At 40.9% G+C, this 72,089-nt stretch overlaps 2 protein-coding genes and 1 long non-coding RNA gene across 3 annotated transcripts; 1 reads left to right on the top strand and 2 right to left on the bottom strand.

Annotated features, from left to right (window-relative positions):
* Nucleotides 1-4,100: 4,100 nt before the first annotated feature.
* On the bottom strand, nt 4,101-4,869 carry LOC105353700. The gene is made up of 3 exons (XR_002289756.2): nt 4,648-4,869; nt 4,455-4,571; nt 4,101-4,375 (listed from the first exon to the last, which is right to left on the bottom strand). It is a non-coding gene; the product is annotated as an uncharacterized LOC105353700 (long non-coding RNA).
* Nucleotides 4,870-13,292: 8,423 nt separating this feature from the next.
* On the bottom strand, nt 13,293-43,349 carry tmem144 (transmembrane protein 144). The gene is made up of 13 exons (XM_004086472.2): nt 43,224-43,349; nt 18,318-18,529; nt 18,076-18,246; nt 17,864-17,986; nt 17,277-17,376; nt 17,107-17,187; nt 16,951-17,029; nt 16,745-16,824; nt 16,247-16,365; nt 15,984-16,103; nt 15,149-15,246; nt 13,747-13,800; nt 13,293-13,611 (listed from the first exon to the last, which is right to left on the bottom strand). Exons 2-13 carry the CDS (start codon nt 18,394-18,396, stop codon nt 13,525-13,527), a joined length of 1,191 nt encoding a protein of 396 aa, XP_004086520.1. The 5' UTR covers nt 18,397-18,529; nt 43,224-43,349; the 3' UTR covers nt 13,293-13,524.
* fam198b (family with sequence similarity 198 member B) lies at nt 18,561-28,542 on the top strand. The gene is made up of 4 exons (XM_004086473.3): nt 18,561-19,910; nt 20,536-20,747; nt 21,562-21,788; nt 27,762-28,542. Exons 1-4 carry the CDS (start codon nt 19,085-19,087, stop codon nt 27,967-27,969), a joined length of 1,473 nt encoding a protein of 490 aa, XP_004086521.1. The 5' UTR covers nt 18,561-19,084; the 3' UTR covers nt 27,970-28,542.
* Nucleotides 43,350-72,089: the final 28,740 nt, after the last annotated feature.

Raw genomic sequence — 72,089 nt, forward strand, 5'->3', positions numbered from 1 at the left:
AAAACAAACAGAAATTCTGAGCACGTTATTATGTTGGAAAAAAAAAACGCCTCTTTTTTCCCATATTTGGAACATCTGAGTCAGGCGGAGATAACTCCAGCTAATACGGCCGCGCCTGTGAGCTGACAATTTCAGCCTAAAGTAGGGGACTGTAGAAGTCAATGGGTGACATCAGAAATGCTCAGTCCAGTTATACATGTCTATGATTAGGTCAGTTCAAACATGTTGTGTTAGCAAGACTTGAGTTGACTAGTTGGTGAAGCATAGATGACTGACTCATAACTCACCTGATGCGAAAATGGAAAAATAATTCTGAGTCTAAATAAATAAATCCAAGTAAAATAATTTTCTGGCCCTCACATATCAACCTGTGTACAATGTAAGAAAATGAAAAATTACATTTGAATGAGAATATTAGCCTGTGAGTGGTTCAAAATGAAATACAGTATATCAGATTTTCCACCTTACTGCCACCTAGGCCTTATTGGTTCCTGCCATGCGCCCATCCAAAGACTAGAACCATCTGACTACAACACATCCTCAATCTAAACCCTTGCTAGAGCTGAGGAAAAACTGAACAGCTACAGAAAGAAGATAAGATATATCCTAAGCCATTGGCAAAATCACTTCATCTGAACAATCTGTTCATACAAAGCTTGACTAAGTGTAATTATAGTTTTCTCAGAACTGTTAACTGCACATATTTAATTTCTCAGAAGATGAAGATGGTGGATCCAATGGTAAGATTTCCATCTCTCTGTGTGTTGAATAGGTTAAGTTTGGTAAAACGTTTAACCATCATTTTAGTATTGAAATGTAAAATGTAACAAATAAAACATTAAAAAAATTGATAATCATTTACTAAATTTACTCACTTCAAGAACAGAGGTGGCAACTGCTTTTTTTTTTATTGAGGAATCCAACCACTGCGGAAAGACAAGAATTATGGCAGCTGTCTTTTTTATAGTGATTACAAAAGTAACATGAAACACATGGAATAATAAATGTATAAATTAAAGTGTAAATAAGTGTATTTGTGAGGGAGTCTAAACAAATGTGGAGGAGAAACCGTCAAAACGATAAGTACTGTAATTCTAAAAAATAATTTCTGAAAGAAACGGTTTACAATGCTTTTTGAGGTTTATGATGTCTGTTTCTTACATCATCAGGACAGCAGCAGTTTACTACCAAGTGTGCTAAAGGATTATTCTGACCATAATGTCCCAGAACTCAGGCTGAGTTGGTCAAAGTGGTTTTCTTTAGGTAGATGAGGTTGAGAAGGTTGAAGACGGAAAGATCTGTCCAGATCTCACTGGAGAGGACCAGCAGCTTAGGCCTAGAGTTCTTTGAGAGAGGTCGACAGCTCCAGTTTGGATCAGCTTCAAAGATAATTTCAAAATAGATGTATACAATCTTGCTGAAAGATGATTACTACAAGAATTTTTTTTTTAACATATTATAATCTTTTAAAGGGCCTATATCATGTTTTTTTTCAAGCCTTTCAGAGTAAACTGTATTCATATATATGATCATATATTACCTATGGCACTCTAAGGGAACACTTTTTTATGAAAAATAAGTTATTTTTGTAGCCAAGAAGTAAGATGACTCAATGAGGCACTGGCTTTTGGTTTGTGTGGCTGCCGCTCATTTCATGACATCATCCTAGAGTCGGCTTCATTTCAGCCACGAAAACAAACAACATCCGATTTTTTGCAAAGATGGATGTGCATATTGTGCGTATAACAAGAAATTGTATTTTCACATAATATAAGCTTCCTCCACTCTGCTGTGGTCAGGCAGTGGTTTGCAGCACATGACAGGATGCTTGTGGAGTATCTTCCTCCTTAATCCCCGTTTTTAAATCCAATTGAGAAGATTTCTCTCTTTCTGGAGGTGGAAGGTTTATGACCGGCGTCCACATACCCCAATGACCCTGCTAGCGGCCATGGATGCAGCTTGTGATGACATCACAGCAAAGTCCTGCAGTGGGTGGACTTGACACTCGAGAAGATACTTTACTTGGTACATTGACAGAGCTGATATTTGCCGTGATGGAGAGGAAAATATGGGGCCAGACAGACCAGTTTCAAAACTACGGCAGGAGGGTTTACTAAGCCATAGGAAGATTATGTTTGTTGTACATATACATTTTTTCCAGTTGCACAAAGCTGTGAGCAGTTGCCAACAAAGGTGTCTGCCAAGTTTGGCCGTGTCACTCAGTGGATTCTTTTTAACATTAAAAGTTTAAATTTCTTTACACTGGTTTTCACTAGGCCTCAATGTGGTCTCTGACAACTCACACTCAACGTGGTCCAATTTTAAAATACTTGAAGTGAGATCAGGCTTGCTTAAGCCTCAGGGCTAAATAAGTTCAAGCTGGCTGCTCAACAGGCACTCAATGCATGGAAGTTAGAAAATGACGACAGAGACAAAGGCATGACTTTGGCTAAATGTCTCAGCCAAATGTCAGCTGCCTAAAGATCTGTCTTATCCTGCAGACCCGAGCCACCTCTCAGCTTCTTCTCACTGTGTGAGCTCTCCACTGAAGCATAAATGCCAGAGCTGGTGCATTAAAACAAAGCCTGCATTGTGAGGTGGTCTGAAGATGGGGCTTTAATTTGCCCAGAATTTGATAAGAAAAAAAGTCAGGAAGGTGGATGAGGGAGAGAAGAAAGAGTAAAGATGAATAGCGAAGCAGGGGAAAAATATGACAAGTGAGAAAGGCCCAGATGCAGTAGCGGTTTTAAGCACGGGCCATACGGGCAATTTCCCGGGGCGCAAATTTAAACTCATCAATGTTAGGAAGAGCTCCACTGATTAATGCTTCAACCTCTACTTTGTCAATCTTTTCAAACAACTTTATGAAGTCTTTTTCCAACTGTTCAGATTGTTCTTTTCTGATAACACCTATGGATAATTCATCATTTTACTCATTGGTACAAATATTGAGATAAGAGTCCTGTAATCACTGGAACAGTAGAACTCAGGCAGCAAAAAGTTTGCATTCTTCTGTGGCTTACTCCACTGATAGCACCATCTCCAAGCAGCAGCGCATCTCGGACCCTGACGTTTGGGACAGATTTTCTGCCTATACTTTAACATTAAGCCTACTCTTTGAGCCAGTTTTGTCTTTTAAATTCACTGTGATAGACGTTAAAAGGCTACTGGAAGGGCCTTGTGAAGTCCATTTTTCCGATTCTAAAGTGTCGTGCTTGTAGTTCCTTTATTTCTTGTTGATAGATCCAACAGCGTTCAGTGGGAGCTTGTTTTTCTTCCTCTTCCAGACATGTCGCTGGTATGTCAAAAGAAAACATTTTCCTCCTGGGTTAAGAAAGCAAATTCTTTTAATTTTAGCTAATAACAGCATAATCAAAATTAAAGACCACTGGGAACATTTTGAAATTAGATAAACTGGGGATTTTAAAAACAGGAATACTTAAGTCCTTAATAAAAATATGAATGCAGTGAGATCAATTTTGGGATTATGCATTGCTATTATTGCGGCAATGTCGAGTTCAGCAAGCCTGGTTCCCCTTTCTCGGAAAAGCAGTCTATTGGGACCATCTGCTGCCCCTTCCCTTTTAGAACCATCTTCGCCTCCAGATTCATCCACTGCTGTAGAACAATCCTCTTTGGGGTCATCTTTTGCTACAGGGCCAACATGTCACAAGAACAGGCAGACGACTGGTTCAAAGTGCAGCAGGTTTATTAGCTTAGACAACAGTCCACAAAGCTAAATCAGGCTCAGGCAGGCAGAAGTCAATAACAAGCATGAGAGCATCAGAGAAACAACGAGAATAGTCAGGATCCAGACAAGTCAGGGACTAAACAGGGTCAGGAAATCAGAAGATCAGGTCCAGACACAACATTTAGTAATGCAGGTGTGGCAACACCAGCAGTTCAGGCACGCCAATAGAAAATGGAGATTCAACCAGGTGGAGACGTGGTTCCAAATCTAAAAGATAACAAATGAATAAAAAAAAAATGAATAAAAACACTAGGGGCCTCAATCCCACCTGCAGACAGAGCTGGTACTCAAAAAATAAATAAAACACCCCACTCACATGCACAATGTGACCACAAAAAAAAAAAAAAAAAAAAAAAAATCAAAGCAAAAAAATAAGTAAAACACAAGTGAACTCCCACTTGTGTGGTTACTATTGCAGGTAGGGGTAGCTGGTCATGAGTTCCAACAGTCCTAAGTCCCAAGAGCACCTGTGCAGTCACGTGGTCGGCCACAAGGGAGGTGGGAGAGGAGATGCCGCCGTCAGCGGCTGACCCGTCCGACCAGAGGAGCAGATGAAAGGGACCCGTGAAAACTCTGAACACTCCCAATACAGAAACTCCCAAGCAGCAGCGGGTTCCAAACATCCTGAGGAGGCAATCCAGAAGACGGGCAGCAGGGAGTTACCTCACCAACCAGAGGACATGCAGGCACACATCAAACATACCAGTCATGGCAGGACATCACTGGGAGGAACATGGAGCGATGCGCTCGGTTCCCATTTCACCTTTACTCCAGTCACAAGTCGCCTCGCTGTGCGACATGGAGTGGTGATATCATGGCACTAAAAACAAAAGAGGACACCACAAATGCAGCAAAACAGAGGGAGAATGTACAGGCAGCAAGACCGGCCACAACACCTGCACTGACAGGTGCAGGAACCCAGGGAGGCCGAATCAGCCAGCAATGAGCGAAAGCCTGCACAGTCCCACTTTATAGGTGGCCTGGTGCTCATTAGCAGAACCAGGATGGGAGTGGCTACACCTGGGAGCGCAATTGCCTCATCCTGCCACACAGGCATAGTGGCAAAAACAATACTTCACACTGTGTGAGGCTCAGTGCAGTGCTTAAGTACACTGTGAGTGATTGCACATGAAAGTCAGGTGTGTGGCATCCAGAAACTGTGCGCTGGGGTTGCTGGGAGATGAAGTGCATTTAGAACTCAGGAGATGGTTCCAGCCGGTGACCAGAGGGGGAGACAGAGTTCTGACTTCTGACACAATGGGTGTGTGAAGGTGTTTTCTCACACTTCCAAATGACTCGATTGTTATCACCAAAACTAGAACAGTCTGTTGTATTTCAGTGTTCCACCATCCCAGTCAATCATTTTTTGTTTTGCTGTTAGAGGAGCATGATATAGGAAAAGGAACTGGGAGGAGCGTGAAGACCTTAAAAGAGAGATTCTTCAAGCTCTGTGGCCAGGACTTTGTACTAAATAATCATGTTGTTGATGTTTCTTACATGACTGATTATATTTCACTTTAAATCAGGCCATTAAAAAGATACTTTTCATTTAAATACATTTTAGTCAGTAAAAGCATGGAGGGTAAATCAAGCTTTTGTAGACAGATCACGTATTTTATTAAACCTTTATACGTTTTTGATTATACATTTACTTTGTTCTTTATATACATGAACGTTGTGTGTGTGTTGTAATAATGACTGTTCTCGCTTGCCTCAAACTGAACAAGTGGAACCAGCATGAATGACCACATAAGGACATTGAGGTGCTGAAGGCTGTCTCTGTTTTTGTCTGTGCTGAATTGAACAGCAAGGAAACATCTGTCGGGATGTTAACCCCATGTCCTTCACACCAGAAAGTGCTGGTCTCGTGCTCGTACGGACAGACACAGAGCCATTGACAAGCGGATCCCCCTGGCTCTCCTTTTGCAGAGGTTTGAAACTTCATGCAGACTCTTGTGTGATTTTTCTTTTCCCACTGCGCACTGGGTTTTTGGTGTCCTTAACCATCCGAACCTGGGATGGCCTCCCACAGCCGCAACACTCTGACTGTTTTGAAGTGGCTCTTAACCCTTGTGCTATCTTAGATGACCCCCCCCCCCCCCCTTCCATTGACGTGTTCTCCCTACCATGACAAAGGTGGATAAAGGTGGAAAGATTTCATGTAATCCATGGACACCAGTGAAGATCACAAATCATTGAAGAACAAAGGTTCAGAGCACTGTCTAGTGGGTCTAGATGACCCAAATCCCAATGTTAAAGTGCCTAAGATAGCACAAGGGTTAAAAGAGCTGTTGTGGCTCAGTCCTAGGAGGACATGTCAGGACGGACACTCCATGGGCTGCCAGAACTCTGCTCCCTCTGTACTAAAGCTGGCCATGAAGATGTCATTTACAGCCGTGCCCTTTATGGAGGAGTTGTTGCTCCCAACCCTTCCAAGCCCACGCAGCGGCTCCTCTGTAGTGGCTGCAGCCTCCCCACATGTGCTTCACTTGCAAAGGACCTGATGTAATTGTGAAATAGCCCGCTGTCTTCACACACTTCTCCAACAGATCAGGTCGGACATCATTAAGGCGTCCAAACAGCCGCCACTGTGTGGGAAGCTAATATTTATGTCTTGCTGAGCACACATACCAGCGAAGAAGATAGACGCCAAGTAGCGTCTACACTGCCGCGAAGAAATAATGACGGTCATTCTAAAACATCCCTGAACCAAGCACCAGTTGGAGCAACTGGTGCTTGAAATATTCATGTTTTATTTGTATTATTCTGACAAGCGCGTAAATACTTGCTCTCTTCTTCTGAGGGAAAAGCGAGTTTAAGAAGTGTAAAGTCGAGCAGCGCCACCTTGTGTACAGGAGTATTTCTGTTTACATTAAGCGCCATCTAATGTCAGGGAATGAAATTGCATGTTCGCTCGGCTCATTGTCAGCGAAAATCGCCTGGGTGTGAACACAAAAAACGTGGCGAAAAACGCTGGCGAATAACGCCTGGCGAATATTCGTCCCGGTGTGTACGGGCCTTTATGATGGCAGGTGAGGACCGCACATCTCTAAAGGAATCTCTGTTGCACCTGTCTCAAGGGTGTTAACATTTTTTCAATTTTTGAAGAATTCAATTTAAACGTAAACATTTTAATTATCTATGTGCAGATTAGAGTTGCGATTTCAGTAAAACGTGCAGGCCCTCAGTTCAATTCAATTCAATTCAATTTTATTTGTATAGCCCAAAATCACAACAACAGTCGTCTCGATGGGCTTTGAAGTAAAACATGAACTCAAAAGGATCATGAATGCAAAGAGTTCAATAGGAAAATACTAAAATGAACTAACAAACTGACTAAATTCTCAGTGACCTGAGAATGGAGAGCTTTCACTGTGACTGATGCTCTGCTCGCAGCAGTTACACGGGAGAATACCAACAATAACTTTCAATAAGGGAGGCAGAACCGAACCAAAAGATCTGCGGAATAGTCTCTACCTTTGTCTGATGGAGCATTACAAAGAATAACAAGTAAATTTCAAAACAGTTTTCTATTTGTTGAACATTATTTAATATATTTTTCTACACAATCAAATCATTTCTTTTTATGTTCATCCTGATGAGCTTAAACTGCTTTGCTGTTGGGACAAAAAAAGAAGGAAACAGGACTTTTGATTAATAGACATCTGACATTTTGCAGATACAGGACATGCATCTTAATGTTTTGTTTCATACTTCCCTGAATCAGTATCTATTACTGCAGAATTGTAAGTAAATTGTGTCAATCTAGCAGTAATTTAGTTTCCTCATGATTGCATTTGGTGCTGCACACAGCATTTAGATTACGTACCATGAGATCCTTGTCTGGTTCAAGGCAAACAAAAAATCCCATTTAGAGAAAGAGTAAAATGGGCATGAATTTCTGGAAAACGTGAATTGATTTACTAAAACTATATGATTTTATCTATTTTGAAATGATGCATAAGGGGGTTGCCTCGAGCTTAGAAAGTAGAAAACACACAAAAAGAGTGCAAATAAACTAAATAAGAGTCTGTCTGTGTCCCTAATGCAGCTCTGTTACAGGTCCTGTGGTGTGAAAGGCACAAAAGACACACCACAGTCTGTCCATTTTGGTGTGGACAGGGCTTCATTCTGGAAACAGGAAAATGTATGTCACAGTCCTTGCAGTGTTACATGCCATTTAGAGAAGAAACGACGATGGGGCTGGACATGAAAGAGGACAGAATCAGATGCTGACAGGATTAGGATTTAGGTCTCCCACCAGAAGGCTCTGATCAGCTGTGAGCCCTAGAGTGGCTAATCAGGAGCTTCAGCAGATTTCCCAAAGGGCTGCTCATGCCCATGGGCTGGTGTGCTAGCCAAGAATTATGAAACGTGTGCTCTTAGCTCCTGATATGTGCTACCGCTGAAATGTTGTGGACTCCTTTTCAGTCGGGCACAGCACCGTCTCGGCCTCTCTGCGGGTTTGTGCAGAGACTGTTCTCCTCCAAAGCCCTGAAAGAGAAGCATCCTCAGCACCACGCACAGCTTAAGTTCAAACGAACCAAAGACTACCTGAAGTTCAAAGAAACACATTTTGTGAACACAAAAGAGAAGAAAACTTCAACAAAACATGGATAACCAGGTGAGGTTCATATAAGTGGAAGACTATTTAAGGAAATACAAAACCTTCCAAATGAAGGGTAGTTAAAGGCAATAGTGACAAAAGGTTAGCAATAGTTATAGGTTGCATCAGAGGGAAAAAATAGTATTTATTTACTGTCTGTTTGCCTCTGATTGTGATTTAAGCTGCTGTAAAAAAATCTCAGTTCTGAAGCTTGTGATGGAGAAATACAGAAGCTTGTCCGTCAACACATGAGTGAGAAGGAAGCAGAGGATTTGTGCCAACTCCTAAAGAAAGCAACGGAATGGCAGGAAAGACAATGATTCAGCTTAATGCTGTGTTTTACTCTGAAATCAGATAATTGTGGGATACAATAATTGATGGAAGTAACATAAACACCCTAAAGGGAAATTTAAGGTTAACATTGAATACTACACTAATTCATCAAAGTCACCAGATTTTACAGATGTGACAGCTAAACATATAGTCATTCTTACAAGTAAAAATTCTTCAGGAAGTTCTCTCCAAGTCTTCTGCACAGCTTCACACAAATATTTCCCACTTAAGGGCTTCTTTGAGGTGTAGTGGTTAGCACTCTTGGCACCCAGTGCTGAGGTCCAAGTTCAAAACCCAGCTGGGACACTTCTATGTGGAGTTAGCATTTTTGTGCTCATGCATGCATAGGCTTTTATTGGATACTCCAGCTTCCTCACACAGTCCAAAAACATGCTTCAAAGATTTAGTGAGGATTTCAAACTGTCCCTGTGGCTGTGTCAGACATGGTGACCTGTTCAGGGTGTACCCCACCCTCACCTATCAGTTGCTAGGGTAGGCTCCAGCAGTCCTGTGAAACCAAGAGATTCTGTGGCTTTAGGGGTGGGCAAACATTTGCATTCATGGACTGTAAAGGGTTCTAAAATTTATAATTTTTATAACATGGAATCTGGACAAAAACATGCTTTAATTTGGGTTGAAAATTAATCTACATACAGTACTTTAAACAGAACACTTTTGAAATTTTAATTTCCAAACTTTGACTTTTTTCTCATTTTAGTGCCAATTGCACCAATGGGTTGATATCCCTCAGGGAAAAATGCAAACTTATAGAAATGCTGGGTTCATGTAGCGTTGGAATGACCGGAAAAATTACTGTCTGATTTAGAAAACATACATGAACATCAGAAAAACAACATCTTCAACATCACATGAATGCAGATCAACTTTCTGCACCTTGACAAAGATCAACGTATTTGTAGTGCACCATCTATGCATAGACACCAGGGGGATATTCCAGAAAGCAGGTTATGCTAGCTCCCACGGTAAGTTTGAGGCTAAGGAAGTTGATAACCTCAGCTTTCGGTTCCAAAAACAGAGGTATGTTTCAGGGTAGGTCAAGTTGCCATTGCAACCCATGCTCTGAACATAACCTGGTCTGGAGCAGGTTTAGTTGAAGGTTAGTTTATTTTCAGAGAGGTGAAGCAGCATGGCGTGTCCATTTGAAGATGAGTTAGTGGATGAAGAAGAAGAAGCTCAGATAATACTTTTTCCACCATGATAGGGTGATAAGACCACATATGGATGTTGGAAAGATCAACTTTTTTACTTTTATCTAACATAGTTATTTGCTTAAGTTAAGATAAATCATTTGTTTGTTAAGTCAGTTTAAAAATAACACGTAGTTTTCAGACAGTTATTTTACTTTCATTCAAATTAAATCAATTAAGTAGGTGTAACGTTGGTGCTGCTGTTAGATCGGCACCGCAAAGGATTGTGGGATACCATTTCCTTTGCCTGTCTGGACGGATTTTGGTTTAAGTGTGGCTTTGTGACCAAATGTGTTTAGTTGTTTAGCTGTTTTGCTGAGTTGTTTAGTCCTACTGTGCTTATGTCTCTGCACCATGAGTAAGAGTGAAAGAGAGGATGATGAGTTAATGAGTTAATGAGTTTATGTACACGCCGTGCAAGTGCGTTAACCCAGGGTTACCAAGTCGAGCGTAATTACGCCAACTCATATCCGGTATTTTGGAACCGACATACCCAGAGTAAGCGAGTTCAGGAGGATTTCAGCCAGAGTTCAGGCTTAAAGTCAGGGTACTTTAAACGGGCCTTCTGGAATACCCCTCGGGGGGTATCGACTTGGTAACCCTGGGTTAATGCACGTGCACGGCGTGTACATAAAGACATTCTCAATGGATCGCCGATTTCCAGAGTCACCATGGAAACGCGTGGTGAAAAAAAAGAGAAAACGCTATACTTCAGTGAGACGGAGTCTGAGGTTTTAATGACGGCGTATGAAGATTATACGTCCATCAAAAAAGTAACACGGCTGGATCATCAGCAAAAGAAAGAGTTTCCGCTGGTAGAAAAAGAAAGGACAAAACAAATAATTGAGTTAAATTTATTCAACCTTATTTCTTCAAAAATTATTTATACAACTCAAATTTACATATTTATCTAACTAAATGTCATATTACTCCAATTCAATTAAATGTTTTTCCATTCCATACAATTTATTGTACTTCTTGAACTCTCATGACTAAGTTAGAGGCTGCAGATATTCTCATTTTTATATCGTTAAACTGAATGATGCAGTGTGGTTTTTCTAATAAATAACATGCATGCATTTAACATCACTCTGATCCTAACTTCAAGTCTTGTAAATGTGTTATGGCCCTAGGGGTGCTAAATAAACCCGCCACCCTCTCCTTCCCTCTCACACATGGTTCAGAAAGAATTAAACAAATCCGCCCAGACATGCAATGGTATCCCACAAGTCCTTGCGCAGCCAATCTAACAGCAGCACCAACGTTACACCTACTTAATTGAATTAATTTGAATGAAAGTAAAATAAATGTCTGATAACTACGTGTTATTTTTAAGCTGACTTAAATAAAAAAAATGATTTATCTTAACTGAAGCAAATAATTAAGTTAGACTAATGTAAAAAAGTTCATCTTTCCAACATCCATATGTGGTCTTATCACCCTCTCATGGTGGAAAAAGTATTATCTGAGCTTCTTCATCCACTAAATCATCTTTAAATGGACACGCCATGCGGCTTCACCTCTCTGAAAACAAACTAACCTTCAACTAAACCTGCTCCAGACCAGGTTATGTTCAGAGCATGAGTTGCTATGGGAACTTGACATACCCTGAAACATACCTCCATTTCTGGAACCGAAAGCTGAGGTTATCAACTTCCTTAGCCTCAAACTTACCGTGGTAACTCACATAACCTGCTTTCTGGAATACCCCCCTTGAATTAAAAATAAAACATCAGAATTATCATTTAAATTTATTCCATCCGGATAAATAAAGATGGCCATGTCCAGTTTAACTTAAACCCCATCAATTGTGTTCAAGTGTGAAGACTTTGCTGACCACTCCCTGTTCAAATTTAGCATTGTGTTTTTTCTCCTAATGTACAGCAGTTCTGGGAGAGCTTGGATTGATGTTTTGGATCGGGATCTTGTTCTAGGATAACTGTCTGACATTTATACTGGAGTGAACTGCATGATGCTGTGAAAATATGTTTGTTTAGGAAGACTCAAGCCGTAAATCACTGACCCATGATCAGACACGTTTTTTAACCTTTATTTAACCTGGTAAAACCCATTGAGATCTTGATCTCAACATCATATCAAACTTCCTCAGCCAGTTGATACCACTCTCTGATTTTTTGACACTATGCGATGATTCTGAGCGATGAACCTAATATTATAGATATGGTTTATTCCAAATCGTTCCAGTCTTTAATTAGTCCAGTGTTTCCTGTCCTAGTCAAACCTTTTTGTCTTATCCCATGCCAGAGACTGCTGTTATATTACTTTCGGGACACTTTGCATATGCCTGTGACGCTGTTATGTATTTTCAAAGTGAGTTGAAAGAAGAAATGTCATATTCAAAACAAAGAAAAGTTGTATTCAAAACAGACATGTTAAATATAAAACTAAATGTGTTCATATTTTTTCTGCAAATTTGTGCACAACTTTGTCTTTATGAATACATCAACTGGACTTGTCACACATGTACCACCAATGCATAACTTTTATATCTCATAGTACACATCACATAATTATGTAATTGATGCACAAAAAAACAGTGCAAGAAGCGCACACCTTTGATGTTATACATTGATTTACATGCTCTTTGCATGGTTTATTCATACTTCAGTGGTTTTAACGTGCAGATTGATAATACATGTCAAAATTGTATCTAAAGACCAAAAGTTCTTTTTCCTCATGTACATACACATGACCAATTTTTATCTGTGCATTATTCACAATGAGTGTCCCAGTGATGGTCAGAGGGACCATACTGGCAGCAATGGCTCTGTCACTCTGTCCCAGGGCAGCTGTGGCTACATCAATAGCTTCCATTACAAAGTATGAATGAATAATGGACACATTGGAAGAACTTTGAAAGTCTGGAAAAGCACAGATAAATCCAATAGTGGCTGTGTTACAGCCTCAAGACACATTAAATGGTCTGTCACTCATGCATCGTTTGCCTTTTTCTTGCCAGTTTTTGAACACTACTTTCATCTGCATGTTAATGTTCAACCAGGGCTCAGGAGGGTTTGGTTCCAGTTCTGCTTTTGCAGACAGGTTATGAGTAATTGGGGAAATTTTGAACACCTGTGAGCCTGATTTGAGACCTGATCCACCTCTACTACACTGAAAAGGAACTAAACTGTTCATTTTGTTACATGGAAAAGGCCTTTGTAAAATTCATGAAGGAAAAGAAAAAAAGATTTTTGTACCTTTAAAAGGTTCTAAATGGTATTGACCCTTATAAGTTTGAAATTCTTGTTTGACTGCAGGAGGCAAGAAAACTTTATAAAGCTTTCAATTTGGTAATAGTTGAAATTTAAAATGTATAGTATAGGGGTGTCAGTAAAGTAAAAATCATTTTTACAAAATCCAAGTCAAGCCAAAGTTAATGTCAAACACATTTAATCTCAAAAATGTTTTTTAGAAATACAATAAAGACAGTTTTGACACAGTTGTGACATATTTTACATACATGATCGTATGGTTTAGCAGGAACAAATGCAAGTTAAACAGCACATCAAATCTTGTTAAGTGTGACACTTTAGGTTTAACATTGCTTTAAAACAGGACAATTTACCAAACACTTTTTTCCCCTTTTCACTGTATTTGACATAGTTTTATAAAAGCTTTGACAAAGCAGTGAGCAGGGAGCCAGTCAACACCACGCATGACGCCAAGAAGAAGATGGAACAATTCACAACACCCTGAGGATTTCAAAAACAAATTGAGATCAGTTTAATTCAGCACAAGTCAATTCCAGAGAAAAAGCTTTCATCTGCATTTCACAGACAACATTTGAAGTGATATTAAAATCAGGTTCATTACTGGCTGATGCTCACCTTTATCTCTTTAAATACCAGAGATCCCCAAAGAGCTGCAACCAGACCATAACCCTGCAAAGACAAAAATCTTTCCATTATTGATTTATTACGCGGCCTCATTCTGCAGACTCAGTAAAAACTGAATGAGTCAACATTTGATACACATAACCTTCAGAATGCCCCTGTGAATAGTAAAGCTTTCCAAAAAAAACCCCATCAAGATTGAAATCTAAATATTTTCCCTCTACTACATAAACGCCAAGCTTTTAACTTCGGGGTGGTTGAGTGAGAAAGCCTGTTTCATAGTTAAGCTATGTTCACACCACCCTCTGCAACATGCGTTCACGCGACCACTTCCAAAGTAAAGTCCATGCAAACACGAATGTCTGGCTTCTACATTCAAAACTCCTGGTCGCAACGCAAGTATCAGCAATCGTTTTTGGACTCTGTACAAAACAGGCAGCCATTAAACGCGTTGAAAGTTAAACCAGGTTCAACTTTGCCCAATCAAGGATTGATTTGGTAGTGATGACGAATTTGCCATTTGTGCCTGTAATTATGGAAGAATGTCTGTACAACATGACTTTGCCTGTTGTGCTCCAAGGATACAATTTGTAATTCTTGCCTTGTGTTTGCTTTAAACAATCTTGGTACTTTGAATTCTATGACACCAAAGCCTCGTTTGCACTGAGCAGGCCCGTCTAGAATGGTCCAGGCAGTATACGCGAGCGTTTCTACTCAGAGTTGGACCTTCAAGGGGGGCGTGGTGAAGCCAAAAAGTCATCCAGCAGCTCTCGTTTCAGCTTGCCTTTGGTACTTAGTGTATAAAAAAAAAAAGTAATGTTTGACAGAAGATTGCAGGAGATGCCTTCTTGGAGCTTTGTCGTAATGACCTCCAGCCAGTCAACGAGTTTCAACAGTGGCTCCAACCCAACTAGTCAGTTCCAGTTTATGGCCCTACAAAAAAACAAGGCCAAAAAAAAAAACAAACAACATTTTTTAACTAGTATGGTTTGGTCAAGCTTAATGGGTCCATTTTTAATGAATTGTTCAAAATAGCAACTGCTCAGGACCGGACCACTCACTGGAAACAAAGCTCAAGTATTTCATGCATCAGAATAGAGCTGTACAAGAACACCTGGAAGATTCACAAGATTTGCACTGCTTTGATATTTCACGTCAACGCTCTTCCGACTGTGGGTGGCAAACATACACAAGCAAAAAGCAAAAGAAAAGCCCATCCCTGCTTGTCCAGTGTGAACACATGGACTAAATGTGCATTCAAGAACCCGTGTTCAGCAAACTTTAAGGTGCATCAAATGGTCGGTGTGCTTTAAACATCTGCTCCTTAATACAAAAGGTTTGATACATTAATGAGATGTTCTCATCCTTCACAGGCATTAGGCTCTGCTCTACTTACTGCCGTCACAATTGGATATGTAATGACAGGACTCAGATAGTTATTGGCCAGGAACCAGCAATATGTCCCAACCGACCACATCAGTCCAGACAAAAACCCTACAGGAGGAAAAATGACACATTAAGACAGCAGGAATCTGAGGAGCTGGATGCTCTGGGGTACAATCTGCTTTAAAAAAAAAAAAAAATTTCAACCTCTGCATGGACTACCACAGTTTTACCTTTTGGTATATTGAATTAAAGAACTCATTTCACTTCATTAAGGCCTGAGGTCTTCAGGCTGCATGAACCATGACAATGGAATGCCTGGTCTTTAAGGGTCAAAACATTCTAGGTAATGTCCCCATAATAGGTTGTTTTTTAAATAAGGCAAACACCTCTGCTTTTAAATGTCCGGTCATTTCTCCAATAAATCAGACTGACAATTATCTATTGTTCTCTGCTGTACTGAGACTTTAAAGGACCATGTCCTGTGTTTTTGCTTTATGTGCTCTCAGTGAAGGCTTTTTTCCTGCAGGCGTCACACCAATAGCTGAGAGAAACTGGGTGTCAAAGTAAAAGAGCTGGGAGTTTTGATAAAAATGGGGTAGTAGTATGAAAGAGCTTAGCAAATTGAATTAATACACTTAAGATTTGTTTTAAGATAAACTTGTTTAATATACAAAGCCCCAAGTAAAAACAATGTGAAAAATCTATCATATGTAAAAACAAAAGCAAAAACTGTTTAGTAAAAAAAATAAAATCAAGCGCCAACCCTGATAAGTGAGATCCTGTATAATTAAAGTAAGCAGCTGTGTTTAAAAGAACAAACTGATTCAATATATCCTTTAGTTTACCTGGCAGGATGGCTCTGGAATAAACTCTGGGCTTGTTGCTCCTGACAGCACAGTAGATGACAAAGTAGACGGTGCTAGTGAGAAAGATCCCACAGTTCTGGGCGTACACGTAATCCATAGCTGCCAGAAAACAGAAGACAGTTCTTTTAACCAAATAACTCCTCTGCTGCCATTTCCTCCCCAAAACTGCATCACTCAGAGCTGAGGATATGTTTACAATCTGATGACAGCTGATCAACTGTGGTCACAATTTCAAAGCATACCGAAGACGCTGGCTCCATAGTAGACACTGTCTGGGCAGGGAGAGTGGCTCATTATGTAGAGAATGGGGATAAAACAGGAGCCATACAGCAGACCCACCATCACTGCGAGTAGACAGCCCCTGAAGACGGAAAAGGCCTGAAACAAAGCTTGCAGGTCCCTTTGAAGACTTTCAATTTGTATGCAAATTTCAACATTTTCCACAACGCTGATAAACTGATGTGTGAAAGAAAAGTGTCTACACCTTTTCAACTTTCAGTTTATGATATGCATACTTTAATCTGCTTAAGCATCTCAATGATGTCAACCTTTTTGGATTCATGCTTTCAGAGCTGAACTGTGAGGACAGTCATGCTCAATTCTCCAGCTCAGTCCTGATGTTTTCAGACTTTAAACTGAAATGAGCTGGACACTCTGAAAGTGACCTGCTGTGGAACTTCCACTTTTCAGACTTGTCCCTTCTGCTTGGCTGTTAACAGATGTTAATGAGTTGAACTCACATGAATCTCCGACTCCGTGGTCGGAGGGCATCTACCCAGAATTGAGAGGCACGCCTTCCAAAACTCCCAGAGGTGCTTTTCTAAACAAAGTGTGATATTTGCTGAATGACTGAACACAATCAATTAGGTAAAGAAACAGCAAATTGTCATTAAAAAGACAGCATTAAAGCAAGAAATGATACATTTATTGAAGGGGGAGAACTTACTCTGTCAATCAGCAACGGCACGGTTTCCGATTCAGAGGATAGCGCCACATCAGACTTCACAAAGAAGAAAATCATACCACTGGAGAAAGAAGTTGTAGACAATGAAGACTCAAAAGTAACATTTAAAGACATGTCACCATGGTGACACCACTTTACCTGAGCAAGCACAAGCCAGCTCCACAGTAATTCAGAATGGGCCTGGACACTTGCTGAGGAACAATCCAAAACCAGCCAAACCTGTGAAGAAGCCAAGCGATCAGGATTGCAATGAAGTTCACATCATAAGCTTTAAACACTGAATTATATGAAGGAGAAACTTCACTCACCTTGAACTTGTCCAACCCATCAGCAAACTGAAAGATCCCCAGATTAAAATCCCAAGACCAAGGCCGATCGATTTGATGATGGTAACAACTGCAATGTTTCCTGAAGACCAAAGATGGAAGGCAGCACCAGTTTCAAGACGAGCAAAAATACTATACTTTAAAAATAAACCCAACAATTTTCCCACTGTATACCGAGTTTAGCTCTTAAAATACCACACGTGCAATTTTTACTCCCCAACCACCACAAGCACAAACCGTAGATTTCACACCAGGGAGGCAGAAAGCCAAACATTTCAGTAAAATAGCAAATATGCATTAAATTTAAGTAATTATTCTACAAGATAAACTGTAAGGTTCTACATAAACAAGCCTTTGTTAGTTGCATCAAAAGAAACTGATCTTAAACCTAAAATAAATAAAAATAGAAAAAACAAACAATAAAACATTCCAAAAGTGACTGAAACTGGGACAGAATGGTGGAGTTGTCTCAGAGTAGGCAAGTTTCTAATGATGTCAGTCTCTTCTTTCATTAAGGGTCAACAAGCTGTGGGCCCCCAGCACCCCCCCCTACCTGCAGCCATCCCTACCTGTGGCCCAAATCGCTCCTCCCAGCATGGCCAGGGGGTAGAATGTGGGTGAGCTCAGCAACAAGTCCCCCACCTTTGAAACGATCCAAATGGCAGCACAGCTCACCCAGTAGAAGAACATGCCTGAAGAGAAGCGCAGTGGGGGTCATGAGCCGCGTCAGAGCCAACGACGCGGATGTCTGCGTGAGAAGGCCGGAGTCAGTGGCGCTCACCATCCCCGGTCTCTATCCTCTTAATGGGAACCGTGCAGCTCCCAAACAGCAGAACAGCAGCGATGTTGGCACTCAGGCCGTACAGGAAGGTGGAGCTGTTGGAGGACTGGTTGAAGACATTCACACCGTCATTCGGACAGGGTTCCAGTACCCTCTCTTCTCCTATCGAGTCTGCAATGGTAGGGGGGGGTCAGCAGCAAAACAAACTGAAAGCTGGGCGCATTAACACACGCACTTCCTACCTTCAGCGTTGCCGCAGCTCGCCATCAGCGCAACGGCGGCCATTAAAAGCAGAGCGGCGCGCTCGACGAGGGGCATCATTAAAAGCTCTAGTGGTAGTTCCAGTGACAGCACGGGGCCACAAGTTTTAAAAGTGCTGAAGGGCGCGTGTGTCAATGCCGCGAGGCTCACAGGTGCTGCCAATTATCCAATTGCCGAGCCGGAAACGGGGGTGCTGCAGAAAATAAAAGAGCGATAAAATAAAAGAACAAGTCATTTGTTTCATTCATTTCAGAGGAGGCCAGCAGCTGCTCTGAGGAAGTTTGTCTCCCCTGATTCTGTCTGCTCTGTGTTGATCTGCTGTTTTCTGGTCTCTGGCAATCATGTCTGCGCCAATACAGTTCAGTACAATCCATTGTGTCTGAATTGAATACAGGTCCAGTTAGAATAATGTGAATGTTTAATATTTAGGGTCTCCAAACTCATCTTGGTGAGTTCCAGCAGTCATCTTGGCTTTGATAATCTGCTTTAAATCCTGGTCTTTTTTTATGTTTATTGCACAGCACTTTGTAATCTTGAGTTTAAAAAGTTGAATATAAATAAAGTTTTAGTTTATTAGTATCATTCGCTCTAACTTCTTGCTGCTTTTCCGTGTTTTGGAGTTTCTTTCTGGGAAGCACCGTGATCATGTCGCACTTGGTTCATCTCCAGAGTCTCTCCCCCAGCCTGAGTCCAACAGGCTGCGCTCCTCCCCAGTCTGAGCTCAGCAGGGATCATGGCATAGGTTCAGATGGGGAAGCCTCGCTTCTGGCGGTTCTTCCCTTTCCCAAAAGTGTCCAGCTGCTGTCGGAGGGGCTCTCTCTCTAAACGAGGTCTGCTCGTGGGGATCGGATGCGCGCTTTATTGGTTTTTCCTTGTTTCACCGGCGGGACTCTCACAGGAACCCCAGCGGCGCGTAGAACCTGACCGGGACGGGACCAAACACACTCAAGGGGGTTACATCTTAGGCACCGCAGACGTGCACGCGGGCGCGACCTTTGCGGTCCCGACTGGATCAAATGTGGTCTACATAACACTGAAACCGAGGCGCCTAAAGCCGGCTAACATTAGAGGGACAGTGCGGCCAAAACTGCAGAGGAAGGTGTGGAGAGGGAGCACAGCTGGTCCGGCGGCTGCGCACAACAGCCGCGCGCACAGAGGCATAACTCTGCGCGAGCTTACACCCGGAGCGTCTCTCCGGGGAGCAGTTGACATAATCAAGAACTTTAATGGTAACAGAGAGACAGCCAGCGTTAGCACAATTCGGGTTTATGGCCCGCGCGCACCGCCGTGGTTTAGCGCGCAGGACTTGCGGACGATGCGCTTTCTTGCAGATTCTAAAGTTTTGCGCGTCAGAGAAATTCCACGCGGAGATTCTCCGCCACTTCTGATTTTCGAGGGTGACATCAAATACCCCCCAAGCGACCAAACCCCCCGAGACAGAGCGTGTGAGGGGCAGTGTGGACTCATCCGCAGCCCCGTGGACAACACGGAGGTGTTCGCCTTCCACCTGGACAGGGTGCTGGGGCTCAACAGGACCCTGCCCGCCGTCAGCAGGAAGTTTGGCTTCCTCCACGGTAGGTCATAAGGTCATGTCCTTCTGTGAGGGAGGGGATAAACGTGGTTACGTGTCTGCATTGGTATACAGATTTTTATCATCCATCCATCCATCCATCCATCATAAATATAATACAATTTTGGATTTGATTATTGTGCTAGTGTTTTTAACATTTATTGCATAACAATTTAGACACATTGCAGAATAGGTTATTATAAAACTTTGCTGCTTTCTTTTTTGGATTTAGCACCTCTGATTCACAGCCTGATTGAAATCTGTCTCAACTTCATAAAACCAAGTGAATAATTGCCATCATAGGTCTGCATATTAACGCCCATTCTTCTGTTTAAAGTGGCGGCTGGCCTCTTCCCTCTGCTTCTGCTCTTCCTTTCATCAGTGGGTTCTCCATCTATGAAGTGTGCCTGTTTCCATATTCATAAGAACACGGTGAAGATATTTTGCAGATTGATCTTGTCCTTCAGACATGTTGCTAGGTAACACTGACATTTTACATGGAGGACATGACATAAGTGCGATAAAAGCCTTCAAAGCTGTGCTCATGTGTGAATATGATTATGTGACGAAGCTCCTGTCATCATTTTCATGTCCTCAATAACTCAGACTGACAAAATGCCTCTCTTTAGATGATCGACCACGCCCAGTGGTGTTATGGGGCGCATTGATGCACCCAGAAGCTGTGGACCAGGTCACTGTGAGGCTGACGTGGAGGGAGTATCAGAACTCTCTGAAGGAGAAGTGTTGGTCTAAAAATGTCCGCCCAAAATCTAATTCAGCCTGCACCACAATCTATCACCACGAATGGAGCAGACTGGCTCTGTTTGACTTCCTGCTGCAGGTAACAAACATGGCTGTGACCATGGCCTCACTTACACCTCACCCTGCACGCTCACACCCTTTTTCACCTCTCAAGTTTATGTATTGGACCTTCAGAGAAAGTTTGGTGAACAGCTGTTGTTGCACACATGTGACCTGCCTGCCTTCTGACTCGTTTCCTGTGTGAGAGGCCTAAACAACAAAAACAAATGCATGTCTGAAATCTTTCATTCATTACAGTAGAGTAAATCCTGTCTGGGTCATTTCAGATGCTTTTGTTTACTGAACAATACCTCTTTTTTGACTTTCAAAAAGGATCATAAAAAGAAGATTCCCTGTTAGAAATGTAACCTGTTTGCCATAACTCTTGTCAGATCCAGGTTATATGTCCTCTTAAAGCGAAGCATGTTTACCGCCTAAAGGAGACAGATATTCGAAACAAGATTATATTTTCAGTTATATGTTCAGAGGGATGTTGATATGACTGATGGACTAGATTTTGTCAGACATTGCCTTAGGTGCAGCTTCATCCTGACCAGCTCAGCCTGCGGTGTTAGTTAGAAATAACCTCCTTCACCTAATTAGAGTCTTGGAGTGGCATCTGATGTGCGGTACACTCATAGCCTCAAAGTTGTATGAATTTAGATGAAGTTTAAAAATGGTTGAGGCGCAAAGTTGTTACTCTTCTTCGCTGTGACAACTGAATGCCTATTTATCCCTGTGGTGCTCAAACATCTGTTGGAGAAGCTTGCTGAAACGTGTTGGGTTGTATGGATAAAGATTTGTTTTGAATCCACACATCTGAGCCCCGGCTTTTTGGAAACTTGTCTCTTCAGATTCACAGACGTCTGGACCAGAGCTGCTGCGGCTTCAAACCTCGGCAGGACGATGTGTGCATAAATCCCAGCCCCCATGCTGCATGCAGAGACCCAGACAACACAGAACTGGGAAACATCGTCCACAGAAATCATGACCCCCACCATCTGGTGTTCAGCATCAACAAGGGCTGCTTTGATCGCAACGAGGACAACTTGGACTTCAGGCTAATGGAGGGAATCAGAGAGTGAGTGTGGATGAAATCATTCATCTTGCCGGGTTTTTTATTTATGCAGTACAATATTTTTCCATTAGTCCATGAGGCACTTCAGTAATAAGTAATATAAATAATGGGTAGTCTTATAAACTCGTTTAAATAGGAGGGGAGGACCAATCAGGGATGTCCTGATCAGGGATTTCTTGCCTCAATCAGATTCTGAGTGATTTGATTTTAAGAATTCGCCGATACCGAGTCGTGATCCATTACATTTTAAACACATTTAAATATAATTAAATTGTTTTTAAATTGCAATGAAATTTAAATATAATTAACAAATGAACAAATGTAATAAACAGATCCAGGTTTTTCCCTGCTTTTATTTTATGAACCTTCATTTAACACTTAAAAAGAGCACTGCTGTGAAGTAGCTTGAATAATTAAGTAAAAATAGTGTCATTATCAACTAGAAATAATAGTTAACTATTAACTAGTAAAGATAGCTGATAAATATTCTGGTGGGGAAAGTTTGGTGATTGAAGCTTTAGGATCTTTAGAACTATTGAACATTTTTGATCAAATATGATTTAAATCTACATTAAAAATTCTTAAATATTAATGATGATTTCGTTTAAAATCATTGTTGTAAGACTATGATGACAAGTGTTCATGACTAGCTCATATCAATGGAACCATCAGTTTTGGTTGTTTTTTAGACATTATTGAATTGTTTTTTTTCTTTTGGATCACTTCCATCAGCCTGTACTTTGTAGACGGTCCCTTGGCAGTCATCTCTCTACTGTCTCTATGTTTAAGTCTCCAACCATCCATTTTCTTAACTCGCAATATTCAAGTAAGAAAAATGGGTTGGCAGAATGGATTTGATTGCAGCCCTTTTTAATTGTCATTAAAATTGCTACAAACAATCTTTTTCAATTTTAAATACCTTTGTACCTCGTTGTTTGCATTAAGATATATGAATAGTCATTTGCTGTCAGTTTAAAACATTTATTGAAAGATTAATTGAGCCTGAAAGTCCTAATCTGAATCACTTGGTAACTTTAAAGAGCTGGTTTTGTGTGCCTTCTGCTCAAACTAGTGCTGGATCCTGCTAAACATAAAAGCCAATAAAATGTCATGATCCGTTCATGATATGCATATATGGAAATAAATCCACTGCCTTTTATTATACAGTTTGTCCCTGACAGTGAATAAGCTGCAAATGCATCACACTGTGTGATCATGCTATAGTGCATGCAGTGTTTTTTTTTGTTCCTGTTTGCAAACCACACGTTAGAAAAGCACAGGGGTTGTGGTCTATTCTGAGGAATGATGGAATATGACTTTATTTGATGGAGCTATTTTATTTATCATGCTGATTATTTCAGGATTACTAATTTAAGACCCACTCCAATGAAAATGGTGTTTTTGACATGTTCTTCTAGCATTTTTCTTACAACTATAAAACAATTTAAGATTAAAAAATGCATTTCTGAGTATTTTCTTTTTTCAAATCGTGGTGAATCAGGAGCAGACAAAAAAAAAAAAACGCAGTTGGAAAAAGTTTGTTTTAGGGGCACAGCCTCTGGGTGAAGTGTAACCAAAGGAATGATGGGAAATGAGGTCAGGCTTACTGTCCATCAACAGTTCAGCCCACAACTCAGAGAAAATTTTTTAAGAAACTTCTGTGTCTCTGCAGAAACTATGTTCTGTGAAAACGACAGCGTTTTTATTATTTTGGCCAAAACTGAACGCTTCGAAAATAGATCAGAAGATGATCGGAGTGGGACTTTAAGCTTTCTCTCTCCCCCCCTGCCTGATCATTGTGTGTAACAGGTGGCTTGTGTCTGGTGCGATCACACTGATGATTATGTGTCCAATTTACTTCAGGTTGTCTGTTTGGCTGCCTCTGCTTCTTCCTTCTAGGGTGCCACATTGAATCAACTGTCCCTATCTCTATCTTTCCTCTGCTTCTTCGGTGTCACATCAACTTCTTTGTAAATGTCTTCTGTTTCCATGGTTCTCCTTGGTCTTCCTCGTCTTGACCCATCTGGAAGCTTCAACTTTGACAGTTTTTATCTTGTATTCCCTGCAGCTCTTTTTCTTTGCACATGATGAAAAAACCAAGGCTGAATTTGGCTCAGATGAATTGCACATATCCCCCCTTTTTATCGTATGTTGTTTATTCATCCATACCTTTAACTCTGTGCTTTAGTTTGACATCATTTAGAGTCTTAGTCACATGCTACCGTATGAAAGGTTGACTCATATGAATGCTGCAGATTTTTGGGTTGCCCAGCCTGTGGAGGGTTGTAGAAAGGAGGGGCTGCATCTTGAAGGGAGCGCAGGTGTGTCTTCCAGTTCCCCTAAGGTTGGAGAGGCCACCTTAAAGGACTTCATGAAAATGAAACGTGCAATTGTCGGGCATGTGATCAGTGTAAGGATAATTTAAATGACACACTTATGAAGTAGGGGGGATGCTGTTGTATGGTGTCCTTACGCAGCACTAAAGCCATTAGTGAGGCATGTGCACTGGCTCCTGATTGACCACATCTAAATGCATTGCTATCAGGGACAGTAAGATGTCTACACAAACTACATTCTGTCTCATTTTGTCCTTTCTAATAGTCAGGTTGCAAACAATGAGCGCCCCTTTTCCTTGCATAAAAGGGGTCCTTGCGCAGTGGGCAGCATTTGTAGTAGTCAGTATCAGCGTTTGCTTTGATTACTGCTTTGCACACTCTTGGCATTCTCTTGATGAGCTTCTAGAGGTAGTCACCTGGAATGGTCTTCCAACAGTCTTGAAGGAGTTCCCAGAATGCTTAGCACTTGTTGGCCCTTTTGCCTTCACTCTGCGGTCCAGCTCACCCCAAACCATCTGGATTGGGTTCAGGTATAGTAACTGTGGAGGCCAGGTCATCTGGTGCAGCCCCCATCACTCTCCTTCTTGGTCAAACAGCCCTAATATAGCCTGGAGGTGTGTTTGGGATCATTGTCCTGTCCAGTCTCCTTTGAACAGTTGTTGTAGAGATGTGTCTGCTGCTAGAACTCAGTGTAACATTGACCTGCTCTCTAATCTGAGCTGCTGTTAACCTGCCATTTCTGAGGCTGCTGACTCGGATGAACTTATCCTCTGCAGCAGTGGTGACTCTTGGTCTTCCTTTCCTGGGGGGGTCCGCATGTGAGCCAGTTCCTTTGTAGAGCTTGATGGTTTTTGTGACTACACTTGGGGACACTTTCAAAGTTTTCCCAATTTTTCAGACTGACTGACCTTCATTTCTTCAAGTAATGATGGCCACTCGTTTTTCTGTACTTAGCTGCTTTTTTCTTGCTATAATCCAAATTCTAACAGTCTATTCAGTAGGACTATCAGCTGTGTGTCCACCTGACTTCTGCACAACACAACTGATGGTCCCAACCCCATTTATAAGGCAAGAAATCACACTTATTAAACCTGACAGGGCACACCTGTGAAGTGAAGACCATTTCAGGTGACTACCTCTGGAAGCTCATCAAGAGAATGCCAAGAGTGTACAAAGCAGTAATCAAAGCAAAAGGTGGCTACTATGAAGAACCTACAATATGACATATTTTCAGTTGTTTTATACTTTTTTGTTATGTATATAATTCCACATGTGATAATTCACAGTTTTGATGCCTTTAGTGAGATCTACAATTTTTATATTAATGAAAATAAAGAAAACTCTTTGAATGAGAAGGTGTGTCCAAACTTTTGGTCTATACTGTACTTCCCCCTAACTCACCCTTACGTGTTGCTTACATGTTCACTATATTCTGATGCCCGCAGCATGCCTGTAGAAAAAATGTGAATGAATGTTTTTCACTGTGTTGTCTGCAATCTTAAAATTCTGTGTGGGGCATGTAGATGGCCCGCATAGATTTGTCCAATTTTCACCTGCAGACAGCCCTTGTCCACCCATAGGGGCAGTTCGGACTAAGGCTTTAGTCAGTTATTGGTCCCTTTTTTACATTTTGTGTCAAACCAGATTTAAATAATGCAATGAAAATGCAAAGATTTTTCTTCTGCCTCTTCTTCATTAAAATGAAATGTAATGTCATTTATACAATTCAGAGATCCACAGTATCCTAGTGTGTCAGGTTGCATTTCTCCAGAGTCCACCTTGTTCCATTCTTCTCTTCGCCTATACACTACATTTCTCTGAGGCAGAGCTCCTCTACAGGCTGTAATTACACCCACTCTATATAAAGCACATCTGTAGCTCCCCTGGTCCTCAAATGGAGACAAGCTTCTGCTTTGATGTGTTATATTTGATAAATGATTTCTGCATGTAAGGAACTGATTCACACTGAGAACACTTAGAGCCTGGGTCACTAATAAAGATGGATGTATTGTGTACATGTGCAAGTAAATATTCAGTGCTTTTTGATTAGGATTTGCAAGTGTTCAACGAAGAGCATGTTTGTGGACTGGAAAATAGGTGCAAACTTTAGTACTTAAATAAAGATTAAGCCTGGAAAATGTTTTGCAGATGTTAAATCAATGCAATGGAGAGTAAAGTAGAATGTAATAAGTGGGACGCTGGAGGAACCTGTGAAACAGGCTGAAACCCTCAAAGATAATCTGACATCTATTATGCTCAAGGTGTTCTTTTTTCTCTGTGCCATAAATGCCAGTGAGTGAAACTCAGGCCAGCGCAAGAGGGATCAAAGACAGGCAAGGTTGAGGGTCTTTAATGTTAGCTGCCCCAGAGCACAGCAGGCGGGGGCTGAAGAGGACGGAGAGAACGGGAGAAACGGAGGAGAGAAGCAGGCTTTGCACACAAGGAACACCAAAGATAAACAAATAACATTGACCAAAAAAATGGAGATACTAAATCGAAATTTGCTTTTATTACCATAAAAAGATTTCATAGGAACATTTAACTCCCCAAGAAGCTCAAAGATTGCAAAGCTAGACGTGCAGATTGTCTCACTATTTCTTGACTCTGAGCTTCCACAAGTAATGACGGCAGCAGAAAAACTATGGATCTTTCCAGTTGTTGATAAAAGTTCTTATTCTGATGGGTCACTGATCTAAGTGGTTTCATCAGACTGTTGAAGACACTTGAGTAAGTAGTGAAATGTTTCAAAGAAAAAAGACTTTCAGTCCAAATGTCGTGATTCAATTTCAAGACTGTAACTTTTCTGTGTGTCCTCTCTACAACAATGACCCCTGTCATTTTTGTGTAAAGTCTTGACAGTTTGTCGCTGCCTCCAGATGTGCAGACACATCTGATAAATCTCAGTACATGTGCTATGTTGCTATTTTTTCCTCCCCTACTCCCTGTTTTATGTGCGTTTTGCCAAAAATGCATCAGATAAAAATGTGCAAAAGGGGTTGCTCAATTTTGTTTGTCCATTTAACGGATGCAATTCGATTAATAAAATACGTTTTTTGTGTTTGTGTTATTGTTTGTACAGACTTTTACTCACATCAAACTTTACTAAATCAGCCCGCCCCCCATTTAGGTTACTTAAACTCCTGCTTAACATTTGTTTTGACTTCTTTTTAAGAGTTGCAACATTTTCTGCTTCTGCATTTTCTGTCTCTTTCCTAAAATGTGTATTTTGTTCAGTTCCTCATACTTGCATCCAGTTTTATTGAAGCTTCAGCTCATTTTTTGTCATGACCTGTGTGGGTCAACAGTGCTGAGGTGGGAGGTGTGCTTACTGGTTTCATTGCCAGTGTGTAAAAACCCTCATTGAATATAATAGCTGGCTGACACATGGAGGATCATTTTGCCTTTGTGCTGCATCTTTTACTCGTCCATCTCTGCCATAAATTGCTGTTGTGTGTGAATTTAAAGGTTGTTTTGTGGCAGAAACACAAAAGAGAAAAAACAAATTTATCAGCTGAAATGCCTGCTGTTGGAATGGGTGTGATGGCCTCACCCACCATCTCCACCTGTCCCAAACCTTCGTATGCTGTAACTTAACCCATGATGACTGTTTTTTTTCGTGACCTTTCTTGTGTGTTTGCAGGCTTCCAGAGGAAGTCATGTCTGTGCTGGGCAGCAGAAAGCTGAGGGAGAAACTACTACAATCTCTGTTTCTGGATCAGGCATACTGGGAAAGCCAGGGGGGCCGCCAAGGCATCGACAAGCTGATTGACGTCATTGAGAGACGAGCCAAAGTCCTCCTTTCCTACGCCAACGCCCATGGGATCAATGTCATATCAATGAATGTGTAGTGAGGATTTAAAAGAGGCAAAACATTGGCAGAAGAAAAAAATGGTTAGAATAGTATTTATAATTTTTACGACCTCACAGTTTAATCCGAATGCCCCCTTAGGGTAGAGAGCTGTAATTGCCCCATGACCTCCAGTTTATGCATGCTGAGATCACCTCGGATGAGTTAGATTAGCATCCGATGCCTGATTGCAGAGGAGAAAGGCCAGGACTTCAAATTTACTTCTCAGACAGAATTTGAGAAAAACAACGAAAAGGAAGGTGGCAGAGCTGGATATCTACGCCTTTATGCAGGGAATGCCTGCTGACAGTCCAACCACATGTCTAACAGTTGTAAACAGGACGTCAGTAGGACCCTTTTAAAATTATCAAATCAGCGTATAAAAAGAAAAAAAAATAAGTCTAGGTTAAATGTTTTATTTACATTACAAATCATTTGTTCATACGAAAGCTAAAACACCTGTTTATTAACTAGTTGGTTTTTAATGTTGCCTATTATAATGCAGATTGTTTTCCTCCTCCCAGAATACAGCCCTTCTGACCCACCCTGATTAAAAGTACTGAAGCTAACTGCACTTTAGTATTTCTTCCAATTTGTGTCTGGTAAGAGGTGAGGGCTTCAATACCCAAGAATGGGTAAAAACAACTAAAAGTCAAGCTCTGCAATGGAATAGTTCTGTTAGTGATTATGTTTCTCTGTATCCTTGTTTTTCATTTAAGAAAAGAATTTAAAATCCTTGTTAAGGAGAACTTTAGGAAACTAAACAGTTTCATTTCTTTTTTTTCTTTTTTTTTTTTTTCAGTTTCATTTCTGTGTAGCAGAAAGTCTGGTGTGAGCTGTTCCAAGCAAAACATTCATGAGACGAAAACAAAGCAGCAAAGTTCAGGAAGGTCTGAGCTTCAATTTCCTGCTCTGATTGAAGTGTCACTGAAACTCGTCATGTTTGACCAGTTGATGAGCAAATTTCAACAAAAACGTTGGAAAAAAAACTTTGTAAAATGACCTTTGTTGATCAGTTTAAATGAACAGCATACATATTGACAGGAAGAAGGGGAGGACATAGGAGGCAGGAGAGCTGAACATTATCCAGATCAAGAGCAGGTTTGTCTTCCCAGCCTTCTGTTTTTTGTGATTGTTGTTTCTTTTATTCTTAAATGGGTTTTTGTGTCTAACTTTTTAAAAGCCTGAGTTGTCCTTAAAGCTGCACATTGAGCAACTAAAAGCATCAATAAGCTTTTGGTGTTCATCCTGTAACTTCACTTGGGATATCAGTGTTTCTGTTGGTCCATTTTTTACTGTTTAGTCTGCTGCTGTCTAGTTTCTTGTGATGTAATACTCTAAAAAAAAAAAAGGTAATTGGGCCATTAACTATTATGTTAAGACCTTATGTTAAAATTAGTAATCAAAAAATAATAAAACTTGTGGCTTTAATGCCATTTTTCTGCATTCAGTGCTCATTCCTACATTTATGACACATCCCCTGTTATTGTGGCAGAGAGACTAGAGACACACATATGCTGCACAGATGCTGAAAGAAAAATATCTTCTACATGAATCCAAATGGAGATAAAGTTGAAAAGATTCAGTGTTTTCCACCTCAGCTGAGTCTGCTCTTTCAGGAAGTATGAAGGACGGCATGGAAACAGCCTGAGTCCATGTTTATCAGTGCACTAACGGTCATCAGAAGATGCTCGTCAGGACAGCAAATGAATCGAGCAGGTGGCCACAGCTGGAACTGTTGAGTTTGAACTTGGGTTTGCTTTACATGTGTAAAGTAGGCTCAGTAAAGATGTGTATCATTGTCATTATTAAATGTTCACAGATGCCGGCTTCTATGATCATCTGTTTTATAATCCAAAGACCATTATCACCTTAAAACATGTTTTAGTTAAATATAATAGTCAAATAGAATAGAAGTATATTCTGCCAATTTTGAAAATTTAGATCTTAAAATAAAATCCCCAAAAACCTATTTTGCTGATTTTGTAAAGCTTTGATTAAAGTTTTAAAGCAAGTTTTTCCCTCCAGAAGAATACTTTGTGAATCATATCAAATCAAACTTTATTTATAAAGCACTTTTCATATTAAAGCATAACACAAAGTGATTTACATTAAAAAAAATAACAAATAATATTAAATACAAGCACGAAAATTAAAATAAATAAGCCCAAAAATTAAAAAATATGCCCCACACCTGCTCACAACCCCCCACTCGCTTCACACCACCCTCCTCCTAACAGATGGGGAAAGACAATGGGAAATAGGCTGAGCACGTAAACAAGATGTTGGAAACGCTCATAATTGGACCTCCCTCTCTGTGAACAGCTGCACAGCCCGCCACATCACAGACGGGGACCGCTCCACCACAGCAAGGCGGTGATGCAGGCCCCCATCCAGAGCTGCAGCGGCTGAACAGCAGCTGACCCAGAGGGAGAGGTTCCAGCTGAGGAAGCAGCAAAAAAAAAAAGAAGAGAACGAAAAAGTAAACATTCTGATGAAAGCAATTAATAACAAAAATAAAGCATTAAAAATCTATTGTAAGTTCATAAAGCTAGATAAAATTGAGAAATAAATAAAAGTTGTAAAAATGAGCTAAAAGCAGGTTAAAGAGATGGTCTTGAGCCTTTTCTTAAAGGTATAAATGCTCTCTGCAGCATGGGGGATAAACGTTAGCTTAGAGTCGAAGATAACGCCCAGATTTCTGCTGTTTCTGAATTGCTCAATGAGTCATTAGAACTAGTACTGAGATCTGACCTGAACCCAAGGCACACCTGACATCATTAATGATTTTTAACACAAGGAATGGCACTCCTTGTGGTTAACCCTTGTGCTATCCAAGGCACTTTACCATTGGGAGTGGGGTCATCTAGACCCACTAGACAGTGCGCTGAACCCTTGTTCTTCAATGATTTGTGATCTTCACTGGTGTCCATGGATTACATAAAATCTTTCCACCTTTATCCACCTTTGTCATGGTAGGGAGAACACGTCAATAAGGGAGGAGTCATCCAAGATAGCACAAGGGATAAACAGATGTGTAAACTTTCAGCATTCCCGTCTTTTATGGAATTCATTTCTACATCTTAGAAACATTCAATGCAGCAGATATTTATCGCTTCCAACTGTTTTTCATTTGTTCTTCCTGATGTTCTCAAACCAGTCAAAGAGCCAGAAAACAGCAGCATTCTTCCAGCATCTCAAGAGTTTTCAGTCTCAACTGACGATACGTTTAACGAAAAGTTAATTTTATCCTCTGGTAATCCAACACAGGGTTTTAAATGTACTGGAGCATACTTTCAACCTTCACTGTCATTTCTTATTCTCCTCTTAAAGGGTCAAAAAGCTGCTATCAAAGAGTGTGATGTCATTGTAACCTTTTGCTCATTATTCATCAGTGGATAAACACAAAAAAAAAATTATCTTACCTTTCAGTTTAGAGCAGTTTTTTCCTAAAGGGACAGTTTCTTTTTCCAGTTTTGAAAAAGAAAATCATCAGGGACTTTACATGTCATACATTTATGCTAACCTGCATAATACATTGTCTGTCTTCTTTTACATATCTATTCAATTTAGGTTCAGTACAGTCCTGCTGTTCTGTTACGCTTATATGAATAAATATTTGCGTGTGTGTGTACATAGATACCATAACTGGACCATAACTGAAGTGGCTCTCTGCCTCTCTGAAACAATCCAGCACACTAGCAGGGTGTAAGATGCTGGCAGGTAAAGCATACATGGAGCGCCACAATCAAGTGGCTGGAATAATATACAGGAACATGTGTGCAGAATATGAACTGGAAACCCCAAGGTCAAAATGGGAAACACCTCCAAAGGTGGTAGAGAATGAGAGGGCAAAGATCCTGTGGGACTTCCAGATCCAGACTGATAGGATGGTAATGGAGAACCAACCAGACATTGTAGTGGTGGATAAAGAACAGAGGAAAGCCGTTGTGGTGGATGTGGCAGTGCCAAGCGATGGGAACATAAGGAAGAAGGAACATGAGAAACTGGAGAAATACCAGGGACTCAGAGAAGAACTGGAGAAAGCCTGGAAAGTGAAGGTGACAGTGGTGCCAGTGGTAATTGGAGCACTCGGGGCTGTAACCCCCAAGCTGGAGGAGTGGCTACAACAGATACCTGGAAAGACCTCAGACCTCTCAGTCCAGAAAAGCGCATTGCTAGGAACAGCTAAGATACTGCAGTACCCTCAAGCTCCCAGGCCTCTGGTAGAGGACCCGAGCTGCTTGGAGGAGAAACCACCCACGGAGGGTGAGAGGGTGGTACGGTATATATATATATATATATATATATATATATATATATATATATATATATATATATATATATATATATTTGCCCTATAAGTGATGTGCAATAGTTTTCAGAAAATGGAGTTGACTGAGCTCTGCTGGTTATTCTTTCCTCTCAGTGTATTCAATGGCGTGTTATTTTAACCCTTTTGCATCCGAAGGCTGCATGCCTTTGTGCGTTTGCGTTAGAAGGTTGCCTCCTGTTCCCAGGCTGCCCATCACACAAGCATATTTATACAAAAGATGATCTCCATGTAAGAAAACAAAAGTAATGGAACAGACAGACACAAAGGGAGGCAGGGGGGGGGCCGACATTCCAGGCTGTTTACTCCGGCACTTAGGTTCAGTCCCACTCAGTGAAATGAGATCACTGGGAGAAGTGTGCAGTTCTGCAGGCCGAGCCCTATGGAGTTAATTCAGTCTCAATAATCAGAAATGCACACAACCTGTTTTACAAATGCACACGCTCCGATTCACAAATGTCATTTTATGCAAACGTGAAAAATAAATTCGGAAATACACACCCTGTGTTTCACAAACACACAGATTGTGTTTCACAAATGCACACTAAATGTTTTACAAATGCACAATAAGTGTTTCTCACAAATGTGCACACTGTGTTTCACAAAAAACATTTTAGAAATTCACAATAAATGTATCAGAAATGCACAGTAAGTGCTACACAAACGTGATTTTTAGTTACACATGTGATGTGAACTCACAGATCATTCGAATTGCAGACTGTGCATTCAAAATCCCGTTCTCGTTTGTGAATCTCCCCGTGTGTGTGAGAGATTTTTCTACGGTGAATATTGAGACTCGTCTGACGGAGCGGGTCGACTAATGTCACCATTGGCTAGTGAATCTGTCAATCAAACTCATCGGCAAAGCAGGCGGGTTCGCTTTTAACCAATCGAATGGCCCCTTACACTTTCTCTACGCTTTCTGCAGGTGGCAAAAGCCCCGCCCATATTTGATTCTGTACCAGTCGGTCGTTAGCGTGTTAGCTTTAGCATGGCTTGTCGGTTTATTGCCTTCGGTTGTCAAAAATTACTGGCTTGTGCAACTTTTCAGTGGACCTGGAAGCAAGGCAACAGTGGTTGAATGCAGTTGACATTGAATCCATCGAACTCTGTACTGGTCATGAGATTTAAAATGAACGTTTCACTCGGGATTGTTTGTACGTTATTCTCTTAGCTTTCATGCTAGCGTCATTTCAACACTCAGACACGGTTTTGATCATATGAAGGTGGAGGAGAAAAATCTTCAACTTCCACAGAAGGTTTTGTGGAGAAACTGGCATCACTTTGCTCCGTACCACGCAGTGGGACTACATTACCTCAAGTTCATCTCACTGTCAATCACAGATACCCAATACACCTGCTCAGCCCGAAGTCACTTGGCTTGACCTTAATTTTATTTTTTTAATAACTCAAATGTCATTGATTTTATATTGTAACCATATACATATACACCTCTTGGCCAGGTCACCCTTGCAAAAAAGATCCTCATCTTTCTGGGTTTTTTAGCTGGTTAAATACTACACAACAAAAGATGGTCATAGAACAACAAAGTGCAAACATTCACCCTTTATTGCAGAGTAAAATTCAGAGAAAACATGGACAGATTAAAACATCAAAATTTAAGCAAATGTGGGATCTCTACTGATTTGAATTTTATTTAAACTGGAACTAATTTTCATAACTTCCTTACATACAATGAAGTCCCTTGAACAATACAGCAGTATTGATTTGAACTCTGTCTTGCCCCGCTCAGTCTCTCTTCTTCTGTATGTAATTATGTCGCCTAAATTAAGTTCTAAACACACTGGACAGTAAAGATATAGGTCCACTCCCAAACGGTCTGAATTCCACAATGGATTGATGTCGTCTTGCAGTTCCAACATTTGTGGACCCAAAAGAGGACTGTCCCATTCCAGGACATTGATCCCAGGATGACGTTCAGCCATGGATCCACTCTCCTCCCATTCAATCTCTGGAACCAGCATACCCTGACAAAAAAAAAAGATACTGTTTATGAACAGCACTGTTTTTTTGTGTTTTAGATTATGTAGGAACAGTGACCGACTAATAATAACTTATATTGTTGCTTGCAGGCAGACCTCATATCTCCATAACTGATTATAATTTGCAAATAAGTGAACCTTAACAAAGTAGTGACATTAGTACATCTGATGGCTCATAATGCCATGCATTGTGATGCATTTTGAACTTGCAGATGTGCTATTCTTCCTACAAACAAACAACTTAGGGAAATTGTTTGCACCACACAACAATAATCCTTTTCATTCATTTTCGATGAAAATTCACTGTAGTCATTATGATTTCATGATACTCTTCTTGATACTTTCCACTTTGGTCAAACTGCACACAAATCAGTTGTCCAGTACAGTGAGATTAAATAAAGCATTTACCCGGGGATCAGAAACAGGGTTCTGGGTCAAGCCCAACTGCCACAGCTGATTTGGTGTCATGCTTTGCTCCGTCCTGATTGGATGGCTGTCCCACGCGTCACTAAAGACATCCAAACTGGCCTGAATGCGTGGTAGAAAAATGTAATGGCAGCAGAATACGTGATGTGACTGATATTGAGCAAGTCTTGGTCCTCAGGAGAGTGCAGGATGTTGTAATATAAACCAGTAACACTCATGAAGACATCACACCAGAGGAGCTCAATCCTGTATTTGGAAAAAAGCAAAAATAAATATTATATTATTGTCAGATTTATTTTTAATACATCATTCACTTTTATGTATCAGGGCTCCAAACTAACTTTTTTCACTAGGAGCATAGTGGCCCCTAACTGAAAATTTTAGGGGCACAACCAGAAAATTTAGGGGCGCATACCGTAAATCAACATTCTAACCAAATTACTAATTTCCACTGTATTACAAATAAATACTTTAATAATAGATGCAGAAATTACAATGTGCTGTTTCTAATTCAGTGTCACATTTTATTCTGCACTTTTGAAGATGCAACATGAAGGTAAACTGACAGCACCATTGCTGTCACGACAGTACAACTAAGTAAAAATAGTAAAAAAAAACCATACATTTAGAATAAAAAAAAGTTTTTAGTAAAAAGTGATTACCGTAGTAACCTTTCGTAATTTCACAGTTTCAAACAATACTTAAATGTATGTAAATATTAGAGGATGGAAATTCATGTTGGTGACACCAAATAGGTTCAGCCAAGATGCACAATAAGCGTGTTTGAGATCACCCAGATGGACGCAACGCTGCACAGATCACCTGGTGTGAGATGTATATTTTTGTTTTTGCTCCAACATCACCTGTCAATCAAAACAAAAATATCACGAGAAAGGGGTGAGAGCAAGACACCAATCAGAGCGAACGCAGCTGGAAATTTAGTATTGAACTGACTAAAAGCTGCCCTACAGACTAGGGTTGGGCGATGTCCCCTAATTTGGCCGTTGACGATGTTTGCTGTCAACCATCGGGATGGACGATGACATCGTCCGGGGGGGGGGGGGGGGGGGGTATTTTTGCATTTTTCGTTCTTATATAACTGCTATTCGTTATTTTGCTTTTTTCATTTTATTTCCCAACTAATGGTTAATCCGCGATGATCCAGTATAAACTGAGGGAAGTGACTTTAACAAAAAAAGTAACAAGCAAAATAGAAAAGAAGTGGTCCGCTCCTGCACTTAACTAGCGAAGTGGACCGGCGGAGGGCGGATTTACAGCTTTATGTTTGATGGGAAGGGGGGGGGGGGGGGTACATGAGCGGTATGTGTGGGAGATTTAAGACTGCGATCCGTCCCGCAGCTCTAGGGGTACGAGCTACCAAACTCAGAACCGGGTCTAAACGTGTGTCTGACTGAGCTGAGCACAGTTCGGATCGTCAGCAGACACACAGCGGTTTGAGCTTCAAAGCAGAAATTTCGCTCAGTCCTTAGTCCGTGTTTCCAGTCGTGTCCCGACTAAATAAAGGCTGATGTTATTCACAGGATGCAGCGCCACCCAAAGCTTATGTTGTTAGCCCGTGTTAGCATACTGCTAATCCTGGCTACGTTCAGAAAAAGCACTGACCACACGGATTAAAATTTAAATGATGAGCGAACAGGTGTTTCATAATAACCGTAACATTATTAAAAGCACGTTTAGAAGATCGTCTCGTATTTTACCGAGCTGACATGTCAATGTATATAGCTGCTCGCCGCTGTTATCGTTTTGTATTGAATTGTTACCTTCAATAAAGTTTGGAAAAAAAGCCGCTCGGCGGAAGTTGTATCCTCTTCCGGTTTTCAAACTGCGCATGTGCGAATACTGCGCGTGTGCGAATGATTTATTCCGACCGAAAGTGTGACCTTAGTGAACGTTTTTATATTCTGAAAACATTTTTCTGGGCCCATGTACACGGTTGGATTCTAATCTGACCATTGATCCCATCAAGATATTTTGTACATGTATCCGCGGCTTATGATGTCGACGCGCAACGTGGCGGGGGCGTGGCATCACGATGGTGGTCTCTCCATCGGGATGTCAGTCACCCATCACGATGGACGATGATATCGTCCATCGGCACAACCCTACTACAGACTACAAAACAATGCATTATGGGACATGCGTCCTGATGGGTTTTTTGTAGTTCACTGATCAATTAAAATAATTTCAAATACCAACTGATTAAAAAAAGGCTACATCCATTACAAAACATTAAAATAATTATAAAAGATGTAATATCACAGCTCATACTTAGGGGGAGAGGCATATTAAAACGAAATTGAATGTTAAGGACAACTACTAATTCCTGGTCTCTTTCAGTCTCGCTGCAGCTTCGATTTCATGCGAGTTTGAGACCCCTGCTGTACACTCCGTCACTGGTACACTAGCTGCAGGTCGGAAGAACGAATCAATAGTTCGCTTGCTCATAGCTCAGACGCACATATCAGGTTGTGATGATATTTGTCTCCGTTTCCTTCCCACGGATGTTTACGCGCGCTCGATTATCTCTAGGCCCCGCCCCTCCACATATTTTGGCCACTTGCAGTGACTTTCCCTATTCTTCTCACACGCATTGGCCGCCTCAGGCATCACTCAATGAAACGCGAGTGTGTGCTCGCGTGTGCTCCAGTCTCATGAGTATTCGCGCCAGTGTGTGTGTCTGCCTGCGTGCGTGTGCGCTCGCGTCTCATTGATGATTTCATCTCTCATTTCATCGATCATTGACGTGCTCCTTTCATGTTTAATGTATAAAAAATACGGAGGGTGGAGGAGGCAAATTTACTGGTAGCACATGTGCGACTGGGTGTAAAATTCAGTCGCACACTCTCAAATTTTGGACGCAAAATGCGACCAAATGGACGCAGTCTGGAGCCCTGTGTATATATTAAAGCTTCTAAAACTAGGTTCAACTCACCGTTGATTGTGTGTACACTTTTCCCACAATGAAGCCGTTTGTGTCAGTTGTACGTACTGTGAGCATCAACTCGGCTATGCCCACATGTTCTCCTCCGTGATCTCCTCTCACCCTGACAATAACATGAAAATCATGTCTCAAACACATAATTACAAATGCATCGCCAATACGGTACACATCAGTTTAAAATGTAATGTTCTTATGTATGATGCCAATAAGTAGAATTTCTAGGTTAAAAAAATGGCAGGATTGGGTTACATGTATCACTGGGGGAAAAAATGAGGTGAGAGAGACTGTTAAGGGGGGGGGGGGTAAAATGTTATTCATGAGGGGAAAGTTTTAGAGTTGCCTTTGTTTATGGAGAGGAGTCTAAAAAAAGTAATTTTATTTTTGTACAAATAACCAAGTACTTATACTGCCTGATATGTGAATAAAATATTTCTTTATGAATGACATGAATACCTCAGAGGAAAGCCTTACACGTTCACAGCGTCACTGAAGAAGGCCAAGTGGGTGTCTGCACAGTTGTTCTCTGCTATCTTCTCAGGTACAAGATCTATGGAATACAAGTACAAATACTTTCAACTGACAGATGTTTACGGCGGCAAAAATGCTAAATTCCCAATTGATAGGTAAAACAGTAATACAATAGGATGATAAAATATGAAATAGAATAGAATAGAAGGGTATTTAATAATCCCTGAGGAAATTTTTTTAAAATGGCCATCTTAAAAAAACACATAAACACACATGCATTACAAATAGAAATATCACAAAATAAAAAGATTGATAAAAAAAAGATAAAGAATTGGAAAATCAGTGGGTAAAATTAAAAGAAATTACTTGTAAGATGCCCTGCCAGAGAGTTGTATTGCCTGATGTCACGAGGAACAAAAGATTGTCACGCTGTCACGCTTCAGTAATTCCTAGAGAATAAATAAAAACACAACAAACATGGATTGGATCATTTAGCTGTCTGATCTTAAATTACATAATGTTCAAATATATGAAAGGGGAATTTTTTTAAAACACTCTTGCTATGATTACTTGAGCTTGTAGTAAAGAACACCTTTAAAAAAAATCAGAGACAAGACACTGATCACAGGAAGCCTGTGTGTAATATTTACAGTAACTTCTACTCTAATCACTGTTGACAGCTGATTTCTCCCATCCGCCCTTTCTGTGACTACTTATCGACTACAAAACAGCCTAAAAACATCATAATGTTTGGGATTCTTGTCATTACGTCATTGGAAGTAAAGATACGGGGATTTTAGTGGCTGTCACTCTGACACAATCTCACAGGGCTTTTCAGCACAATACGGGTTCTAACGTTAGAAACTTAATGAGGCTTCTTTCATTCAACAGTGGATTCATGTATGTTATATTTAAAAAATGCCGTTTTCATGAATGTCATATTAATTAACTTTGTTGCACAGTCCACCCCGTCTTAAAGTCTGGATTGTGAAAATGCTGTGTCTAACTTTAACCCGGATCGCGTTTACATAAAGGCAGCACACGGAACAGCTAGCTAGTTAGCATAGCATAGCATCAGTGTTTAAACAATACTTAATACTTAATCAATACTTTTTATTAAACTTTCTTTGCTGCTGTAAATCCGGCATGCTTTTCCCCTTAGTTCCTTATGAATCATGTTAAGAACCTACAGATCATTGGCTACAGGCGCTAGCTTGAACCGACACTCACAGGCAGCCACAACTTGCACAGGCTAAGCAAAACAAAGCTAAGCTAATTTGCGGTGGGGGTACTCTGCAAACGACTCGGCTGAAGTGCTCATAAAGCATTCACACATGTCACTTGGCTAAGGAGACCGCTTCAACTTAGTATTCAATAACATTACAGGACGTACAACGAGGGAATTATCAAATAAATGCATTACTTACGGGCTGAGACTGATCCCGTTCAGAAGACCTCTCCGCCATGTTTGCCGCCCGCGTCCTCCCAACTGCTGTGCTGAACAGCTCCCTCCCTCGTCACTTTGAAAGTGAGGAGTGTAAGGGGCCATTCGATTGGTTAAAAGCGAACCCGCCTGCTTTGCCGATGAGTTTGATTGACAGATTCACTAGCCAATGGTGAGATTAGTCGACCCGCTCCGTCAGATGAGTCTCAATATTCACCGTAGAAAAATCTCTCACACACACGGGGAGATTCACAAACGAGAACGGGATTTTGAATGCACAGTCTGCAATTCGAATGATCTGTGAGTTCACATCACATGTGTAACTAAAAATTATGATGTATGAATGAAGCACTTACTGTGCATTTCTGATACATTTATTGTGAATTTCTAAAATGTTTTTGTGAAACACAGTGTGCACATTTGTGAGAAACACTTATTGTGCATTTGTAAAACATTTAGTGTGCATGTGTGAAACACAATCTGTGTGTTTGTGAAACACAGGGTGTGTATTTCCGAATTTATTTTTCACGTTTGCATAAAATGACATTTGTGAATCGGAGCGTGTGCATTTGTAAAACCGGTTGTGTGCATTTCTGATTATTGAGACTGAATTAACTCCATAGAGCCCCGCCCTCCAAACTGACAAAAACTGCATGAGCAGCTGCGGCACGCTGAGCCGCATGAAACTAACGGGGTTATGGCTCAATTCAGAAACAATCAGTTAAACTGCAAAAAATAAGAATCACTTTTGTCACAGGTTTTGAACCATTAAGTTTAAAAAGATAAAAATAGATGCCATATAGATGTCATAAAGACATTTATAAAGATATAAAAAATATCGAGAAGAAGAAGCACACATTTTAAAGAAATGCATCCAAGAAGGGAGAACATGCAGGTCAACAAATTGCTTTCATTGCAGTGATGAAAGTTAGAGATTCAGCTTCAGGAGAGAATCGCTCACTAAAGAATAAGAGCGAACATAATGTCGGTCATGTTGAGGCTTGTTTAGTCTGATATTGCTCTTGTTTTTGTTTTACTATTTGCCTTTCTGTCTTCTGTTTATCTCTTAAATCTACATTTTTTTAACCTTTTATTTTTATTCACCTTCCCATCAAAAGAGTTGGAAGAGTCATTATTGGTGAGAGAATGATGTGTTGTCAGATCCCATTCAAACGTTGAAAAGGAGCTTTTTTTTAAATTCCCCAGTCTTTACAGCAGCGCTGACTACGCATTCTCTGTAATTATAGAAGTTGAAGTTATTATTTTGGCGTACATCTGTTTTCTCACACTGTTTGTTATGTTAGTAGCCCGATGCAAATACTCATACTGGATAATAAAAAGAACGATCATGACACAGACAGCAGATGATATTTCCTTTTTTCTTGCTTGTGCTGGTCTCTACTTGATGCAGATCAAATTTCTTTCTAAAGGGTCCAGGCTCTCCCCTCTGTGCCACCATGTTTTGTGTGTGGAGTGGCTTTGCTTGAAACACAGACCAACACATCCACACTTTTTAAGAATCGACTGAGAATTTCTCCAGATGAGTGCACCCACCACTTCTAAACTCCAGCAGTGCATTGCCAGAGTGACTACACTTATTGACCAAATGTAATCATATTGGCAGCAGTATTTTGCCCTGCAATCATGTCTGAGTCTTTACATCACTCTGAAACTGTCACTGTCATGGGTATAATTTACCAGTTGGAGACACTTTCTGTTCAAAGTGCTTGAACTGAATCCCCAGACCTGCTCTTATCTGGAACTATCACATTCAGGCCTTAAGAAAAGAACCATTGATTTGTGTGAACTTTGACAAGAGGACATTCTTCATTGTTGATAACTACTCTAGACACCTGGAGATTCTCCACATGCCACCCATATCAACATAGTCTAAAAAACATATTTTTGCTCAAAATTGAATCAACGAGAAACACCAGGTCTGTTATCAGTGATAACAGACCATTGTTTAGCAGGGAGTTCGACTATAAGATGGACTTTAAATCCTCCATCCTCACATCCCACAGGGCAACTGACATGCTGAACAAGCTGTACAGAAGACCCATCATGTACTGAAATGCAAAAATTTGCACCGTTGTTAACCGACTACACTAGACAATCGCACATCCTAATCCACACTAGCAGTTTGGGCTGAAAATTACATAATTTGTTAAGACAGACACACTTTACCACCATCTACAAACATTTCCAACTAAAGGTGGACATACTCCAAACCACTTGGATATCAGGAAAAGTGCACAAAAAAATTTTTAGACAGAGAGATAGTTAATATATAAAAATGGGCACATATGCTAAAACAACAGTTTTGGCTAACTTGTACAGTGACAGATGTATGAAATTAACTGTCCTTTTTTAAAACTAGATACAGCCGGACCAGCAGTCAGAGCTCTGCTCAGATAAGTCTTCTTCAGCTCTCTATAGGGAAGATTTTATTCGAGTCTTCACAAATAAAATATGCTCTACTCTTCTTTACCTTTCAACTAATCCCTTGGCAAATAATTAATTACTATACTTTTTTTTAAATATTCTTTAATATATAAAAAAGACTTTTTATTCAAAATTGTGTCAACAAACCCATTTTTGACCTGTATTACTTAAGCTTTTGAAATTTCTGTAAGTAACTTTTTTTTGACAGTCCACTATGACCCAGGACTGCCAAACACCCACAGGCCCACCTTACTTACTACCTTACCTTACTAAGTTCTTGAGAAATCTGTTGCAAATGATTTGTTTGATCATTTGAACACAGGTAATTTTTACGAGACATTTCAGTCAGAATTTAGAGCATAAGATAGCACTGAATTAACTAACAAAATAACAAAATCTCCTGATTGCTGCCTGGTAAGGTTGTGTCTGTTTTGAGACCACTGACCAGAACATTTTATGACCAAGCGCCAAAGGACTTTGTGCATGGTCCAGTCCTGTTTAGTTGAAACGTTACATGTTTTATTTTTGTTATTATGTGGCAGATGATTCACATCCATTGTTATTCCTGTCACATTCAGCTGTATTTGTCTATTGAACTATGAAATTCATCTAGTTTACAACACTTTAAGCACATCCCGAAGCCATCAAGGTTTTAATGACCTCTACCTCAGGAATTCACTCCTTAGATTTCCAATGCGAAGAATTTCTATGGTCTCCAGTGGTATGTTAAGCATCCCTGAAGTCAATTTTTACTTTGATGTGCTTGGACTAAATTGGATCACAATAATAAATATTGTGACATGGTTTGATGACTTTTGCCTTTTGTGTAGCAGCTTGAGATAACTTTGGTTGTGAACTAGGGCTTTCTTAAAAAAGAAAAAAACATTACATGATATGTAATGTATAAATCATAATGCAGTCCCTAAAGTGTCTTCTTTCATCTCCAAAAGTTTTTTTTTTTTGTATAATTAGTAACACATCTCGTTAGATAGATGACCAAAAAAAGTTCCATATAAAGTTTCATATATTTTCTACTTCAGGGGTTAGATTTCATCAGTACCCTGTCTGCAGACAGAGAACTGAGGAAAATTGGTGACGGTAATATTACTTCATATATGTTGCTCTGCATTGGCTATTTCATTAAAAAAAGGAAATTAAAAATTATTTTACTTACATGACCTCACAGTTCCATGCTTTCTGCAAAATGAGCAACTCTTTTCAATCTGTGGAATTCCAGGCTTCAGAAAGGTCCAAACCAGAATGTGATGCAGCACCTTCAGTCATGAGGCTCCCCTCTTATAAAACCCGTCCCCTTCTTTAAACAAGAAGGTGGACATCATCAAAATCTTTAAGGCTAGACTTCAAACTTTGCTTTTTGATCAAGCCAATAGTTAAGGTTGGCCTGTGTGACCCTGAGCTATCTTTTCTTCTGCTGCTATGGGCCCGAATTGTTGGGGTTTTTCTAGAATAAGCTGTAAATCAACCTCACCAACCTCTAAGTAGATCTTTGCTCTGTGAGCTCCATTCTCATCTTTTCACATCATTTAACATGTAGCCTATGTCGTTGTTTTACAGTTGCTGACCTAACGTTTTTGTGTCCAGATGGCCTATTTTAGCTCAAGGGTTTTTCCAGTTTGAGCCAGTACTCCTCTCCATCTACAATCAAATACTTGCTCAGAGTGAGGGATTGCAACAAAAGGCCTCTGATCTCATCTGTGAGGAATTTTAAGAGGCCCAGTTAGAATACAGTACAAACCATTTGACTTTCTATCTCTACAGCTAGACTTCAATCTTTGCTTTTTGCTACGCGTATGGTTAAGGTTCGCATTGCTGACCCTGGGCCTTTAAGTTTTCTGCCGTAAAGGCCTAGTTTGCTGGAAGGGAGGGATTTAGTGGGCTCTCTGTAAAATAATTCAGGGGGATGGGCTGATGGACAGCACATCAAAATGTATTGGCAGCACACAATATGTTTTTGTTTTTAATTCTGATTAAATGTTACACAATTCTGGCTATGTTATACACAATTTTTCCCTCACAAATCCCACATCTGAAACTTGAGAAATACCATGAGGTCATAGAATAGAGAAGTCCAGCATTCTATTAAAACTTAGCTGTCCAGTTTTGTGGGGAGAAAGACCATAAAAAAAACATGTAAAAAATGTTGATTGGAAGGTTAAGGTTCTTTCAGGAGCAATACTCACGTCATGGCCACAGAGCAGAGGTTAGAAAAAAAAACCAAAGAGGAAGTCAAACCCCAGCCAGCATTACAATGTGGGCTGTGTATGATTTCATTCTGGGTGTAAAGGATGGGTACCAGGTGTGTTTGTCTCTTCCGTGTGAATCCCCACATAGGGCAGCCTGTCACTGAGGTGGTGTCCTGCTGTGCAGATTGCATTTGCCTATTTAGGCATTAAACCTGTGATTATTCCTAATGGGTAAGTTATTTTGATTCAACCACTGGCTGATGCAGCTCAAACAGCTGGTTAAAGTTTATATAACTCAGAATATTTAAATGAGCCTGTATAGTTTATAGGTTAAAATGGATCCAAGCTTGGCTTTTTGAGTACGTTTCAACACAGGGATTTTCAACAAAGTTTGGGGTTCACAGCAGATGTAAGTGACACATGTATGCACAAACCATGCTAAGAGCTTTTCCATAGGATCCCATCGTCAGTTTCCCCCACACTCGTCTTAACCCCCCTCATAACCTCCTTTACGACATCCCAGAATCTCATCATTGGTCTTTCTCTTTCACCTCTTTCTATAATTTCTAAAACCAGAAACACAATGCATTCAATTAAAGTGCAAAATAGTTATTTTTGTTTTTTGCTTTCTGATCAGACTACTCCTTGTTTTTACTGTTAATAGTGATACAGTATTAGTTTTTCTAAGACTTCTCGAAATGTCTCCAACTGATCCAAAATGTACAATTGAGCAAAGTTGGAAGACAAAATCCTATTTTACCGATCTACTTTATTCTACATGGCTGTCTTTGAAACACAGAGTTGATTGTATTATCCCATAGCTGAAAAAAAAGCATCTAAAACGGTCATGTGTCAAGCCTGGACATTAATTTAAGATTACTAGACTTTAACCATGTCTCAGACTACTAGCAGAGCACTTCTAGTTCCATTTCAGAACAAATTGTTTTTAGAGTTTTTGAAATGAGAATGAGCAACAGTAACTTCAGTGATTGAGCTCTTCTCTTATGAAACCAGTTTGTTGCTTCAGTTCAGAATGCAGACGTCATCACTGTCTTCAAGGCTAGACTTCAAACTTTGCTTTTTGATAAAGGTGATAAGTAAGCATTGCCTGAGTGACCCTGAGCCTTTAATGAAGTTTCTGTATACTTAGATTTCTATAGGCTGCTTTAGAATGAACTCACTTTCCTCATGATGGACTTTTCTTTTATCTAATATCATTCTGATGCAAAATCGAAAATAGCATTTTTTTGCAGTCAGTAGCCCAGTGTTTACTTTTTGATTCTTTTTGGTCCTGTCATGTAAGATAACTGATCCCACGACATTTTGTGTTCTAGAGGTTTCCTATTATTACAGGAAGGTGTTGTTGCTTGCTTTGTGCATGGGGGGCATATTACAGAAGAAATCCTTAGGTCACTCACAGAGGCTATTATGAAATTCCATTGTTAGCAGTTTATCCTTTTTCAACATTTAAGTAATTTTACTTGGTTAAATGTCTGACTTGCATTGTGCTTTTGATGATTGCATGTTCCTTTTTTATTTTTTCAAGGATTTCTTTTTGTTATTTTCAAGAAATGCTGAAGGAGTGTCATGGTTTGAGTTTGTTGTCTTGTTTTTCGTCCTTGTTCTGTCTTGTTTGTTTCTGTTTCCTGTTTTATTTTGAAAGGTTTCCTGTCTTGTCTTGTTTCTTGAGTTTTACTTCCTTTGGTCCCCATCTGCCCTGATCGTGTTCACCTGTGTCTTGTCTGCCCTGCTTGTATATAAGTCTTGTCTCTGCCTTCCTCCTGTGCTGGTCCATTAGCCTTTGTCTCGGTGTTCACGTCTTCATGCCATGTTCCTTGTTTCATGCCACGCCACAGTGAGTTTTGTTTGGTTTTTGTCATCCTGCTCTGCAGCGCCTTTTGTTTGTTGGTCATTAAACCCTTTAGTCCTGAACCCGTTGGCCTCCCGTCTCTGCATCTGGGTCCTACCGGCTCTCTAGCCACCCCACACCGTGACAAGGAGACAGTAATGAATGTGTGTAAGTAAGGAATCAGTGATACCTTACTTTTAATTTCCTTTTGAACATGATTCTTTTGCACTACTTAAAAAAAAAAACAGCATTTACCTTTCTCTATCTTTATATTTATCATTAACTATGTTTACATTTATTTTCATCTATCCTTTAAACATGCTTATTCCTGCTTGGGTTCACATGGACGCTGGAGCCTATCTGCTGTTAAGCGTTGGTGGGGTACACCTTGGACATTTTGCTAGTTCATTGCAGGGCCACAAACAACCACACACACTCATTCACACATATAGGACAATTTTAGAACAACTAATTAACCAGTGGTGCATGCTTTTGGACTTTGGAAAGAAGCCGGTGTGACCGGACAAACACCACGCATGCACGGGGGAGAACATGCAAGCGCCAGACAGAAAGGTCCCAGCCGGGATTGAACCAGCTCTAAGGATGGGTGTTTCAAATTAGCCATGGCCATGAACACTGTGATACAGGCATCAGATTGTTTCAATGTAATGATCTATGGTTTTTGAATTTATCTGTATTAAATACATATAAAGAACAATACACCACCATGAAAGTGAAACAGAGGTGGCCAAGTCCAAACAAAGGGCGGATGACCGATTGGACACATAACAGTGACAGGTGGATCTGTACAGGTGAGACAGAGAAACAGAGATGGAAGGCTGTTCAGCAGGTTAGAGTGATGGCGGACGGAGATAGAAATGTGTTGACAGGTTCCACAAGTTTGATGGAAAGATGGAAGGAGAACTTTAGAGGTAACAGATCTGAAGATGTTGACATGAGGGTGGTTGGTGTTCGTGAGGAGCATGCAGAGAGCAGCCACAGGGGAAAGAAGAAGATGATTATGGCCAGTGGTCTGTAGATTCAACCAAGAAAGAGGCCTCTTTGAGACAGAATCTGACCTTTAGGAGAGCTGAATCACCAGTGGACTCAAAGCTTGACTCTATAGGAAGTAAAAATGACAACTTGTGCGCCTTATTGCAGTAGCACTCATCAGCAGAGTGCAGAGCAGTACTTTTTGTGGCAGGTTGTTGTTGTAGCTGAGATAGTACATCCACTGACAGATTCAGAAAACCATTTGTTCTGGGAACATCTGACCTTTCAACGATTCCTCTTCAATCTAAATACATGTTCATCTATGATACATATCCAAAAAGTATTTAGGAGCACACACACCAAAACGTCCTGCCTTGTTTACTCAAGCCTTGCTGAAACAGGTTCAGCCAGATAAGGGCTTAAAAGGCAAATGAAAAAAACATGTCAACATGTTTTTGTTAGATAAAGTCATGCTCGGGCATGTTTTGTTAGCTGAGAAGTCCCATCGTTCGCAGCTTGGAGATTTTTGGAATCAGAGCACACAATGACTTTTTCACAATATTTTCTTAAGGTTTAAATTATTGCAATCATCCTTTTACCTCCTTTGTATTTTTATCACGTTTTAACACATGTAAGCTAAAATACCATTTGTGTCAATCAACTTTATCAAATCATTCATAATTTAAGAGAGGCAGCACACTTCTGCATGTTCACAGCTTTTGATGTCAGCAGTATGTGCAAGGATACTGTGCTTTTTCACAACATGATTGACTTTCATCTGCAGCTCCAACTAGAAACATCTTGTTTTTCTTCTGTGACCTCATGGCTTTGTTGTGTCTGTAGTGCACTCCATGATTGGAGTGACCTTGTGTGTGCAGCAGTCTGTCTTCCTGATTAAATCCAATGAATTATGCACAGATGAACTACCAGCATGTTGTAGGACGGCAGATGAAAACATGAAGCACCAGACATCGGCTCCATCATTGTGTCCGAACACATATGAAAAAAAGTGCCATTATTTTTAACTTTAATGAAAGAACCAATTTAATCTTTATTATATTTTTTGAAATTTGTAAGTATTTGTCTTTTCCCATAAAACCCTTTAAAGTTACAACACATACATTTTTAAGAAAAATCTGCAGCGTCTTTCATAACCACATGAAAATACAAAATCAAACACTTACAGAGCTGTGAAAACTAAAATTATGAGGTTAATATATAGAGGTAAAATGAACAACAGAAGCAGCTTTGATGCTTACAAAAGAAGAGATTGTTTTACAGTAAGCCCTGCCATAGACTGCTGACCTTTTCAAGGTGGACTGAACCTTTGCCCAGCAGTAGCTGGGACAAGCCCCAGCAACCCTGTGACCCTAAAAACCGTGAAGCCAGAACTGTGTGTAATCAGACTCTAAAAGAGATGTTCTAAAACACACAAATTAAACCTAAATTAGCACAACAAAACTTACAAAGTACTGAAGATACATACTCATAGTATAGACTACGTAAGAAAGAAAGATAAAAAAGAATCAACTTTTAATGACATTTCAGGCCACATGAAAGCATCAACAGTCCTGCAGGTTTCAAAAGTTGTGGTCACAGATGACATTTGATCCAGTCAGAGGAAGAGCAAACTTGAGAGGAGTCATCTGAAGCCAGAGAGCAAGATTAAAGGGGTGAGTGCACATGCTAAAAAAATGGGGTGAGGCATCTCTGAGGACTGGCATCTGAAACATCTGCTCTCTGAGATTTATGGGCCAATCAAACAGTTGTGAGCTGAATATGTCACTTTCTATATTTGGAGATTTTATGATGAGGGAAGTGTGGCATGAAGAGCATGAAAAAGACTCAGATGAAACATTCACATCACTTGAAACTTGAGAAGCAATCAGAGTTTAATAGAAAAAATTTGTTTTTTAATTTATGTTAAGATGACTTCCATTGACTGTGTATGAGAACGATCTGCCCCCTTTCTCTTCCCAGATAGGAAGTGTCCGATGGCTCCAAGAAACCTAAATCCTATAGACTTCTATGGAGAAATAAACAGCTGTTACTTAGTCATTCTATTGGTCAGAGGAACCATTCTTGCTCTGATATCTTTTTAAACATCTTTTTGATAATTATATTATTTCTTTATTGCAAGTTATTCAAGATATACACTGACCAATCAGATGCCTCAATAAAAGCATATAGTGCCCACTGGCCCAGTATGATGTATCAATCTATCTGATCGAGACACTATATTGGATGTGAATTCTACCAGCTGTTTGAGTCACTGAAAACATCATGTGCCCAATCCTGAGTCCCTGATTGGTTGACGAGATGTGACAACCTTGTCAAAGTTCAAATCTTTGAACACAATTTGCCAGGCTGCCGCGCTGCTACTGCGGCTCAAATCGCACTGCAGGACCTCAGATCGTGACTATAGTATTGACTTAACTTTGCAACAGGCAGATCCTGACACGCAAATAGAGTTAAGTGTGAATGTAGCTTTAGGGGTCCTAAGTGTGCAAAGAATTTGTCCCCACACCATTACACCACCACCACAAACCCGAACCATTTATACAGGGCAGGAAGTATCCATGTATTCCTGTTGTTGATGCCAAATTCTGACCCTAGCATCCGAATAAGCCAGGAGAAATGTCTGCCAGTCTGCCCCAGGGCAGCTGTAGCTACATCAGTAATTACCATCACCAGGTATGAACGAATAATGGACACATTGGAAGAACTTTGAGCGTCTGGAAAAGTGCAGATAAATCCAATCCATTATTATTTTTATTAATAAATAGACACTCATCAGACCAGGCTACGTTTTTCCAGTCTGGTCATTCTCCTCTAACCTCTGGCATCAATGAGGCATTTCCGCCCACAGAACGCCTTCTCACTGGATATTTTCTCTTTTTTTGGACCATTCTCTCTCAACCCTAGAGATAGTTGTGGGTGAAACTCCAAAACCTACGTATTTATTTCTCTTTTAAAAAAAAATACTAGACTATAAATTCAGCACATTTATTTATGAAGAAAAACACTGATGTGCATTTTTCCCCTCTCAGATTTGTTGTTGCTTGTTATTATAAATAGTTTATCTTGTCCCTTTCTGCTGAAGGAATTTTGACGGACAAAAAGCACGACCCTCAGGCCAATAATGTGTTTTTTGGAAAGCTCATTTTTACTGTTTTGTTGAGAACTTCAAACAAATTTCATTGTCACTTTGTATGCTGCAGAAGTGTCTCATTAAAGATTGTTGTTTTCACTGCTGTCTTGTTTCTCTTTACATTTGCCTCATGTTACAAGAAGTAATCTGGCCAGAATATGTTTTTACAATGCAGTTACTTTACCATTACCAACAAGTTAGCATTGTCTCATTTGGTGAGGTCAGAAGACCAAGTGTGTATATACACTGTACGGGAAGGTAATACGTGAAGATACCCAGCATTTACTACTGAAAGTACCAAGTAATAGAGTGGAAAAAGGGCTGACTTTCTTTTACAGTCCAGTTTCATTGTACTTACCAGGGTAGTTTCTGTGGTAAATTCATGGTACATACCATGAAACACACAGCGAGTGCAGACCTAAAGGTCAAGGTACTTTATTTGCACTTTCCTTGTTCTTAAATGTAAATACCCAGTAAGTATATTATAAATACCCAGTATGTACCACATAAGTATGAACAAATAGTAACATATAAATACACAGCAAGTACCATGTAAGTACCGAGTAGACACAAAGAAGTACCATGTAAACACCCTGTAAGTACCCAGTTAATTCCATAAAACGTACCATGTAAATATCCTGAAAGTACCAAGTAGGTACACAATAAGTACCATCTAAATTCCACTTAAGTACACTGTAAGTACTGTACTGTAAAAGAAAGCGTTACCCAAAATTCTTGTTTCTCCCTTCCTTATTTTTAACTGTGGGAGTCCTGTCTATGCGACCACTGTTGAAAGAAAATCCTTTCAGCTGAAAAAAGAGGACAGAGGAAAGAGAATCTTGTATAGTCTGAAATGGGCCAACAAAAGTTACTTTGTTAAACTGACAAGCAAGCTGCAGTTAAGCTGACATGTGACTAGCTGAAGGTGTAAACATCCTAACAAGAAACCAAACATTCCTGACTCATCTATTTAAAGTCTGAACTGTCCCGGCAGCACTGCTTTGAACTTGGATACTTGTTATGAGCTGTAGAAAGGCTGCCGTGTAGCACTGCAGGCGTTTTCTGGGAGCTGATGAGAGCAAATAACATCACCAAACCTGCACGTCTTCGACTGGATGTTAAGGTGTGCTGATATAAAAAAAAAAAATAACTGCTGACCCTGGCTTTTTTCTCATCATTTACGGGAGGAAATCAACTGCACTGGTCCCTCCCAATGAATGAGGATGACATCAAGCGATGTTCTGATTTCCTCACATTTATTTGTACCTGATGCTGCACAGTAACGACATACTGCTGATGGGCTTCAGTGTTGACCTGCTTCTCTGTGAAAGCAGCACAGCAGCCATCAGAGACAGTACATGGATCCAAACACTGAAAATGCTTATATACAAACAAAACCTTTTCAAATGATCAGTTTGTTACACAAACAGACACAAAGTGCACTGATTGCAGCTTTATGTCCTGCCTCTGCCATATAACTGGAACAGTTCCTGCAGAGGGAGAAGACGGTGAGATGAGCTGGCAAACATGTTTGTAGACGGTGAAAGGAAACAGGCATTCTCGGAGGAAGGCAGTAAATGCCCTTAGAGGACACGCTAACCCTGTTGAAGCAGCAAAAACCCAATAAAGATGCGTTTTTGTTAGTCCTGAAGGCTTTGTCCCAAGCTAAAAATAGGAATGAACAAATGAACATGTTCACTCGTCCCAAAGCAGGTGGGTGGGAGAAATGAGTGCATTGATGCTGTTGATTGCAACTCTGTGCACCTAAACACCCGGCTCTGGACTGTTGACCCTAAGAACCTAAAGTCTTCCACCTTGTTCACCTCAGCTCCCTGCAACCTCATTGTCCCACTTCAGTTCCTCTCATTTCCACACAGATACTCTGTTTTTCTGCAGCCGATCTTCATTCCTCTCCTTTCCAGAGCAAACTGCCACCTTTCTAGATGTTCGTCCACCTGCTTCCTTCTCTCGCTAAATATCACAATGTCATCTGCAAACATCACAATCCACAGAGATTTCTGCCTAACCTCATCAGTCAGTCTGTCCATCACCACAGAAACAAGAAGGAGCTCAAAGCTGATCTTTGGTGCAGTCCCATACTCCACCTTGAACTCCTCTGTCACAGCCCAAAGTCACTGTGGCTCTTCCTTAATAAAACACTTTTGGACACCACTACAGCTCCAAAAGTCCCTACACTTCAAGCATTAGGGATTAGCCAGAGGCCTAAGAAAGCATTTCAGATTCAGCCTGGGACTGTGCAATATTCTCAGGCTTCATGTGATACATTCACAACAATCAACATTTTCAGTTTTTGTTTAATATTCTCCGGATTTCATGCACCTTTTTTAGCATTAAATATTTTAGAAGAGAAAATGTTGTAAGCAAACAGGGCACACTGACACTGTCAACATTATTATCATTATTTTAATGGAAACAATTAATTTTCTTCTTTTGTCCATGACAGCTTCCAATTTTTCATCATCCACTCTCATACTGCTATCCTACATATTGAAGTTGCTTCCGTGGTATTGATGCTGACTCTGGTGTGTGATGTGGGCGGCTGTGGTGCAGCGGTAGGGCAGTCGACCCATGATCGTAAGATTGCAGGTTCGATTCCCGCCTTGCACGCCCATGAGTCGAAGTGTCCTTGGGCAAGACACTGAACCCCACCTTGCCTCTGGTGGTAGGCGGGCGCCTGTGTTTGACAGCGGAGCGACCACCAGTGTGTGACTGTGTGTGTGAATGTGTGTGTGACTGGGTGAATGGGTCTGTGACTGTAAAGCGCTTTGTCCTTGTAGGAAGAAAGGCGCTATATAAGTATACGCCATTTACCATTTACCATGATGTGTTTATCTATTTTCCCCTGCCAGCTGATGATCTATGAAGCATCTTTGTCTTAAACTGCACGCACTCAGGAATTCGACCTCTTGCACATTTCCTTTTTCTTTTCCTGTCATTGTTGGAGCAATTCTCTGCTGCTCTTTGAAGAGAAAACAGCACGTTAAAAGATGTTAAGCTGTTCCAGAAAATAAACCCAAAACAAAAGACTGCTGTTGCTGTTACTAAACTAACATAAAAAAAATTTAAATTTTAAAAAGGGATTATTTAAACTTATTGAAATCTTCAATCCTTTTATTTCAAATAACCTTAAATAAAAAAAAGTGAATCTGTTACTAAAAATTATTGTAAAATTATTGTAAATACATGTTCCATGGTCCCTAGCATTAAACATACATTTGCATGGCGTGATGAAGACTTCATTCATTTTGGCTACACCTTTTGAAATTTTCAACGAGCTTTCTTCTAGAACCGGTTTCCTGAAGGCTGCTGTAAGATGTAAATTCAAACTGTCAGAAGACATGTTTTGCTGTAAATTTATATTTAAATGAATAAATAAATAAATGTTTGAGATAAAAAAAAAATTTAAGCCAGTGCGCAGGAGAACTAATAACAGATCAGACGTCTTTCTGCTTGATGCAGTGGAGGGATGTGTTTCGGAATGATGACAGAAACGGTTTCCCAGCATCTTTGTGTCTGACAGAGTTATGTCCATGTCCTTCTGAATCCAAGTCCACAAACAGAGAACTTCCTCAAGCCATTCTAAGGCAGGAAGAGGAAAGACTGCGGCACCCATGTGGCTGAGGCAACACTCCAGTCTTTTCAGAGTCTGTGCTCTGTTTCTATGAAGACAAACAAACATTATGATCTAACAGGCTGCTGTTTATTTTAGTGCTCATTGAACGTTTTGTGACATTACTGCTGAGTTGACACATGAATGGAACAGTTCTGTTACTGTTTTTAATCTGCAATGATCCATGAACATGCTCAGAGTAATGGCACTTTTTTATCAAAGCCTTTTAAAGCTCTCTGTGGCAAAGCTCATGTTTAACTGAATCCAACCAAGTGAACAGAAAAAAATGTATTTTAATATAAAACCATTAAATTTTATTAGTGTGTTATGTTTATAATACTAAACAACCTTGAAAAAAAGGTTAGAAAACATACTGGTAGTTCTTAAAAAAAGGGATTTTTAACTCTTTTTTGTATTTATGCTTTTGCAAAATACACTTGTAAAGAAACGAGTGACCTTCTGAACACATTCAAGCTTTTGAAGAACTCATTTTTACATTTTTATTCCAAAATAAACATAAAAAGAAAGGGCAAAATGAAGGGAAAAGATGTCATGAAACTTCCGACGGAGTTTGCAAACTTTCCAATGTTTGTACGACATTAGTGTTTAAAGTGACACAGTGTTGTCGGATGTGATGCTCATCTCAGACTGGATTCTTCGCTAGAGACTTTTCTGCCAACATGAAGCACAGAGACATGATGAAGCTTCAAAATAAACGCTCTGCTTCCCTCTAGTGGTTAATAATCTTCATCGAACATGTTGCTCAACATTCGAATGGGTAAAAACATCTCAACCATCATGGGTTCTACATCTTCTTTTCAGAGATGTGATGGAGAATTGAACAAAAGCAATTTGACTATTCTATACTATTTTACCACTATTATTAATTATTACTATTTTACATTATGTCTACCAAAACAATCTGAGTCTTTTTTTATTCAGGATTAAACAGACATGTAGAAATGTTTTCTTAAATTGCTTAAAATGTCTGATTTTGTCGTGAATTTACTGATAATTTTGATTTGTTTACAGGTGCTCTCTAACGGTCAGGCAAACATTGATTAAGGTTTCTGAGCAGACATGAAAAAAGAAAAGAAAGTATTCTTCCAAAACATATGCTAGGAATTAATGAATATTTAAACATAGATTAAATCAAAAAAAGATTAAATCAAAACCTTGACTGGTAATAAAGACAATATACAAGGGTGATTTTGTTCAGTGTACATATTTAATGACACTTTTTTGAGAAAAAGACTTGTCTAAAAATAATATGTACCATGCGTTTGATCCTGTTGTAGCTTTAGAATATTTGCTTTATCCTGCTTAAAGTGGCTCATCTTAGACAGAATTTAAGTGAGAATGTGAATAAATGGACTGAATTGTGGGAGTTGAGCAGAAAATAAAAGAGAAATTAACCGGCATGTCACCCTTCATTTGTGGTTTGAATTTTCTTGCACCTTTGGGATAGTTTCCATAGAAACCATTAGTCTGTGAAAAGTGGTGTTTAAGAGGACAGCAGACACATTCAGTTCTACATTCACATGCACCCCCACTCTCCTCATCCTGAAAGATTAGGTTCAAAAGTGCAATATTTATGTAAGAGTCAAGTGGAAAACAGATGTGTCTAATTGTCAGTGAGATTTCACAACAATTTTACTATCTGTCATCGCATGCCTCTGTTATTCTAAGATTGAGAAGACACAGCTGTAGGAGTCACTCTGAACAAAACAAGCATACGTGGTCCACTTGGTTATAAAAAATAAAAAAATAAAATAAAAAAAAGCTTAATCAATTATTGAAAATGGTTAAATTGATTGATTTATAATGATATTACTTCACTTGCTCCAAAAATTTAAAAATTGATTCATGATCTTTCCTAATGTAATTTAGCACACACATTGAGTGTGAGCACACAGCACATTAACTTTTGATACTTGAGCAATTATTGCTATGAAGATTTTTGAAACAGTGTTATGTCTATTTTACTGATATAGTATTCTTTTTTAATCATATAAATGACTTTTATAAGTAACACAATCTGCATACATTTTGAATAACTGATCTGCATTTGCCATGTTGATTTCTAAAATAGTTATTTTTTTACATAATAATTTAAGGAATTCATCTTCGTCATGTGCTTTATTGATACCTAATGATTCTTAATTCTGTCTGATAAAAGAACCGGATAATGATAAATCATGTAATAAAATGGTTATGGTAGAACTAGGGTGGGATTATATAAGTACGCTTCCTTTCACTCCCTTTCAAGCAATATTTATTATTATGTCTAGGGCTGCACGATATGAGGAAAACTTGCGATATGGAATATGGAAAAATATGGAAAAATAAACAAAAACATCATTCCCATTTCATTGCAACAGTTTAAAAATTATACTCCAAATGAACCTCATCGACATGGGGGACAAACGTCAGGGTGGCTAACCCTGGTCCTCAAGAGCCTCAACCCTGTCTGTTTTCCAATTCTCCCTAGACTGCTCGATAATGATAACCAAAATCAGGTGTGTTCAGTCAATCAGGATGTGAAATCACTTGAGTCAGCCAATCAACAGCAAGCTGGTTAAGGAGAGCTGGAAAACAGGCAGGGTTGAGGCTCTTCAGGACCAGGGTTAACATAATAGGCCTCCATCTGATTGGTCAACAATGGGAAGGCGTCCATCTGATTGGTCAAAGCATAAAGGGATTTATTTGATTCTTTAAATGCTTCAAGCTGCTAGAAGATTGTTTTAACACATTTTGGGTTTGCGATTTATTGCGATATTCGCCGTCTTTTGCGATATGCATATTGCAGAGCTGGATATTGCGATAACGATAAATTTGCGGTATATTGTGCAGGCCTAATTATGTCTAATTATCCTCAGTTTGATTGGTCATTGTATTAATGTATAACTGATGATTGTATAGTTTTTGTGTATTTGATTGCTTGAAATAAACCATATCAAATCAAATATCCAAACTTTTCAAACATAAATATAAATGAAAACATACAGGAATATTAATCCAGAATAATGAATATTTTCTGTCAAAATTATGCAAATATTAACAAACACAGCCAGGAAATATTAACAATTAGAAATAATAAATCAAATTATTCCCGGGGGCCTGTTTAGGTCGTGCTGGTTTGCAGCGTCTTCCGTCCATAAAACCTGTGTTCGATTCCGAGCTGCTCCCTATTCCCTTCTCTGCTGCTGTGCCGGTCCCAAACCCAGTTGGATTGAGAGGGTTGCGTCAAGAAGGGCATCTGGCATAAAAACATTGCCAAGTTAACCATGCAACCCCTGATGGGAGAAGCCAAAAGTGAAAGAAGAAATCAAATTATTCTGTTTTCTTTGCTCTTTTGTCATTTTTTCAGAGCTGAACTCCTGACATCATTTTTAGCAATAAGTTCATTTCTGCTTGTTGTGTGATGTTCTGTGAGAACATGTGTGTGTCTTGGGTTCTGTGTGTGTCTTTGTGAAACGTATCACAGGGATTTGATTATTTAAAAACCTGTTATTGTGAAAATCATGTTTAGGGGTCATAAAACATTATAAACTAAATTACAGAACTAATCACTGGGATTACTCCTAAAATATTTGGCATTTTCCGAATTTTACTTTCATAAAGAAATTATCTATTGTTTATTTATGGTCTGAAAAAGTGCAGCTGTTTTCCAGCCTGCATTACCTGCTGTCTTTATTTATACGTTACTATCACCAACTAAACAACCGTGAAAATAAATGTATGGAAAATATAGACAAGTATTAAAAATGTCCGCAATACTTAGTGAAGAATGACATTATTAGAATGAGCTGAGTAATTTAAACTACCCGATGATCCAGGTGTAGTGCAACCTGCGCCCACTACACCTCCCCTTCTCCTCCTCACACACGTGCCTCTTTCTCAAAGGCAGGAGCACTGATTTGCAAGTTTCAGGCCATTCCATACTCTGCCATATGTTTCACGATAGCAGAACTAAAGAGCCACAATTACTAATATCAAGCACTGAATCGCTACCCTCTACTATCCAGGCAAGTACCGTTGCACCCGAGTCTTAATTCACTATCCTCTTACTTAGTAGCTGGACATGTCCGAATCTGCTACCCGTCCCCCATGCAAAGCAAAACCCCGGTTTGTTGAGAACAACACTCACATAAGTTAGCGGACAATCATATCTGTCTGTTTATTTTGAACACCCCCACCACCAGCCAAACCGCATTAACCTCACTTCTGCTCACAGCTCCCTCACTTATGGTGAGCGATTTAACACACCTGAGATTCCCCACTTCCCATGACTCTTAAAAGCTAATGGCGGGGCTAGCCCCCAGATTGCCACAAAATATTGATTTGCAATATGAGCAGTGCTATTTTTAAAGCATTCCCTGCGGGCGCCACAAGGCGTGCTCGGGGGCGCCCGCGGGCACAGGGTTGGTGAACCCTGTTAGTGTTGGTGTTGGTTGGTGAACCCTGTCATAGAGTGTGGGGAGGCGATTTTTTTTTTTCCTAACTTGTCCTGTCCAGCAGCTGGGCAGGCAGATAAGAAATGACGGCCTCTTGTGTTGGACATATATTACTTTAACAACAGGGGTTATTAATCTTCTGACAAACCAAAGGTATGACTGAATAAACCCCTTTTGTAATGGAGGCCAAACTTTATTAATTTCAATAATGTTTAAAAATCTTTGGTGTTGGACCGGACGGAAAAGGAAAGAAGGGAAGAAGAGTGAGGGACGTTAGAGAGAGAGGGGGGGGTAAGAGGGTGATAATAGGAGGGGGGGGGATAAGACCATGAAGCAGCATAGAGCAGCAAGTTTACTGGTTGTTTATCGTTACGGTACGGTTCAAATGTAGTACAAAAAGGGCGGGGCCTGTCCACACACACACTGAAATGTTATCAACACACCTGCTGGCTGAAAAAATGTCCACCTGTCAACATGTACCCAAAACAGATAGTATTCACACATGCATATTTATGCCTTTAAACCAACTAGTGTGAAATATTTCATTCATTCTATCACGCAAACTATTAGTGCAAAGGTGAGCTAACACCTATGCTCAGGTGAGTGTTTATGTTCTTCTAAAATGGACGGTGGAATGTGAAAAGAAGAAAGGAGAGTGCCCAGCCATCCCCACACCAAGACCCCCGCCGCAGCAGCAGCGGCAGCCGGAACCCCCCAACGCCACACGTTAGCAGGAACTAGCAGAAGAGATCACATCACTTCTGTGTTGGTTTCGCTCCATTGGCTCCCAGTTGATTCTAGAATCAAGTTCAAGATCCTCCTGTTAACCTATAAGGCCTTACATGGACTGGCCCCGTCCTATATTAAGGATCTCATAGTCCCTTACCATCCGATAAGAACACTTCGCTCGCAAAACGCAGGACTGCTTGTAGTTCCTAGAATTAGTAAAAGTACGGTTGGAGGTAGAGCGTTTAGCCACCAAGCCCCTGTTTTATGGAATAAGCTCCCAGCTAATGTAAGAGTGGCCGACTCTGTTTCTACATTCAAAGTTAGACTGAAAACATTCCTCTTTGGACAGGCTTATTATCAGACTAGTTAGTATTCAGAGATTATTTAACTTAATCTTAATGTGTTTAAATTATACTTAATAACAATAACTTTTTGTTTTAAAAGGCTGTTAGAAGTTGAAGCTGGGGTAACTATGGTGCACTGGGTTTCTGTCCTTTTTTCTCATCTACTTCTACCCTTCCTCTCCTCTATTCTTGATCATCATTTATCATTTAGTTTTCCACGCCGCTGTTTGTATTGTCACTCTTTCCCTCCCCCTCCTGGGGAGTGGGAGTTCTTCCAGACTCCAGTTGGCTCATCCGTGCTCCTGTTCCTGACCGTTTACCTCGCTTTTGCTCCTGCTCCTTCACCTGGCTGTGGATCCTGCCTCTGGCTCGACTCGCGCCCCTGACTGTCTCCCCAACCACGGCTGGATGAAGCTCGTCTGCTGGACTTTTATATATGTAATTGTAGATTTATATAAGTTAATTCTTCTCTAAGAGTTCTGGTAAATCGCCTGTCCGTCCTGGGGGAGGATCCCTCCTTCATGTGGGCACCCCTGAGGTTTCTTCGTTTTTTTCCGGAATCTGTTTTTTTAGGAGTTTTTCCTTACCGTGAAGGGGGGTCTAAGGGCAGGGATGCCAGTACAGCTTAGTCAGTGTGTTAGTTCATTTTAGTATTTTCCTATTGAATTCTTTGTATTCATGATCCTTTTGAGTTCATGTTTACTCCGAAGCCCATCAAGACGACTGTTGTTGTGATTTTGGCCTATATAAATAAAATTGAATTGAATTGAATTGAACCGCCCCCCCCGGGCGACCCAATCCGCCACCCAGGCCAGGGCCAGCAAGACCGCCGCGAGGCCCCCAGAGCCAGAGAGCAGGGAGGCACGGGGAGAGAGAGAGCGCCGCCCCAGCCCAACCAGGAGAGCGCCCCCCCCCCCCCCCCCGCGGTGGGAGAGCCCAAAGCAGGGCCCCACCCGAGAAGGGCGCCCACAGCCCCAGATGAGTACCCCATCACCACCCAGGAGTTCTGGGCATCCCCCCTCCCCAACCCCAGGTACGAGCCAGGACCCCCCAAGGGAGACCCGCTCCGCGCTCCAGGCAGCCACCCACCAGGGCCACAGATGGTCCGGAAAGGTGTAAGACAGGGGCCAGCCGCCCCCGCCCAGGAGGGGGGCACCCCAGAGAGAAGGGGGCCCCACAAGGGGTGTTGTAGACATGGCCCGACAAAGCTCGGCCACAGATGGAAATTGGCGAGGCCCAGCACCCGGTGGCAAGGACCAGAACCCACCCCGCAGGGACACAGACACCCCCGGCCCAGGTGTGATATGATCCCCGGTTTCTGGGCTTGCCATAAAGCTCTGGGATCCCTCTCCCTGCGCGGGGAGAGCACCGCCGGGCCCAGGAAACCGGCACCCAGGGGACACGGCCGCCGTTGCCAAGGGCCCCGCGCGCCCAACCAGGGATGGGTTAGGGGACAGATGGTCCAAGGTCCCACCTTCCTTGCGACATGACTGTGTGCGTGTGTCTTAGTGAGGGTTGCCCCGCCCCGTCCCAGAGCCAGGGAAGGGCTGATCCCAGCCCCAGGTGTAGACGGTGTAGGAAAGAAATCTTCGCTTTTCAGTTCTTTCCATACATGCGTGTTCAGTAGTCGAGAGTGGTAAAGCAAATAAGGATTCAACCGGATTAAAAATACACCAAGTTTATTTCCCTGACAATAGTTCTAGAGCACAGATTAAAAAATTAATGCAGATATATCTGGGTTCCCAAGTGAAGACCTACTGACGCACAAGTTACATGCGAATTACTCGTAGAATTTCTTGAGAGCAATGGAAAACTTTGAAAACAGTCTTTTAAACATGTTTGAATCTCCGCCCTCCGGAAACATCATGGCCGCTGATCCTCCGCCCCTGGTCGCTCTTATTCGTCGGTAGATGTCCTTCCTGCTCTCACTGGCCAATAGCTGGAGTATCAGCCTCAGAGTTCGCTCCTCCCGGCTTTAGGATGAGATCAGCTTCAACCTCCACATGAGAACATGAATCTTCACACTTTCCCAGGGGAAGAACCTTCAATCCAGATGGTACGGATGTAGTCCATGGCATATTTATGGCACCTATGGAAAACTCCTAACTTTGCACAAAGAACATCCTATTTCTTCACAGGATACTGGCACCATAAACCATAAAGGAATGTCACAGGACTATAAGTCTTGATAGTTCAGAATGAGTTCACTTCACACTAAAGATAAAGCTGTAACATAATGAAGAATAAGATATTATTTGCATCATAAATATCCGGAGATAGTTTGGACATGTTGGTTTTCTTGAGTCTTTGTGGTTATAGAAGACATTTTCTTCTTTGTTTTGTGGACCCTGCTGCCCCTTGAGGTCAATGCTAACCAACAAGGGTGTGACAGACCTCACGGCTGCAAGGCAACGACAATAATTGGTTTCATTTCTTCACGTTGTGATCTTGCTTTTCACAGGACCATGGATCCCTTTCCAAGCAGGACCCCACGCCAACCCCCCCCAGCACAGGCAAAGAGACATTTCCTGGTTTTTAATGGTGGTAAAATCTATTATCTTAACAGGTCTTCGGAGATTGTCATCCGAGTGTCTGCCTTTGATGAATCCAGTTTGGTGAAAGTGAATTATGTGAGGAGTGATTTTTTCTCTTCTCTGTGCTAGTGCTTTGCAGATAAATTTTACATCTGCACTGATTAAAGAAATGGGGCGATAGTTTGAAGGACTTGTGGGATCTTTGTCTGGTTTTAGAAGGATTATGTTGGCAGAGTTCATGTTAGGTGGCATTGATTGGCTCTCATTAATAGATGTGACCGTTTTATAGAATGTTGGTGCCAGTTGTTCCCAGAATTCTTTATAAAACTCAGCAGGAAAGCCGTCAATCTTTTTGGCCCCTTTTTGGGCCAAAAAGATTGACAGTAAGGTAGGTAAACCTCAACTACGATAAACAAAATGACAAGAAAATCACATTGTCTGATTTTTTAAATTTGCACTGTATTTGTCCAATGCTTTCACCCACGAGTGGCCGAGATAGGCTCTGGCAGCCCCGTGACCCTGAAAGGGACAAAACGGGTTAAAGAGATTAATGAAAATGAATGTGTTTGCAAATTGTGTTGGAAAATGGATATTTGGTCACCTACAAGCAAGCAAGATTTTTGGCTCTGACAAGACTTGTAACTTCCTCTATAAGAGGATCCTCCACTGTCCTCCACTGGTTACCTGCATTGATGACACCTGTTTGAACCTGTTATCTATATAAAGACACCTGTCCACAACCTGAAACAGTCACACTCCAAACTCCACTATGGAGACCAAAGAGCTTTCTAAGGACACCAGAAACCAAATTTCTGACTTGCATCAGGCTGGGAAGACTGAATCTGCAACAGGTAAGCAGCTTGGTGTGAAGAAATCAACTGTGGGAGCAATTATTAGAAAATTGAAGACATACAAGACCACTGATAATCTCCCTCCATCTGGGGCTCCCCCCAAGATCTCACCCCGTGGGGTCACAATGATCACAAGAACATTGAGCAAAAATCCCAGAACCACATGGGGGTCCTAGTGAATGACCTGCAGAGAGCTGGGACCAAAGTAACAAAGGTACCATCAGTAACACACTACACCACCAGGGACTCAAACCCTGCAGTGCCAGACGTGTCCCCCTGCTCAATTCAATTCAATTCAATTCAATTCAATTCAATTTTATTTGTATAGCCCAAAATCACAACAACAGTCGTCTCGATGGGCTGCTAAAGTCAGTACATGTGCAGGCCCATCTACAGTTTGCTAGAGAGCATTTATGACCCAGAAGAGGATTGGGAGAATGTCCTATGGTCAGATGAAACCACAACAGAACATTTTGGTTAGAATTCTACTCGTCGTGTTTGGAGGAGAAAGAATGCTGAGTTGTATCCAAATAACACCATACGTACTGTAAAGCATGGAGGTGGAACCATCATGTTTTTAGGCTGTTTCTCAGCAAAGGGATCAGGACGACTGATCAGTGTAGAGGAAAGAATGATTTCCATGATTGCAGCATGGAATTGGGCCCCTCCTCTGTTGGTTTTAGTTGCATCATAGACATATAGAACCCTTGGTCGAGGCAATTCTTGGACATCACTGCCAGCAAGCAGGAGATATCTTTTCAGCACCCCACTCACCAATTTCGACTGCACCATAGACATTTAGGGCCTCTTAGTGGGAGGGTTCTTTGACATCACTGTGAGCGATCAGGCGATTTCCTCTCAGTGCCCTACCAGTCAGTTTTAACTCTCCAAATTCCAACTGTGGGTGAGCCTGGTCGGGCAATGTTTACTACGCTACTCAGGGACTTCTACCTCTCTTGGGTGTCCTCCTCATGGGTGGAGGTGGGTGGCCCCTGCCTTGCTCTCTTCCTGACCTCCCGCAGGGTGGGAGGGTGGTTGCCTGGAGCATGGGCTCTTTGGGCCCTGGCTCGTGCCTGGGGTTCTGGGGGGGGGGGGGGGGGGGGGGGGGTGCCTGAAAGCCCATCACCTCCCAAGTGGTGATGGGCTGCTCATCTGGGGCTGGGGGGCTCTCTGAGGGTGGGTTCCTGTGCCTCCCTGCTCTTTGGCATTCGGGGCCCCTGAGGCGGTCCTCCCAGCCCTGGTCTGGGTGTCTGGCTGGATTGCCTATCTGTTGTACAATGCCGTTGTCAGGGGGCCCAGACTACCGCTACTACTTATGCAGGGGTCTTGGTGAGGGGATGGCTGGGCACTCCCCCTCTTTTTTTACAGTCCTTCATTCACCTCAGCAGAACATAAACACCTACCTGAGCACAGGTGTCCGTTCACCTTTGCACAAATAGTACGTGTTATAAAATGAAAAGGTTCACATGTGTTGGTTGGTATGCATGTGTGTGTGTGAACTGTAGTTGTGTTGAGTACATGTTGACATGATTGTATGTGAAGATTTTTGGAGCCTACAGATATATTTGTAAAATTTGATTATGCGTGTGGACAACCCCCGCCCCTTTTGACTAACATTTACACCAGACAGTAAGGATGATAATCCTCTAGCATCTTGTTGCTTAATGACTGTACCCCCTGTAATGTCCGTAATGCTTCAAAAAGGAACCGGACAACGGACTGCAACCAAGTACCGGCTTTATTTCCGAACACGCCTCATTATATCTCTCTAGAACCGTCTCGCGGTGTTTAACACCTGTTAGAGTATATATTTCTTTTTGCCACTAGATGGGGTAGTTTCACACCAAACATGTTGAACACTACATTGCTCTTTTTTTTTTTACATGTGTGACCTTAAACATGTGTGCATACTAGTCAACAACCAATTGTGAACCGACAAATTATAGAAATTATGTTCCTAAACATATAACTATGCAGTCAGTGATTAAAATAAAAAGAAACTAAATTAAGTCAGGTAAGAACAACATTTTGATTTCTGTTCATCTTCATTCGATGTCACTATACAACACAAATGTATTTGTGTGCTAAGTATAGTCCTGTAAGTAAGTAGGAGGATGTCTGTTGCTCCTTTTAGGGTACTGTGGTGATGAGGTGATGGAAGGGTTCTCACCGGGCTCTGGGGCATCATCATCAGGATGTAGTGGCATCTCCAGAAGCCGTGGGGTAATCCGTTTGAAGAACAAAGAGTTCCTTGTCACAGAGTGTCCATTTATGGTGGCTGTGATCATGGATCCTTTGATGTCCTTCACCTTGTATGGTCTGGTATCATATGGTGTAGTAAGCTTGCAATGCTTGGTTTGCTTGTGCAGCACGTCACCAGGAGCAAGAGCATGAGGTGTAGCAACACGATGCACATCTGCATAAGATTTCATCTTAGCTTTAGCCGCACTATCTCTTGCTCTCAATCTACAGTCCGAACTATTTCCTGTGAAAGAAGGAAGTGAAGGTATCTTCGTGCGCATCTGGCGTTGAAACAGTAGCTCGGCAGGAGAGCTCTGAGTTGTGCTGTGAGGTGTAGCTCTATACTGTCGTAGAAAGATGTTCAGCTGTTGTTTCCAGGGAATTCCTTGTGAGTTTGCCACTCTTATGGCTTTTCCTAGCGTGCGCATGAATCTTTCAGCTGCAGCATTGGCTTGGGGCCAAAGTGATCACCATTAAATGGTGGGCAGTTATCAGTTTTCACAACTGCAGGAATCCCGAACAACGAGAACACTTTGTCCATGACAGGAATGACTGTGTTAGCTGAGGTTGACCTCACAATTTCAACGACTGGGTAACGTGTATACTTATCTATAATAACAAGTAAATATTCCCCAGTGGGAAATGGTCCACAAAAATCTGCACTCACACGGTGCCAAGGAGTTTCAGGAAGAGGCGACATTCTTAACGGTTCATTTTTGGTAACTGGTGTAGCAGCTTGACATGCAATGCAATCACGTACGGCAGCCTCTGCCTTCTGATCTATATTTGGAAACCAGACTTTGGATCTGAGCAGTGCTTTGGTCTTAACTACTCCTTGATGTCCCTCATGAGCGAGTTGAATCACTCTATCTTGTAGAGCAGCCGGAATCACTAATCTGGTACCACGTAGAATGATGTCCGATGAGGGCGATGTTGTCAGTTCACTCGTTTGATGCGGTCCAGCACATCTGCATGCAGGGACTTGTGGCTTTGATGCCAATTGTTGTCTCTGATGCAAGTGGAAACCTCTTGAAGCACAGGATCCTTCAGTGTTTCAGCCTTTATCTCCGTGAGTGTCATAGCTTTAGGTGTCGAATGAGTTGCGGCAAAATTCACGTACTCCTCAGCCACCTTAGTAGCACGTGTGCTCTCACATGATGGAGAAAGCATGGGGTGACGAGATATGTAGTCAGCCGGGTTTTCAGCTCCCTTTCTGTACTCCACCCTGAAGTTATAGGGCTGAAGCCTCAGGCCCCATCTTTCAATTCTGGCAGTTGGTTTTGACTTGGGATTGTTCCATATGGCTTCCAAAGCTTTATGATCAGTGACAAGTGTGAATGGATGACCATATAGGTAAAGGTGAAAATGCTCACAGCTCCAGACAATAGCCAGTGCTTCCTTCTCTGTCTGAGAATATCTGGTCTCAACTTCACTGAGAGCTCTACTTGCATAGGCTATGACATGTCTTTCTGCTGTTTCATCTCGCTGGCAGAGGATGGCACCCAGGCCAACCGGGCTAGCATCCACCAGTAATTCTGTCTCTCTGCCTGGATAGAAGTAGGACAAAACCGTGTCACTAGTAAGACCGTCTTTCAGTTTTTGCAGTGCCCCACGCCCAATCTGCTGCTCTGGGCCCCACGCCCAAGTTGCATCTTTTCTTGTGAGTTTGCGTAGTGGCTCAGTGATGGACGAGAAGTCCTTGATGAACCTGGAACAGTAATTGGCCATGCCAAGGTGACTTTTGATGTCACTGGGAGTCTTGGGGTCAGAGGCCTGGTGAACAGCAGCGACTTTTTTTGGGTCTGTGGACACACCATCAGCAGAGAAAATGAAACCAAAGAACTCCAGTTTGGATTTGTTAAATTCACATTTGTCTTTGTTAAGAGTGAGGCCACTTTCCTTTAGCCTATGGAACAGAGCTCTAAGGTTGTCATCATGTTCAGCCTGTGAGGCACCAAAAAACTATGATGTCATCACTGAAATTCTTCACACCAGACAGACCTTGGAGAGTCTGACAGATGGCGTTCTGAAATACCTCAGCAGCAGATGATATTCCAAAACTGAGTCATTTGTAGCGCTTGAGTCCTCGGTGGGTGGTGAATGTGGTGATGTATCGACTGTCAGGGTGTAGCTCCAACTGATGATATCCAGCTCTCAGATCTAGTTTCGAAAAAACTGTGGCTCCATTTAACTCATGAACTATGTCATCCATGGTAGGGGGGATGTGGCGTTCTCTCTCAATAGCCACGTTTGCTTGACGCATGTCGACACAGATCCTAACTTTAGTGGGGTCCTTGGGCTTTGGTGGTGTGACAATAGGTGAGACCCATGGTGTTGGTCCAGTAACATCCTCAATGATGTCATCTGCCTCAAGTTTGTGAAGCTCTTCGTCCACTTTCTTTCGAATTTGAAAGGGTACACGTCGATGTGGTTGTATTGTGGGTCTGATGTCAGGATTTATGTGAAGCTTCACCTGAAAGTTTTTCAGTTTCCCGATGCCTTTGAACAGTTCTGGGTGACTAGCCACAAGTGCATCTACAACCGAACCACCTGGTCCTGAAGTTGAAACTGCAGTGACCCCACTGATTAGTCCAAGCGCTGTGGATGTCTTGTAACTGAGAATATTACATCCTTCACCTTTAATCACAAAGAACGTGCACATAATCTTTTTGCTTAGCTTAGCTTTGCCACGCAGCACTTAAATACACCACTGACCGGTAAAGAAACAGTGGAACGGAAAGGATAATTATTTTTTTTCAGTGTGGCAAAGTTGTGGGCGTGGTTTCAGTTGCTCAAAACTTGTTTGACACAGTTTGCTGAGGCTCCTGAATCTATCAGAATGGATATGGTGAATCCATTCAGTTTGATCTGAGTTTGTGGCAAGTCTGAAAGTTTATCAGCATCAACTGCAAAAACGTATGCATTATCACTGCTGAAAGAATTTTCCGGGTCTTTACTTGTGTAAAGTGAATCTTCCTGGAGTTTTGACCATTTCTGCCTCGTGGTGCTTTTGAGGTGGTATACGTCTGCTTAGTGCGGCACTGTCTTGCAAAATGGTTTAATTTGCCACAGGCTCAGCATTGTTTGCTCTTGGCGGGATACTCACCTGTGTGAGGATAAATACCTCCACAATTCCTGCAGCGCGGTTGTTGGACTGTTGTTTTGCTGACCACTTGCTTTTACTAGCATGCGTGGCTGATGTTTTAGAAGACACCTTGTTGACTACTGCTTCTGTTTTTGTTTCCATGCCTGTAGCTTGCATTTCAGACAGTTCGAGTGCTCTTCCATAATCAAGGAGGTCATTTAAACTTAATTCATGCTCCCTTAGGGCCTTCCTGCGCAACCTCGATGATGTGCAGCTTTTTATAATTTGTGTTTTAATCTCTGCTTTTAAGTTCGTAAATTCACAATTTTTTGCCAGTATTCTCAGTCTTGTATGATAACTGTCCAGATTTTTTCTCCTGGTTCTTGTGTGGCTTTTCGGAACATGAACACTTGATATTGAATATTTTTCTTTGGAGACAAATAAGTTGTCAACTTTTGTTTTGTGTCTGCATATTTATCATCTTCTGCTGCTACTGTGTCGTAAATATCATGGACTCTTTCTCCTGCCACATGCAACAATAATAATGCTTTCAGGCTGGCATCTCCTGTTATGTTCATAGCAGTAGTATAGTTTTCAAACCTTTGCACCCACTTGGTCCAACGAGGTCCAACAGTGCGTGGATCCGTTTCTGTGTCAAAAGGAAGGAGAGTCGCCATGTTTCCTGCCATTGTCGATGCACCTTTTTTGTCTTTCTTCTTCTTCTTTTTTTTAATGCTGCAGTTCTTGCTCTCTTGAGAGAAAAAAAATATCCAGAGTTTACTCCTCGTTGCCAATGTAATGTCCGTAATGCTTCAAAAAAGAACCGGACAACGGACTACAACCAAGTACCGGCTTTATTTCCGAACACGCCTCATTACATCTCTCTAGAACCGTCTCGCGGTGTTTAACACGTGTTAGAGCAGTGTTTTTCAACCTTTTTTGAGCCACGGCACACTTTAACCTTGACAAAAATCCCGCGGCACACCAGCATCCAAAAAAATAGATAAATTTAAAAAAAAGAAAAAGCTCAGTCTGTATTGATCTACAGCCGCTCTGCAATCTCACATGCATTTTTGTGATAATTGTTGCAGAAAAAGCTGGAAGCTGCAGCTGTTTTTTTCTAAAAGATGTATTAAAAATTAAGTCAAAAGATTCAAAAACTGTTTGATGTGTGTTCGTTGTTTTAAGACGTTAAGAGGAGAGACTCATTGTGCGCTAAGACAGTCACTTTACTGCATCATGGGAGATGTAGTGCCGATAATGCGCCGACCGCAGAAAAACCAGCGACTTTGAGCTTCATTGTTTTGTTCACTTGTTCCACAGTCTGATACCAGATTCTGTGGAAAGCTACACCGCTAAAGACGGGCTTTAGTTGGTATTTTTGTTAGAACAGAGAGACTTTTTTGCGCTAAATCGAAACAAGGAAATGAATACTTTAACCACTTCTGATTGGTCAGACTGATGACATGTGATTAAGCCTTCAAGAATGATTGGTGGAGACAGTTAAAGGGGCGGGACTTTTCCTTACACAGTTATAGCTGCAGCTAAATCGCGGTATCCCGTTATTCTTATCAAAATGTCTTTAAAAGAATCATAAAAACACAAAGAAAAAATAATTTTATGATATTTTATATTCTTAACGTCTCAGTGTTTTACCAGGGCCTGTTTGGATGAACAAAGCTGATTTCCTGGAGATGGTAATTGCTTTTTGATCAGTTAATGAGGGCAATTTCTCACGGCACACTTGACCATCTCCCACGGCACACTAGTGTGCCGCGGCACACTGGTTGAAAAACACTGTGTTAGAGTATATATTTCTTTTTGCCACTAGATGGGGTAGTTTCACACCAAACATGTCACACTAATGTGAACACCACACCCCCCACCTCCACCAGGGCATTGGAGATAAAACATGGCTGGGTCTTTCATCATGACAACGATCCCAAACACACTGCCACTGTGACAGAGTGGCTTCATAAGAAGCATCTCAAGGTTCTGGAGTGGCCTAGTCAGTCTCCAGATCTCAACCCCATAGAAAATCGAGGGAGTTGGTCCGTGTTGCCTAGCGACATCTCCAAAACAACTCTGCTCTAGAGGAGATCTGCATGGGGTAATGGGCCAAAATACCAGCAACAGTTTGTGAAAACCTTGTGAAGACTTACAGAAAACGTTTGACTTCTGTCATTGCCAACAAAGGGTATACAACATTTTAAGTATGTAACCCGTGTTAACTGGTCAACACGTCCATGCTGTTTTTGCACATCTGACATGTTTATATCTTTACACAGCACTCTGCTCATTATCACGGACATTTTTTTACATTTGCACATTTCCTTTGTATATATTGACATGTTTTATATTATACTTTGTAAGATGTCCCTTTGCACTCAAATGGAGACGACTACAATTTCAAAGTCCAAGTGGACAGTGAGAATAAAGTCATCTTATCCTATCCTATCCTTTCATTTTCTATCCTATATAACAAAGTATTGAGTTTAACTTTGTTTTTGACTAAATACTTATTTCCACCATGGTAACAAATACATTCTTTAAAAATCAGACAGGGTGATTTTGTTTTTCATTTTGTCTCTCATAGATGAGGTATACCTATGATAAAAATTATAGGCCTCTCTCATCTTTTTAAGAGGGAGAACTTTCACAAGTGTAGGATGCATGGAGACCATCACTTACAGGGAAACAAGAAAATGCTTAATTTTCCAAAACTCTGAAGTTAGATCAGATCCCAAACAGAAAAACAGATCCCACAGCAAGAAGGCAAACAGGAAAAGGAGGAGCAGTTGAACTGTAGGTGTTGAAGAACTTGTCCCCAATATTTGATAAACTGCAATAGACACAATGCTACCAGTTAATTCCACCAGGTGGCAGTGTTGTACTGTGATTATGTTCAGTTTTAACTTCTAAACAAAGATGGAGGTGGGAGGATTTCTTTACCTGTGTGAGTATATTGTGTTGTTTTTGAGCATAGATAATCTGTAGGAAGATGTGGGATGCATGTTCAAACAGCACTAGAAATGACATATTGGCACTCTGTGGGTTATACATCCAAATTAACAAGTGCTGTTAAAACAGTGGATGCCGCAAGGGGGCTTAAAAAATCTGATAAAGTAAATTAGATATTTGCTGTGGACATGAAATCTCATTTGGTGAAAAGACCTGTTTTAAAGTTAATATGACTGACGATTTGTTCCGTAGAAAATCTGCTGCCATTGGTTTTATGTTAAAAAAGTGTTGTTTTTATCTCTTTTCTTAGGCCTGACAGCTGGATTACTCTGCTATGATTTTTTGATGTCGACTGAATTTGAAACTGTAATTGTCAGCAAGTGTGGCTGTCATTCCTTGTGAGATGGACTCCCGGCCTGTCCCTGGCCTTTCCCTCAATGCCAGCTGGGATTGGTTCCAGCCTCCTGGACTCCTAGAAGGACAATAATGCAGAAGAAGAATTTAAAATGACAGTGATGAGGGATAAAAAAATGAAATATAATTGTAAAAGATCTTTTATCAAATGTCAAGATTCAGTTTGGGGCATATTTTATTCATTTTACAATCTAAGCCATAAAAAGCAATATTGTGAGAGCTTTAGGTCTTCTGTTCATGTATGGATATGAAAAAGGATTTACGGTGAAGCTCCATTCTACCTGCTGGCCTTATCCATTCATTCAAAGTGTATCTCAGATCTCTTACAGATGAAGTTGTTTCCTGATGAAGGTTGAGGTAAATGATGTAATTCAAGTGTGTGTTACAAATTTGAAAATAAACTGGAGAAAACGTGATCATGAGACACAATTTTATAACTCTTTCTCTCCCTGTTAGAATGGAGCCGAGTGTTGCACCTGCCTCAGTTAGTGCCACTTCCACAAAATGTCCACAGGAGGGCCCAGATATGCTAAGTGTAAATTTTAGGGCGGCACACCAAACTTTCCTTATGGTACATAAATCAGTTTAGTCCAACT

This window comes from Oryzias latipes, chromosome 10 (assembly GCF_002234675.1).
Source record: "Oryzias latipes chromosome 10, ASM223467v1".
Lineage (NCBI taxonomy): Eukaryota > Metazoa > Chordata > Actinopteri > Beloniformes > Adrianichthyidae > Oryzias > Oryzias latipes.

Bases quoted from the DNA above. Each gene is read 5' to 3' on its own strand.
- tmem144 (XM_004086472.2), bottom strand. From the start codon at position 18,396: ATGATGCCCCTCGTCGAGCGCGCCGCTCTGCTTTTAATGGCCGCCGTT. The intron at 18,247-18,317 runs GTAGGAAGTGCG...CTACCATTGCAG, and splicing joins GAGCTGCGGCAACGCTGAAG to ACTCGATAGGAGAAGAGAGG. The intron at 13,801-15,148 runs GTAAGTAGAGCA...TTGTCTTTGCAG, and splicing joins CATATCCAATTGTGACGGCA to GGTTATGGTCTGGTTGCAGC.
- fam198b (XM_004086473.3), top strand. From the start codon at position 19,085: ATGGGGAAGCCTCGCTTCTGGCGGTTCTTCCCTTTCCCAAAAGTGTCC. The intron at 19,911-20,535 runs GTAGGTCATAAG...GCCTCTCTTTAG, and splicing joins GAAGTTTGGCTTCCTCCACG to ATGATCGACCACGCCCAGTG. The intron at 20,748-21,561 runs GTAACAAACATG...TTGTCTCTTCAG, and splicing joins TGTTTGACTTCCTGCTGCAG to ATTCACAGACGTCTGGACCA.